Consider the following 72,089-nt stretch of genomic DNA (forward strand, 5'->3'; position numbering starts at 1 on the left):
CGCCAGTAATCCTTTCTTCCTGGAGTTCATATCTTTTGAAATCCTTACTCCTTGACTTTGACTAGACCCTGTGACTTGCTTCTAATCAGTAGAATATGGCAAAAGTTATGAGATGGCCGTCTTCTCTGCATTACACAAGACTCTGCATTACCCTGCATTACACAAGACTCTGTCTTAAAGCAGACTGCCATTAGATATTCTCCTTGCAGGCTTAATGATGTAAGTGGTTAAGTTGGAGGCACCCATGTGGCAAGGGCATATAGGTGGCCTCTAGGGTCTGAGGGTAGCCTCTGGCCAATAGTCAGCAAAAAGCCTCCATTCTCACTTCCACAACTGCAAGGATATGAATTCTGCCAACAACCTGAATGATTTATAAGTGGATTGTTCCCTGTTTTTGCTTCCAGATGAAAACAGTCCATCCAACAGCTTTGTGTGGTCCTGAGCAGAGGACCAGCTAAGCTGTGCCTGGACTCTTCACCCATGAACACTCTGAGATAATAAATGTGTGTTGCTTTAAGCTACTAAATTTGTGGCAATTTTTTACACAGCAATAGAAAACTATATTGATAAAAATAGAATAAATGATTACAATGGAAAACACAGAAATACAAAATGATAACAATGCCTTTCTCTTTTTTATTATTTTATTTTTGCTTTGGGAACATCCTGAAGTGAATGTTTGTGCAATCAACAGGTTAGACAAGCATGACACATGGTATGTGATCAAACATACTTTTATTTTTATTTTTTGTCTTTCATCATACTTATAAAATGTATTCAGTAGAAGGTTTTCCTTTGCATCAGAAATACTCCAGTTATACTCTAACATACCCAGGTAATAGCATCATTTGGGCCTTTTTGATAGTTAAGTAATTAGGATGCTCAGTTAATAATAAGAAACTACATTAAATTTTTCATCACTCCTTCCTCCCCGCCATCTGAGTCCTGCTTTGGGTTGGCTACTTGCACTAGCATATCATTCCTTGCTGGCTGACTTTCTTGCTTAGTTTTTCTTTCTCTCTTTCCACCTCACATTGGGCACTAAGGTTTATGACACCCCCTTCTTCCAGGTCCCAGGAAAGAGAGATCTGTCTTATGAGATATAGTCACCTTCATATGGTGTCAGGGATCTCTGGAAGATAACTGGATATAGTGAGGGAAAGAGAATTTAAGAACTTCCATAGAAACTCCCATAGCCCTGACCTTTCCCTGTGCAGATTCTTCTGTATATCAGGTGGTCACTTGTGAGTACTTCCTAATCCCACAATCTGGCTTCACCTCTCACTTCTTGATGCTGGGATTCCTCTACTTCTTTGAATGGCCTGATCAGGCAAGACCCAAGACAACCCCTTGCTGGCTCTCTCTCTCTTGCATGTCTCACCATGGTCCATGGGAAACACACACATCCTTTGCCCTGACAAGCACTAGGCATGCAGGCTAGTCTCAACATTGAGCCCGTTCAGGACTCTACCACAGGGCATGGTGCCAGGCAAGAATCAGAGCCCGCTCAGTCATGCACCCTAATTGCTGTGGTCCCGTAGAAAACTATCTGAGAAATCTGTCACTAAATTGGAGGTCAGGAGGTGGGCATCCCTCCTTCTCTTCCTTTTGGGGGTAGGTGGAGTGAGAAGGTTCATGGAGTAACTTTCTCTAAGGAAGTCCTTCTCATAAAATTATCTTCTGACTTTTGTATTTCTTTGTAGGGTATAGAAACTTCTAAAGGTCCTCAGTCATTTTCTTTGGATATCTCGCTTTGGTATTTCAAATGTGATGCATCTTGGTGTCTTGTGGAACCTAAACCTTGAATTTTCCCTATGCATGCCAGTTTAGTCCACCACTATTAACTAGAAATTCCCATGCTCTCTTTATTTGCATATCATAAAGACCCTTCATATTGGGAGGTTAGCAGATTCTCTTAATACTCTGCAACTCTCAAAACAGCAAGGATGAAACCAAGGGCTTAGTTCTCCTGGGCACTGTTTCAGGGCTGAAACTCAGGTGAGTGAAAAGTGATGGAAGTATGGAAGGGAAGTGTTTCACATAGTATCCATTCACCTGCTGCTCTATATCCCATTCAAAAGAGGCACTGGCTATACACAAAAATAACTTCCAAAAGGTACCTACAGTATATCGTGAAAGAAAATCAGGATGTTTTGAGGTAACTTCATAGGAAGCTGACAAATTCACCTTCAATTTCTCTCTTACATAGATAAAATTTGGAGAGTAGTGAACCATGTATCTAACCTCATAAAGGATTGTAGGTAATTTTCAAGACTTTTGTGGAGCTGTAGAAATGAAATAGGAGTCAAAAGTCATTTTTTAAAAAAATTCCCAATTCTCCTTTACTGGCTTCACCATCTTTGGCAAGTCGCGTCACTTCTTTGTTCCCCCATGTCCTCATCTCGGCACTAGGTCTGCCTGGACACTTCACCTTGCAGGATTGAGCACCAGGTGAAAGTGCCTTGTAAACTGAAAAATACCACATTATGTATCAGATACTTCCTGGTAGATGGCTGCAAAGATATCTGAAATGGAAGTTCTCATTTTATTTTTGATGAACTTTCAAATTTAAGTGACTAAACCTAAAAAGCAAAAACAAGCATAAAATCCAACTGGAAAATTTGGAAGGGAAATACTTTTTCTCTAGAAAATGTGTACCAATGACCTTTTGGTAAGAAAGTGAACATGGCTCATTAATTTATCTAAAGCTATTTTGTAAAGTATTCTTACTCCAATCCAGATGGTTGAAAATGTCACGTGAATGATATTTTATGAAGAAAGAAATTCTATTTTGCAGTCATGAGAGAAAGGTATGAGTGGCACAATTTCCAATAAAACCTGCTCTTCTGCATTATGGAGCAATCAAACCATGTGGAAATAAATCTTCTTTTTGTTTAATTGAAGATAAAGGATGTAGTGATGAAGCTGCTGAGACCTCCTTGGTGTATTCCCAGACTCCTAAATCAGGAAATTCCATCTAATACTGAGCATAATTTCTTCACTGACATTTAGCTCTAAATGTCAAGTTGTTCCATTTTTTTCCTCGGTTTTATGGTTCCTGGCCTTATTCAGTTGATAAAAAGTGAGTTAGCCTGATGTTGTTAGAGGATTCTCCAGTTTGAGAAAAAGCATAACTGCCTGGGGAGGGGGAGAAGAGGATAAGAATTATTGCTACTATGTTGGAATCAAGCATGATACCAAAATGAAAATAGGCCTGTAGAACTTCTTACAACTGGGATCAGTTTTAGGAAGATGCTAGGAAAAGATTTAAAATGTGGTTGATGAAAAACATTTCTCTGATGTCCTAGAAGTTTTCATTTGTCAGACATCGCTCATTTGAGAGAAGGACCGTGCTTTCTGGATATTGCTGGGAAATAAGATGAAACAGATTTGAGATCACAGCATGTTATTGCTGGGAGGAACCTCAGTGATCTCTTAGGTTTTCATTTTATCGATGCCCAAAAAGGTAAAGAGCCTTGTAAAAAAAACACTCAGGTTGGCAGGTGGCCAAGTGTCCCAAGAAGAGAAGAGCACATTCTCTAGACACTTGAACTTTATCTGGAATTTAAATAATTTTGATGGGACTCTAAAATGTATTGTCCATTTTCCTGCCATAATGATGACATTAACATAATTGTGAACCAGAACTTGAGCTCTTAAGGTTTAATTCCAATTTAACCTGCAAGGAAATGTCTCCTTCTCCGCTCCCAGACTCCATTCTTCTCCAAATATACTGGGACTATTTGCAGTGTTTAAACACTGGTCTTCTAGTCACTGAATATCACAGGCTTTAATAACCACCAATTTATGAACCTAGAGTCAATTCATGCCATAGGTGGAGGTGACAGTGCTCATTCATCCCTAACAGGTGTGATTCCTCCCACCCTTGGAACATTTTAGGGAAGATATGGGCAGAGTTTGAGCACAAGCATCTGGACCCTTCCCCCTGTTCAGCAGCTGGTACAAGAGGGTGATTCTCCAGTAAGGACACAACTGGTATTAGAATAACCACACTCCTCCCTGTGGCCTCAGCGATCAATACCACAGATTTTTATCAAGTCTCAATGGGAAAATAGAGAAAATTTGTGTCATGAAATTGCATGATATTTTCTCGTCACCATGAGCATTAAGTCTCAACAATGTTCTATCATCCCTAAGCACAATCCAGGTGAACTCTGGACACGTAGTAGGATGATACTCCCTCACATTACTCACATAATATTGTTTTTTAAAGTTGCCACTGAATTTTCTTCATATAATGTATTCACAGTCTTCCTCACACATTTTATGACCTTTGGTTTTATTATAACTCACCTTTGTTTTGCAGTGGGTTGCAAGGCTTTGAGAATTTGAGTTTGGCAGATAAATCTGATGAATTTTGCTGCACAAAAGAAAAACAAGTCATTTGGATATCCATGTTACTCTTTCAGTGATAGCCTGTATTTCCTGACTTCTTTTTTGTTTGTTTGTTTGTTTGTTTGTTTTTTGAGTTGGAGTCTCACTCTGTTGCCCAGACTGGAGTGCAGTGGCCGCTCCCGGCCGCCGCAGCCTCGGCTGCTGGGCTCTGGCGATACTTCCGCCTCAGCCTTCCGAGTAGCTGGAATTACAGGCATGCGCCACCACGCCTGGCTGATTTTTTTATTTATTGTAGAGATGAGGTCTCGCTGCCCAGGTGGGTCTCGAACCCGTGGACTCAGGCAATTCACTCACCTCAGCCTCCCAAAGGCGTGGGATTACAGGCTGAGCCACCGAGCCCGGCATTTCCTGACTTCTTGATGTCACTGACAATCCTTTATCTATCTATACAATGTGTCATTCCCGTTTTGAGAATTTAGAGTAGTTACTGCCTCACTTTTTCTTCTGCTTTAATCTATTGAAATGCCTAAGAATTTATTTCTGAGTAAAATTTATGTTCCTATATATTTTTACAACTTCTAACAACAAACAAGAAAATTGTGTTAAAAGAGATATCCCTTTTTGTATCCATGCTTACACTTCTTTGGTTCACACATTTATCACTAGAAGAGAAACCCATGGAAGAAAAATAATACTCCTACTAAAAATGGTCTCCAGTAAAGCTTTGCCCTACTCTCGTTCATGTTAGCATTCAAATCTTTTTCTGAATAATCCTTTGGTCATTGGTGCAGAGATTATATAGAATTCAATAATTTAAAAACTAAACTATCAAACTAAAGTAAAATATTTAAAACAGAGAGCAAGCACTGGATAGTACTGACAGATAAAAGTGTTTAGACTGCTGGGTTTGGTGGCTCATGCTTGTAATCCCAGCACTTTGGGAGGCGGAAGCGAGAGGATTGCCTGAGTCCAGGGGTTCAAGACCAGTCTGAGCAACTTGGCAAGACCTTGTCTCTACAATGAATCAAAAAATTAGCCGGGCATGGTGGCATGTGTCTGTGGTGCCAATTACTTGGAAGGCTGAGGTGGCAGGATCACCTGAGCCCAGCAGGTCAAGGCTGCAGTGGCCGTGAGTATGCCACTGCACTCCAGCCTGGGCAACAGAGTGAGACTTCAACTCAAAAAAAAAAGTTTAGTTAAGTTATATCCTTTTCTATTCATCTATTCTTCACTTTTTCATCATCTCATTTATCATCTCATATTGAGCGCCTTTGTGTTCCAGGTATTGTTTTAGGCACAGGGAATATTGGAAGAAATAAGTTCCATTCCCTGCTACAGTCCATGTCATGAGGAAGCCAAATCAAGGTGAGATACACAGGTTCTTGTTGTATACAACAGGTAGACCTGTGATCGTTTCCCAGTTTTCACCAAGATACATAAGTGGTTACACACATTAGCTCACATTGAATTCCAGAAAAAAAAGTTACAGAGATAGAAATAAAAATATCTGAAAATTTTAAAGCAAAAGAATTGATTTTCTGTAATTCAGGGCTCAACAACCTTACAAGCATATAATGTTATACGTCCAAAAGAAAATCATAAGGCCAAGATCATTTGGAAGGAGGAATCTTAGTTGCAACACACTCAGGAGGCTGATGTAGTCTGAGAAGAAGCAGCCTCTTCAGTCATGTAAATGTTTATGGGTCTAAGCAGTGGGTCAAATAACAAGCTCAGTAGTCATTGGATCTCAGGTGTCACCCTATCTAATCCCTGTGAAGAGGACTCTGTAGAGGCCACCAGAGTCTGTCTCTTGGTGAAGAGTTACACAGAACATGACTAGGGACAATGAAGGGTTAAGAAAGGGGCCCTGAACCCTCAATGTAAAGAAGATGTTGGGTCCACAAGGTGTTTTGGAGGCTTGAGGAGTGGTTCCTGCTGAGATTATTGCTGGCTTCCTCTTTCATCCCCTTTAGCCAACTATCATATTTTCATTGTTCTTTTCTAGATCCCTGCTGCACCATTCCTCTTGCCATCTCTCAGGGGATAACTTTGTCCCCTACTTAAGAAATAAAAAAGCATCAAGGTCTGAACTCCTAACATCATGGCCCCAATCTGTACATGGTGCTCATTCTGCATTAGTCTGGTACTTCCTGTGTCTAGAGAAGGAGTTTATCCCTCCATCTTCAGTCTGGCCACTCACTCTGTCTTCTCAGGGGTCCTCTTCTGTCCATTATCCTCCCTCTCTCCTCTGTTTTCAGACTCTGTCTTTGGTGTCTCATCTCTCCCTACATACGGTCTTGTCACATCTTTGCAACTTCAACTCCAGCCTGTCAGTACCGTCCAGTGTTTGCATCTGGTTACCATCATACTCTCTTTCCACTCACAAGCAAGATTCTTGGCAGGAATATTCACACCAAGTGTTCTCTCTTTCTCACCTTCTCATCATCTGTACTCTGAGTTCCTGCTTTTTTATTCAAATTCTTTCAGGAAGAGGTAAATATGCATCTTTTCTTCTGAAAAATGTATATTTATTTTAAAACAAATAAGCCACCTAATCAGGTAACAAAATCTCATTTGTATCACCCAACCTGGAAACAAAATTGAGGAAAGGTCATAAATCCAGAAGCAGCCCAGCCCTCACTGAATGCTGCTGCCTTCTGAAAAGTGTCCGCCCTTGGCACTGCAAACAGTGAGAAACTGTCAGGCAACTTTTGCTTTTGCTTTTGTTTTTTCTTACTTTTGGGTGTTTTTCTCTCTTTGGTTTTCAAATGAGAAAAATTCTGACTTCCTGCTTTGTAGGGTGGGGAATGTCCTGTCTTGTTATATTCACTAAAGACTTTTCTTTGATGTGGTCACATGTGTTGTAACTTCCTCCTTTTCTTAAGAGTAGATAATGACTCATTCATTTCACATTTTCTGGATCAAGAGATTTTAGTTTTTCAAGACATAAAATCAAAATCACAGAATGTTAGAACTTCTTCTGTGAGTAATCCAACATTTAATTTTTACAGTAGAGAAAACTAAAACTCAGAGACGAAGTGACCTTAGATTACACAGCCAATTGGTTATGGAGTCAGAAATACAGAATAGGTCTGTCAGCCCATGGGCCACTGCTCTCTAATTCACAGCAGTGCCTTCTACCATGATGTGCAGACCAAGAAGATCTTTTAATGCCAGAGAATAATTGTTTCACTGATTTTTATTTCATAAAGTTATATTGTCTTATGAAAATCTCTGAACACCCATACAGATTTGGATACAGTTAAGTCAATCGACTGTCATCAAATACAGAAATCTCTTGTTTTAGAACCTCTTCTGAGAGGCCCTCAGTGCTTTGCTAGAAAACCAAAGTCTAAATGGACATGAAAAATACAAAATATGTATGCAAGTACTTTTGTTTCTAACTATACTATCCTCATATGGGTCAGACTTTTATGGCACAGAATAAAATGGGAATCTTCTATTTCCACAGAAACTTGTCAGTTTGTAGACTTAAGAGCTAAAATTGTAAGGAACAGAGTCAGTGATACAAGCTTAAGAGAGAAAATTTCAAGAGAGCATATTATATTTTAGAAGTTAATCAAATGTATATATGAGAAGTTCGTCAAGCTTTTTAAAGGGAAAATAGTCTACAGACAGTCCAGAAAGTCAGATGGAGGAAAGGGTCTTACTAATTCTAGATATTGGCAGGCAAGTCGGACTAAAACAAATGCTAATTGTCAAAGATATTTACTTACAACAAGCACTCCCAGACCTCCACGCTTGAGCATCCTGATTGGTTTCCATGCCTTCACATCTATTCATTCACTGTCTTACCCTGTCACTCAACAACTTTTTATTGAGTATTGACTATGTGCTAGGCACCATGCCAGATGCCAGGAATACAATGGTGATAGAAATTCAAGGGGTCACACAGAAGTAGACTTGCTGCAAGATTGTATAAAGAGAAACATGTAAAACTGGAACTTCATGCATCAGGTTGATGGCAGTGAGAAACAATTACCTTTGATGTTTGCTTCCAAGAACTCAAGAGAGACAACTTGTTGAACAGAAATTGTCGCAGCTATAAGAGCAACAAAGAAATATTGATGTGATAATACATACACAATCCTATACAGACAAATCAAGAACAAAATGGCAAGTTGAAATTGTTATTTAATAGTATTGTTTCCTAGAAGCACTTGTAGACCACAAATGGATATCTGATAGTAAGATTATTGTCTTTGCCTCTTCACCTACAAACAAAATGAATTAATTGAAGAACAACAACACCAAAAGCCATAATAATCCAGATTCTAGACATTAGTAGTTGGCAATAATTACTAAATTGAAATTTATCTTTGAAGTGAGAGGTTTCCTAACCATGTGAATAGTACAAATAAGGCAGTTATTTAGTACAATTAAGAATACCACATTGCTTCTTAGGAAATAGGGATTTTTTTATTCAGGTGCAAAATTGTTGCTATAATTAGCAACAATTGTACTAATTAAAACAAAGACTACATCTATTAGCTTACTGTCTTCACTTCTCTCAACAGAATCGATCAATGCTTGGGTTTATGAAACAAGTTTACTTAGCATTTTTTTCTATTATCTTTCACTTAAATTTGTTTTTAGGAATTTTATTTACCATATGGGCTATTTAATATTTTTTATGTAAAACCCTGCAAATATAGAAGTAGCTATATCTTTCAGCATATTCTCAGGAAATGAGTAAAATAATTAAAGGAACAAAAGGGAATTCACTCCCTTTGGAAAGTAATTTTGCTGTTGAATTATTGCCATATCAAAATCGAAATCAGAAAAATTAAAAGTAAAAAGAATTTCACTTTTTTCTATAATGCTTATGTTATATGTTTGATTAGTTTTCCATACCTTTTCAACAATGCTTAGTTCTTTTGTCTCCTGACTGAGCCTGCCTTTTGTAAAGTTATAAAATTTTATCGCAAAAATATTCATAGTCTGCCTTCTTACTATTTGAATACAGGCCTTAGCACAAAGGAGAGGTATTTAACGATACCTGAGTTAGGGGATAAAGACAGAAATAAATGCACATACCTTGCTATCCAAGAGTATTCCAAAACATAAGATGAAAAGCCCCTTTAAAAAAGGAATAAATAACATGTATTTTTACTTTCCAGAAAAGAAAGCATCAATATGTAATACTACTGTATCATCCAACATTGAAATTATTTTCTTGTCTGTCTCCCTACTAGACTGTGGGCTTCTTGAAGACAAGAACTCCATGTGACCTCCACTGTGCATGGCATAACACAAAGTACTCCAAAAAGTGTTTCTGAATATATAAATAAATGATTGAGTGAATGAAGTTTTGAATGTGATGCTTCATTCTCCCATATTATACCATCCCAACCCAGAACAAGTAGCTTCCTTTTGCTTCTGTATCTTGGTTTTTCTTTAGACCAGGCATAATGTCTACTAAACATTTAGGATGGCAGCAGGAATTGAAGTACAACCCTACAGCCAAGTGGAGGAGCATGACCCATATCAGCACCCTCTCCTCCAGTGCAGCTCTTGGAGAATCCTTGGTAAATGCTTTCTTGGACCTTGAAAACCTCCTCCCTCCAGCCAGAGCACCTTCAGTTGATACCTGTTCACAATGCATATCACCATGAGCCTATCCTTCCACTTCCTAACAGAAGCATCCTAAACCTGTCACTGTTAGGTTCATGCTCTCCATGACTGCCATCTGTACTGCCACCTGAACATCACCAGATGCTAAGTAGGTAGCAAATCACTGCTTTTAGAAAACATTTATTAAAAACGATTGGCAGTAGTGGGAAACTGCCAGGGTGGATGGGCGAAGTGGGGAAGTGGGATTGGCAGTAGTTGGAATCTGCCAGGCAGGGGGGAGCACGCCTCATCAACAAGGGTACCTGCATAATGAACATTTGCACACCTAATCTTGAATTGTACCCCACATCTTTAAAATAAAAAAGAAGACACTTATTGGGCATTTGCTATGTAATTTAGTAGTAGACCAAGAGCTAAATTATCTCATTTAGTTCTCACATTTATTTTATAAGTATTATTATTATCTCCATGTAAAAGATGAGAGGATTGAGAGGTAGAGAGATTAAGCAATTTGTTAGAGGCCTTGCAGTTGGCAAAGTGACATATTTGAGTCCAGGCCTATTTAACCCCATAGTTCATACATTTAACTACTTCTTCTCTGAGTCATCTGAGATGCAAAACCTCCTACAAAACCTTCATTGACTCAGGATTGAAGGATGTCTTCAAGATTCATCAAAACCTGAAGATTACTTGGTCTACCTACTCTCTGAACACTCTGACTGTGGTATGTAAAACCCATTCTTTTGGCAGGGATCCACAAACTTTTTCTGTAAAGAGCCAGATAGTAAGTATTTTAGGCTCTGCAGACAATACAGTCTCCGTTGCAGCTACTTAACTCACCATTGTTGTGAAAGCAGTCATAGACCATGTGTACATGAATAAGCATGGCTGGATTCCAATAAAGCTTTATTTACAAAAGCAGTCTGCTGGACATAGTTTGCCAGCCTCTGCTCTACTGTATTCTAGAAACTGCCTTTGTACTGTTCAGTCAACAACTATTTATGATTCATTTCATTTTGCTTGTGTGCTTTCTCAGAGGTCTCCATGAGAGAAAGAGGACTGAGTCAGCAGCAAGCGGGATTAACTTTAGCTATGCAAGCTCTAACAGATTTGAAACCCTGAAATGGATTACCCAAGAAGTCCAGTATTCTGCTCTAATATAACAGTAACTGTTGGAAAAAATTGATTTTTTTTTCCTATTTACTGTTTCTGTGCAGTTTTAACTACTGGAAACAGGGAAATGAAATCATCTCCAGAGTGGACTTACCAACCTGAGTTCTCTATATTTATTCCAGTTACCTGATAGCGTGATAGGTTATTCTTATTGCTCTCACCTGGAATGCATTGAGTAGGGCAAAAATAACATGCCACACCAGATTCTGACTGTCCACCATTGTGCCTATACCAAAGCCCCAGGTAAGACCCAGCAGAGGGGTCAGAATGAGGAGGCTCTTTCCCATGCGGACGATAGTGGCCTTGTCATCCCGGGTCAGTGTTTCTCCAACAGCTGGTCGCCAGAGCTTCATGAGAACTAGCAGCACCACGATAAGATTCACAGCCACAATAGTCAGTGCAGGGACAACAAAAGCCAAGAGAGGTTTGCTCCCACTGGACCAGTTAAGCCAACACACACCTTTCCTTTTGTAGCTATTGCTGGGTTGTGTGACTGCAATGGTAATGACAGATATAATGAGAGGGCACCCATAGCCCAGGCAGAACCCGACAGCCATCATCAAAGGCCGGGTCATGTGGTGGAACACTAGAATGATCCGATAGGCCAGCAGGATACCAAGCGTCAACATCCAGAAGAACAAAGAGAGGTAGAATAAGTGTGTAAAGAACACAGCAGCTATGCAGACCCCAGGAGGGTCTACCGTGGTGTCCACAGTGGCACCAACAATAAACCAAACATCAGCAATCAAGAGGGACAGGGCTATGTTCACCATGCAGATATGACGTGTGTGTGAGGTTTGGCTTTTCCTGATCTGCTTCCATAACAGAGCCTCGACGATCAGGCATAAGATGAGACTTCCAGTGGAGATACCCAGTCCTACATAAGTGATCCATTTCACAACTGGGATGATCGGAGGGGGGACAAAGGGTGACATCAGCATGGAAAAGGAGGTCAGGTGAGTGCATCGGCACATCACAGTGTCTGGAGTTTCACTCACTAGGTGACAGCCTGCATTGTTCCACTGCAAATGACTGAAATCCCAAAACACACAACGAGGCTGGCTCAGGTTTGACTCTATCTTGGAAAAATTCAGGAAGATTTCATTTATAGAATAGTTTTGGATAACCGTGGATATCACGGGCCCATTGACCCAAACATTTTCATTTTTGGAAATAGGTAGAATGTTCCCCAGAGTCAAAGAAGCCATGCTGACAATAGTTTCTGGAAGAGAACTCTGGAATTGGTCTGACCCAATTAACACACGGCCTCTGATGGGAATAGAGGTATTTGGGGGGACCATTTCAATCTGATAGTTGTAGCCCTCTTGGGGTTGGCTTTCAGTCATGGGAATCCCTTTCCAGTTAATGAATTTCCGTGAAAAATTCACAGGCAGAGCTGTTGGAGGCACCAGAATGCTGATGTTTTCCAATGACTCCAGCAACCGTGAGCTGGCGTGCTGTTCTTCCTGCAGTAAGACAGTCCAATTGGCTACTGAAGCTGAATCGAGGATATGGTCAGCTATATTGATGACATCCTAAAATATAAGGAAATTCAGTTTATATTTTGAGTAAACAAATAAGAGAACTAGGAGTAGATGATCATTAGTATTAAGTATAGGAAAAATGCTCAGTCACGAACCATATTAAAACTCATCAGTTACATTCAGGTCAGCTGCTCTGCACAGTAGAAGCTTTGGGCAAAAAATGCTTGGGTCAGGAGAATCATGTAAGTTGCAGGGGGATCACCCAAGGCATTGTAAGCACCTGGGGCTTCATCATGGATGAGAGAGCACCCTGCAGTTGGGGCTGCACCAGTGTGCATTTTCTTCTCCCTAAGATGTCAGAAATGATTGCACTGCTTCTTGGGCTGAGGCTCAAAGATGGAGACCTGACTTTGAACTGCTTTCCCATATTATGCTTGTTTTTCTAACACTAGAAGTTCTAAACTCACATCATGGATGTTCAAGTTTTTATGACTTTTGTTTACTACAGGAGAATATAAAGCAAACAAAATTTAAACCTGGACCCAAAGCAACAAAGAATTATTGAACTGTTGAGCATTTTAAGGGTCAGTCTTAGTCTGAAAGAGTCCTTTCCCAAGCAATTCTTTGAAAGTTGCTATTCTTGCCCACTAAACCCACAAAACTTGCTTAGGGGTCTGGTGCCAAGCATCTGTCACTCCATCTGAGTCTTGCCGTAACCCAGCCCTCTGTGGCTTCTAGCCCAGAATCCCATAGTGCTCGGCTTCTGCTGCCCCCAGGAGCCTCTGTTTATTCTGCATTGTGTTTATCTGTTTTGTTTTCACCTTCATTTTATTTTTAGCCTTTTTGTATCATTTTGTTTTAGTTGGTCTCCTGTAAGCAACATGTGGTCAGGTTAAAAAAAAATAATCGGAATATCTTTTCTTTAACTTAGGGAGTTTAACTTATTCATAGTTAGTGTCATTTTTGATATAATGTTCGCCATATATAGTTAAGTATAGCTGTGCAATTATGTAATATGTATGTTAGAAAATCCAATTTTGTAACATATTCTATCCTTTAACATATAAAAATGCAGATCAGGGGCAGTGGCTAAGGCCTGTAATCCCAGCACTTTGGGAGGCCGAGGCAAGAGGATTGCCTGAACTCAGGGGTTCAAGACCAGCCTGGGCAACTTGGCGAGATCTCATCTCTACAATAAATCAAAAAATTAACTGGGCATAGTAGTGTGTGCCTGTAGTTCCAGATACTTAAAAGGCTGAGGCTGAAGGATCGCCTTAGCCCAACAGGTCAAGGCTGAGGTGGCTGTGAGCATGCCACTGCACTTCAGCCTGGGCAACAGAGTGAGACTCCAATGCCACTCCCCCTCCCCCCCAAAAATGCATACGTCCAAAATATTTGGAAGGATATTTATTGAACAAGTATTTACTGAGTAGCTGCTATGTATTGCTTGTCATTGTCTTAGACACTGAGGTGATATCTCATATGGAAACAGTGGCTATTTTAGGGTACCCAGATTACAGATCATTTATTTTTCTTTTTGCTTATTTGCATTTCTTATAGAGATGAAGCATCATTTGTGCAATTTTCAAGTTGACTTTTTAAAATATCCAAACTAAACCAGAAATTTCTCAGTTAGGAGAAGGGAATTCTTAAAATATACACTGCTAAAGTCAGAGTTTATGGCCATAGGAAAGAGCAGTCATAGACAGCACATACATTGAAAAGTTGGTGCCTATGTCATATAATGCAAAGCTCATCCCTTCCTCTAAGCCCGGTACTGCCCAGACAGCCTGCCCAGAGGCAGCTCCCTCTTCCTTTGAACTCACACCTTTGATACCACAAGGTATATACAGAAAAAACAGTAATGCTCACATGAGGACTGTTAAGTGGCTTTTTGGTCTTTTCCAATAATTCCCTACTATTCAGGTTTTTGTCATTCCTACAAGATCGAGCGCTTAACATGAACCCTTCAAGCACAGGCAGACCGTACCTCCATTGTTGAATTGGATACCCTGAGATGGCTTGCCAGTGACAGGGATGAAATATTGCCCAGAATTGACACCACTGAAGCCAGGTTCCCAGCCGTGGTTGATGGGCTTTGCCGAATGATGACTGAGAGATTTCGTACCAAGGATGACACAGCTGCCTCAGTGGCATTGCCTACTATTATACTGAAACTCTAGGGGACAAAATGGTTACATGTATGGATTAGTAAAGTGAAGTCCTGAAAGGGAGAGTTATACATTCCACATTCTCTTAGTGAATATCATTCTGAGGTTTTCTGCTGCAATTGCAGGGTCTCTGGCTGGGACAGAAGTTCTGCTCAATATGGGCATCTATTTACTAAACAGTGTCTGTGACCTGGTCTTGGGGTCCTTCATTTTTGTGACTTGAGTTCTTCTGATTCTTGATTGTTTACTTCCTTCTTTCTGTCTGCCTTGTTGTAATACTTAAACCTTCCTAGGAGAGCATCAAGTGGAGGTGGCAGTACTGGACTGGAACTCAAGTGACCACGCTACACTGTTGTTACCAGAAAAACCACTGGTCCCTTGGTCTTTTGTTTTCTGATCTGTAAAAGGAGGTTGGTAAACCAGATGACCCTTAAGATCCATTGCAGTTCTGTCATTCTATATGGCTCTTACCTCTGCCTGACCCACTCCTGGCCCTGATTTCTGATATATGAACATCCCTACTTCTATTAAGCCCACTGGCTTCTGACTCACATTTGCACTTTGCTCTTTAATTCCCAGGCCTTCTGGATTTCTGAAGCCAACTTAGTTGCTGTTCTACCATCTATCATAGACCTCACTCCTCTGCAGCACCCCTTCCTGACAAAACCATCAACTGACCCTTTGAGCTGCCACCTTGACTCTGCCATCCATGCCTACATTCCCTGCCTTTACCAGTCTCATGTCACCTTTGCCCTCTGTATATTGGCCAATGGTACAAGTAGATATATTTGCCCTCCATCTAGCCATGCTCACGGGAAGATTCCCACTGTGAAACTCAAAACCAGGGCAGGTATACAAAGTGACAATGCCTCACCTTCTTCAGTTCTTCCAGCTGAGGAAGCAGGCAAGTCTCTCTGATGATCTGCCATCCAAAGGACTGGCACCTAGCTGTAATGTTTCCAGTGTAACCACTACTACAGGGCAATGTATATTCATCATTTTTATTTCCAAATCCAAAGAAAAGGCTGTTACATTGGGCTGAACAAGAATGAAAACAGAAAAGAAAAATGACTCTGCAATATCCTGAAATTCTATGTAATCCATATAGTACATTTAAATACTTTTGAAGTCATATTTTTAGAGATGAAACTCAGGTAAAATTCAGAAATAAGAGAGGTTTTTTTTAACTTTTAATTTTTTTATTTTAAAGATGTGGGGTACAATTCAGGGTGAGGTTTGTTTTTGATGCCCAGCTTCAATATCCTTGACTAGTTCCTGATACCACACCCTCCCAGAGGCTGGCTTCTCTCTTCATGTGTCTGATCTGTGCCAAAATACCACTTTTAACAGGCTATCAATTAGAAGTATTAGGTGAAAATAAGGCAGGAGATATTTTCACTCTTTAAAACAACATTAAAAAAAACCCAGAAAGTTTTCAAGATACTATTGTATAAAAGTATGGTAAAGACCCACAAAGGCTATGATTTTTGTTTTCCCTATTGTTGTGTTCTGAGTGTCTACACATTTTGGACACAATAAATATTTGTTGAATAAGTGTTGCTAAAATAAAGTGGCCCAAGTTTTGGTAGAAAATGTTTAAGACTGAATATAAAGAAGTAAAAGAAAAAGAAAAATATCTGAAGAAAAAAAACGGTGTGTGTGTGTGTGTGTGTGTGTGTGTGTGTGTTTCTCTGTTTTAAAAACATTGATAAGCATTCTTTCCTTGATTCTTTGGGCCATGATTTAGGAATACTGTCAGCCCCAGGGCTCTTTCGACATGTATACCAACAAATTATTGCTGAGTCATTTTCATCACAGCCTACAGTGAAATCAGTCTTCCGCGATGTTTACACTAAGAGGTGGAGATCAGATCTTCCATGAGCAAGAATTTGAAACAGTCAGCTAAAGCTGAGTTCATCACGCTGAGGAGAAAACAGTTGCCTGCTTTTACTGAAGGTCAGTTGACAACAATTCTTTATTGAAACATCTCCAGTCTAATTCCTGAAGACACAGATAAACTGCTAATAAAAGAATTCCCTTAGCCTAAACAGAGGATGGGAATCCAGTTTACCTTTTTCAAACACTCTGAAAGAGCTGTCTTCTAGAGGAAACAGCTTGTGAAGGGCCTCCTTGGCCATCTCTGCCACCTGTTCAATGGCTGTCAGCAGTTCAGATGCACTGCTGGAACCAACAACTTCATACCCAGTAATGATGCTTCCTTTCCTGTAATGATTGTGTGAAAAGAAGAATGAGATCCACTAGTCATTCATACAATCACTCAGGGTCCATTCTGTGCATGACATTTGGTTCATAGGAATAAACTAAACAGATCTGGTCTTTGCCTTTACAGAGTTTACATTTTCATGGAGAAGGCACGGTAAATGAGAAACAAGTAACCATTATATATATATATACTGTATATAATTACAGGGCCCTATGATAAATCAGGCTGGTCAGGGAAAGCTTTTCTGTGTGGAGGGTCTTTGAAGCTGAAGCTCAAAGGATGAGAAGAAACAATCAGTGATGCAAAGGGCATTCATTGGTGTCACGTGACAGTACAAGTAAATGTCCTGAGGCAGGAAAATGCCTGTAAGTTTGACAAACTTAAAGACTAGGATGACTAAAATTCAATTTGATTATTAAATTCTTGAACATCTTTTGATTTGGGCACGGGTGACTGAAAGACCAGGTCAGCTCAATTCCATTATAAAAGGTTTAGCTGCATGCCTCATGGGTTGGCTTTATTCTAAACTCTAAACTCTAGGTGATGAGTATTAGAGAAGTAGCCAATGGCCAGACCACATAGGACCTTAGAGCTGAAATGTTATTCTTTATTAAGAAGTTTTTGTTTTAAAAGGTAGTGGCATAATCAGATTTATTTTTAAGATCATCACTCTGGCTGCTATGCAGAAAAGCAGATGGAAGGAAGGCAGTCAGGGAATAGGGAGACTAGTTAGGGAAGAGCAGACTGTGGTTTGAACTAGTTGGGTAGCTGTGCACATAGAGAGATGTCGTCAGGTTCAGTTTGTATTTGAAGATAGAGCCATGGGACTTACTAATGGAGCAGATTTGGATGTAAGAGAAAGAACCCAGTTAACAATGACTCCAAAGAAGGGAAAAGCAAATTGTCATATAGTCATACAATGGAATACTACTGGGCAATTAAAAAGAAGGAACCACTGATACTCGGGAAAATAAGAATGAATCTCAAAGATGTTATGAGTGAAAGAAGCTAGAAACACAAAAAACTACATATTCAATGATTCCATATATATGAAGTTCTAGAACAGGAAAAACTTACCTACCAGGATAGAAATCAGATAAGCGATAGGTGTTTGTGTGTGTTGGTGGGAGGACAGAGAGATTGGCTGGAAAAAAGTAGAAGGGAACTTTGGGAGTGATGGAAATGGTTTGTCTTGATAAGAAAAGTCTTGGACAAGCATTTGTGGAAGCTGATTGAACTGCATGTTTAGGGTCTGAGCACATCCCTGCATGCAAATTATGCCTCAATAAAAGAAATTAAAACATGAGTTGGCTCCAAAGTGTGGGTCTATGCAACTGGAAGAATAGCGTCCCTGTAACTGAGGTAGAGAAGACAATGGGAAAAATAGGGTATAGGTTTGGAGGAGAAGAGTGGGAAAGTCCTCCAATTTGGACATGTGACATTTGGCATGCCTGCTTGAAAATTAAGTGGAGATGTCAAGTTGGTTATTTGTATCTGGAGTAGAGAGAAGAACCCAAGCTCCAGTAAGAAGCCATTAGCATGCAGATGTGTTTGAAACCATGAAAGTGAATGAGATCACATGTATTAATTAAGTTAATACTGCAATATCCAATGAGAAAAAGCATTATGTTAGTCCCATTTTATAGATAAGGGAACTGAGGTCCCAAGAGAAGTTGGATCAGGTGATTATTAATTAATGAATTGGAAACTCTGAAGCTCCAAAGCTCAAATTCTTAATCATTAAATTGAACTTCTATTCACACTATATAAATAAATGCAAATGAGCTTTTGTGTCATGAAGGTCATGATGCCTTTACATTGATGTGGCCCTTTTATTGTTGTCAAAGTATTTTCCTGCCTATCATTTCATGAGTTAATGAAGTCAAATCAGATACCACAGGCGTTAGCTGTCTTGTCTGGCAGATAAGTAAATTAAGACAGTGAGTGGTTGATATTTAAGTGAAATTATATATGTAAAAAGTAAAACTTTAACAGTTGCACATTATAGGTTTATTTTTACTGTGATTTTTGCCTACAAATTGTTGGAGACAGCTTGAAACAGATACATGATGGAATATAAGTTAGAAGTATAAGTAGAAAACCAGAACAAAGGAAAATAAAAATATAAACATAGAATACAAAAGTTGCTGTGATTGAATTTGAATTTTGTCTAAGGCCACTGACAGCAAAGTCAAAAAGGAAAATATAGTTAATTATATAAACTTCAATATAAAGAAGCAGTGTTTTTCCTAGCACTGAATTTTAAAGAAAATTACTCATTTGAGACTTTATAGAAAGACATGAGATGATTTAAAGGACAATGCCCGGGATAATATATTTATAGCAAATGCTGCTGAAAATTTCCTATAGCTGTGAAAATAAATGCAAAATGTCAAGTTCAATGACCTCTAACCAACTTCCTCTATCAGGAGACTATTAATAATTGGTAATTAATGCACACATGGCTAACTAACCAAATGACTTTTGGAATTAAAGCATAAACAAAAGGATAATTTACTAAATATCTCTTTATTTTCTGTAGACAATGGCAGTAGTTTTGAACTATGATAGCTACACAAAAACATAATGTTTTGCCCAAGGCTTCCCTTCTGACTCTGAATTATAAAATATCATGTCCCCTGTGGTTGTAGAAGGAGAAAGTTCACCTTTGTGCAACCCAATCCTTATCCACACTGCTCACCTCTTACCCCTTTTCATACAAATGCACCATAATTTCCATTTCTGCACTGCTACTGTGGTTTTGCAATTCTGCTCTCTGATCCACAGCTTTGAGAGTGTTTTTTAATATTTAAGGTCTAAACCCACTTAAATGAGCATCTCAGCTCTCCTCTTCAGACTTTTTTGGATGGAGGAGGATAGCAGGATTTATTGAGGGGACAGAAAATCTCCCAGAGCAGGAAGAAACGCAAGGGAGTTTCCCTCCTCTCCAGGCTTTTTAAAGCATCACAAACTCTAGTCTGGCTAGTGAGACCCTACTATAAAGAACAGTTCTGCCCTGTTTGCTGTCAAGGTCACCTGAAAACAGCACCCTTCATTCTGCAGGACTGGTGCACAATTCTGGGGAAGGCCTTCTAAGGCCATTGTGTTACTTACCGAAATTGAGTGACCTGAATCGACTCAAAACCTTGAATTCTTTTGTATACTTTTTTAAGCTTAGAAAGAGAACAAAGAGCAATGTGTTAATCTTTATTCCCACACTTCAGAAAGACATTTGAGCAAAAAGTAGATGCAGATAATAAATAAACCAAAAGTGGCAAATGAGCAAAGGAAAGAGACAATTGTAAGAAAGTAATTGCAGGTCATAAAAATACAATTAAAATAACGTTTGAGAATGTATATAACACATGCACAAACAGATGCACACACATATGTAACATTTATTTTTGAAGTTGTTAATGAAGATTGAATAACCAACCGCTTAAATAGGGAAAGAATTTGGTGCCAGATAATATCATAAACTCACCAAAAATCTATTTTTTCTTTATCAAAATGAGTCATTAATTTTCACAGTTACTTAAACTAAACCTGTCCATAAAGTATTTGCTCAGGTCTTCAGTCAGAACCACACCTGAGTCATTACTCTAGGCAGAGGTAAATGGATTTAGTTTTTACATGACTTAATTATAAAGTCCAGAGATTTGCTCAGTAACTCTCTTTATCCTTTTTTATGGAGCAAATCCCAAATGCTGACAATTAACTTTAGGTCATGAAGATTTTTTTTAAATAAATAAATAATAGAAAAGAGTAAAGAAGACAACATAATATTACTCAAATAAGTGAACAAAACTGAACTCAAGAAAAGTGGAAAGAAGTCAACTGCTCAAGTTTTCGAGTATGAAGAAACTCGGGGAATTTCAGTTGTGGGCAGAGCAAATAACTGCTCTGTAATAATAACTCATTGAAAATGATTAATTAATACTATATATTAAATATACATGCTGAGTTGAAGACACCTAGGCTTGAGTTCAGCAAACAATTCCTTATATAATAAGTAGAAAGTGCTTACTTGAATTTCAATTCCAGTTGCATATTTGGCGTATTGAGCAGAAGATGAATTCAAAAGGTCATTTATAAACCCTTCATTAATTTTGAAAGTGCCCCAAACCTCTACAGGAAATAAAAAGAAGTTTATAGATACAATAAATTCCTAACTTAATTTATTCATAGCATAAAATTATAGAAGTTCAATTCAGAGCACATCTATTCAATGGTGGTATTTCCATTTCTTTTCATTAAAAAGTGTTCACTTACAATAATCTGGGACTCATACAAGAAAACCACAACTCTCAGTTGTGGATTTGAAACAGTAACGGGAATGTTCTGGTCATCAAGACAACCTTACTTCTGGTACTCAAGTAGGTGAATGTGTGGCCACTCATGTTTGGCTAAAGAAAACAGCCACTGAACACTGAGATGTGTCCCCATCCAGGCAAGGAGCTTAAGCATTGTCACCATTGAAAATTTAAAACACAACAGAAACAGCAACACTACTTACTAACTCTAATATGTCTTTTGTTTACCCATTGCTGGCGCTTCTCTGCACTGGGACAGATCTCTGTATGAACAAATCCTATTAACCTTTATTCAGGACCCAATCAAATGTCAGCTGTTCTGTAAAGCCTTCCTGATCCCCAGATGCATATTCTGTCCCTCCTTTAAACACCTACAGTATTTTATTCACACCTCCCTCATAGCCTCTCATACCTTAGATATCTATTTGTGTACATGTTTAATCTATGCAAGTCCCACAATACAATAGGAAGCCCCTCATGAGTGTCATCTCTGTCTGATTCATCTTTGTATTTTTCAAAGATCTTTCAAAATACCGGCTTTCACCTTTCAAGAGACAGGCTTTTATCAATATTTGTCAAAGAAATTACATTGTTTTCTTGTACTACAGCCTAGCCTCCCCCACTCGTCTCTTAATCCATAGACAGCAAGAGAAACATCTCTTTGTGTCCTACTGGAATTTGCCCCAGATCTGGAGTAAACATGTTGCTTAATAAGTATGTGTTGCCATCACCTGAGCTGCTGTGGTCCTGGGAAGGGGAGTGAGGATGCCCAGTTCAGCTGGGCTGTTTCAAGTTCCTCTCTCACTCTTTGCTCAGCTCCAGCAAAATCTGGAACTTCAAGATAACTAGATCAGTCTTTGGGGACGCTTCTCCAAACCCTTCGTGTAGTTTTGTGGAGTCCCTGTCACTTGACTCAGTTCATCTCTCATCAAGCATAAATAAATTTAATTCAACAGTAGCTTCCTCAGCTTCCTCTGGTTGACTTTCAGATTTTGTTTTGTTTTAGAAATTCATGCAGCACACATATGTGTTGGCAATATAGAATATTTCTTTCCATATGCCCACTGCATGCTCCTTCCTGTATTCACATCTCTAAATGTCCTTTTTATTGGAATTGATGTTGGCGAAAGAGATGAAAAGAGGGTGGAAAGAAAAATGCTGCTTACTCAAGCAGTGTTGCTACTTGGGATTTGAGTGACTCTCCCTAAATCTCAATAGGAGCACACAATTACAGAGTTGAGCTGAATGAACCTACAGGTTGAAGTGACCTCCACATGTCAACTTGTGTTTCTGGATCTTCTGCACTATGAAGCTTTCACTGTGTCCAACCAGAACTAACAGAGTACATCGTCACTACCCTCCAAACTCCCTGTAAACTTAGCTCTCCTCAGCAAGGCAAAAAGTTAGAGTTTTCTCTCATGTTGCATGCCGGGGAGGGAGGGGCCCCAGCCCAGAGAATTCTTAGGTGCTTACTTGTTCTCTCGCAGAAATTGACACTCTGGTTCAGGTTGTTGAGATGACATTCACAGCTTGGAAGTGAGCCAATTGTGTGAAGGTAGCACTTCTGGGGATGAAGACATGAGGGTGGGAACCAGGTGTAGTCATCTTCACAGGCACACCAAAAGACCCCATTCCGGCTACTGCAGGCTGCACAAAACAAAACAAAACAAAAAAACAAAAACAGAAAAAAAAAACTTGGTCTTATGGAGTCTAGTTTATCAACTAACCACTGCTGAGTTCTGATCCTCAGCTCTGACATGGAATCTTAACCAAGTATTTGTCACCGGAAACCAGAAGAATGAAACCAGGATGGCAATATATTTATACAAAAAAATGTTCAACTCAATGGATTCTGAGGTTAGTGTCAGAAACCTAACATAAAACTGAAATGGCTGGAGTTAGCACCCAAAAGGAGGATGTATGCCCCATAGACATCCACTGCAATGGAAAAAAGAAGCAGAAGAAGAAGTTCATAACATGGAAGTTATTTAAAGAACTCTAGAGTGTAATCAGCCACTATCTTATTGGAGGCTTCCTTTCACCCACTGGCTGTCACTCTCAAATAGGCCCTATAAAAGCAGAGAGATATTTTTGAAAGAGTCATAATGAAAAGTTCCATCAGTCAGCAATCTTGTATGCTCATTCCCTTCTATAGCACCAGAAATTTCTACCAAAGTCATTCCTTTTTAATAAAAAAAAAAATAATGGGGCACAGTCACCACACTTCTTTGTGGAAATAGGTATAGTGGTGTGTAGTGAATGGTTCTCAAATTTACTATGCATCAGAATCACCCTGGAGTCTCTGATTTGGTAAGTCTGAGATAAACCAAAAATTTACATTTCTATTAAGTCCTTGCTGCTGGTGGTGGTGGTGATCTGCACACTGTGTAGTTGGGTATCACTGTTAGTCAAATGATTCAACTTTTCTGAACGCCATCTTTGCCAAATATTTCTTCTTCTCTTCCAGAAAAATAGGATTGCGTATACTATCTCCCTGAAGTTGGATGGGGCTACGGAGTCAGTTCTTGTCAATAAGTTGTGAGCAGAATTAGTGTGTGTCACTTCTGAACTAGAGAATTAAGGCCATGTGAAACTTGCCAGTGTTCCATTTGTTTCAGCTCAGAGTGGGTACATTTAACATAGGATCTTATTCATCAGCCTACTGACAATGACACTGCCAAACTGCAATGGACACGTAGCATGAGGAAGAAAGAAAACCTTTATTTTTTGAAGCCACAGAGATTGTGAGGATGGTTGTTTCCACAGAGTAACCTAACCTACCCTGAATGATACACCCACCTTCCCCATGTACGCTTCCAATCACCAGAAAGCTGACTTACATGTGGTAGCCTTTGCTCTGATAATCTTCATTGGCCCAGGTGACCACAATAATGGAGGCTTCAAGAGCTTCAGAAAACTCTTCAGATCTCTTTTCTCTTTGGGATCTCTATAAGTCACCTGAAGCAGTAGCTCATATTCCTGGACTGGACCTACAGTGAGAAAGAGAGTCAGAAACATCCTGGGAAATATTGAAGAAGTGATTAGGAAGCAATCTTCAAATTCAGTCTGAAGATCATGAACAATGCCATGCTGTTTGGTGCTGAGTTCTGCTCATACAGATATTGACTAATAATGAACATCCGGAGTAAACACAAGTAGATGAGTTCCACAGATCCCAAATATATGTCTTTCCTCACTTCTGCCAGGCCAGCTTCTCCTGTACTCTCTGTCCCACACTACTTCCTCAGACACAGCCAGGGTCAAGCTCCAGATGTGCAGAATGAAGGGAAAAGAGGTGACAAAATACTGGTCACTCTTCCCTTTCCCCCCCCCCCCCCAGTTCTGGTCCTTTCTAATTATCACTAGTGCAAAACTCCCAGTCTCACACTTTCTAAATATCCCTAACTTCTCTTGTAAAAATATTCCATTAGTTAGCTTAGTCTGGGCATTTCTATGAAATACAAAAGCAAAAGAAACCTTCACTTGAGGCTCTGTGCACCCTCCAGCCCATTATCTCTAAGCACTTTTTCTTTCCTCAAGGAGAAGTCATTAATTTGTTCTGACTGGGAGAGAAGATGAATTCTGTGAATCTTCTCTCACACAAAATTCATGTAGGCCCATTCATGTAAAACTTAGTATGAAACTTCCCAGGGGCTTCAAGCTCCTCTAAAGCTTAACCATAGAAGACTTGACATCTCACATTGAGCCCCTCAGTCCCATCTCTCTCTCTTTTCTTTTGAGTTGGAGTCTCACCCTGTCGCCCAGACTGGAGTGCAGTGGCCGCTCCCGACCACCACAGCCTCGACCTGCTGGGCTCCGGTGATCCTTCCGCCTCACCCTTACAAGTAGCTGGAACTACAGGCGCGTTCTACCACGCCTGGCTAATTTTTTGACTTATTGTAGAAATGAGGTCTCGCCAAGTTGCCCAGGCGGGTCTCAAACCCATTGCTCAGGCAATCCACTCACCTCAGCCTCCCAAGGCGCGGGATTACAGGCTGAGCCACCGAGCCCGGCTCAGTCCCATCTCTTATCTCCCCAACTCTTTACAGGCTGAAGCCTCTGCTCCAAGCTGGGGGTGTCCCTCTGAGTGGTAGGAGCTGAGGTGGTTCCCACTCCAACTACTTAAATAGGTGAGAGATGGGAAGAAGGGAAAAGGGTGGCCTTGTTCACACTGAACATTGTCAGGGGTTAATATTACTGGTTCTGGAGCCAGATGAACGGGTTTGAATTCTGGCTTCTGTTCCCAGATCTGTCCCTTAGTTTCACTATCTGTAAAATAAAGATGACCATTGTCCCTAACTCAGAGTCAGTATCAGGAGTAAATTCATCAAATGTACTTAAAATAGTACTTACATATAGTGACAGCACAATAAATATTTGCTGTATTATTATTGTCATTTTTACTGTCAGGGAAAATGTATTTATGATATTTGAAATTTTGATATCATTTTCCCTAAGAATTGTAGCTTTGCATCACGGTAGGTGCTATGGTATCACTAGCACATCATTGAATGGCAGGTTTATTACATGGTGGAAGAGCTTTTGTGAACTGACCCAGGAACCTAACTACCAACCATATGAGGAAATGCATTCCGCACTGGAAACATCAGACCCATGAATTAAATGTCAGAACCCAACTCGTTTCTAGATTGAGGTCTGGGTCCATTAATAACATTGTAAGGATCAAGGTGAAGAATAAAAGGAAGCATATAGTGAGCTACTTGCCAAGTATGGCACAAGACACTGTGCCTTATAGTATACTATTAATCCTCACAAATGTCTTTCTTGAGAATTACCATTGTTCTCATTGTACAGATTTGGGTGTTAAATAATATTCCTAAGACCATACAACCTTTCATAGGCACTGCTAGGATTAGAACCCTGGTCCCCTCACATCAAAGTCCCCTATATCACACCATCTAATGGAGTCTTACCTACATGCTTATTCTTATTCACAATGAGTTCTCTTTTTGTTTTGATGCCATCATTTCTCTGTTAAAAAGAAAAAAAATTAGTCATGGCGAAGCTGTGGAGAACTGTTCATTATAAGGTCTTGTTGGTAGAATTAAAATCACAGATCTAAAATCTAGTCAGGGACAGTGGAAAGATGGCCAAAAAAAGGCCTCACCAAGTCAACATTTGAGCAAACACCTCAAGGAAGTGAGGAAGCGACAATCTGGAGGAAGAGCGTTCCAGATGAGGAAAAGACCCAGGTCAGAAGGTGCCTGGCATGTGGAAGCAGAATGGAAACACCAGAGCAGCTGAGAGGAGTGAGGGAGGGTAGAGTAGAAGGCAGTGAGGACAGAGTGCCTCTGGGGAGGCAAGTTGTGTAGATCTTATAGGCCATGAAAAGGATCGTGACTTTAACATGAGTGAAGTGAGAAACCACTAGGGACTGAGGAAAAACAAGCTCTAACTTACTCTTTAGAAGGCTCAATCCTGAAGCCATGTTGAAACTAGACAAGCACAGAAACAGTGAGAGCATTTCAGGGGTTGATGAAGGGGTGGAGCAAGTAGCAGCTATGGAGGTAGTGAGAAGTTTTCAGATTCTGGATATATTTTAGAGAGAAAGCTAAAAAAATGATACTAATGGTTTAGATATGGAATATGAGAAGAGTAAGCATGATGGTAAGTTTTTTGACTAAGTAGCTGAGGAGACGATGGTAACGCTCACTGAGACAGGAAAGCAAGAGTGGGTTTGGTGAGAAAATATCATGAGTTTGATTTTGGACATAGGAAGTTGAGGGGCCTATTGGATGTCCCACTGGAAATAACAAGTAGGTAGTGGGTATGTGATGTGGCATGCAGGGGAGAGGTCTGAGATGGAGCTATGCATTTGGGAGTCATCAACTTGAAGAGAACATTAAAATGATGTTCCTGAATGAAAGCATCAAGAAAGTGAAGACAGTAAAGAGAAGGTCTGAGGATTGCTTAGACCACATGGAGAAAAGATCTAGGGACTGCTTAGACCAAATCAATCCATATGATTTTTTTTTGCACCCAAGAGGCCATAAGAGAAAGTGATGAACAAGAAAATATACCCAAGGTGGTTTAATCAAAGACCCTCCATTTTTCAGTTTGGACATCTAAGCTCCAAAGAGTCGAAATGACTTGCTTATTTAAAGTCACATAGTGAATGTTGAGAAATTAAATTATGTAGTTGCAATCATCAAGGGAGCAGGGGACTCTAAAAGTGCCAGAAGGAGAGAGGAGAGATGCTTGAGAAGAAAAATGGGACATATGCCACTCACCCCCAGAAGGCTATCATAGCCCTCAATGACAGTGAAGACAGAGATGAGCCACAACACTCCAACTCTCATCTTCTCTGAACTCAACACGAACAGCCAGGTGCAATAGTCTGGGACTAGACAAGCCATGTATCATGTGAGCTTAAGGCACAAAAACAAGTATTTAAAGCCAAAATTTAAAAATGCACACAGTGGAAGGGCCTGACTTAGCTGATCCCTGTTTGGTTATTTTTCCACTTAGCAGAGCCTGTGGCATCATTACTTCTGCTCCCATTGTAAAAGTAGTAAATTTCCATCTTTACCAATTTACTAGAAATTGCTCTAGAGCTTTCTTCCAGGTGATAAAATTGGACTAAACACAGGCTCCTTTGATTTGCAGCCGGGATCGGTGGCTCAGCCTGTAATCCCGCGTCTTGGGAGGCTGAGGTGAGTGGATTGCCTGAGCCCGCGGGTTTGAGACCCGCCTGGGCAACTTGGCGAGACCTCATCTCTACAATAAATCAAAAAACTAGCCGGGTGTGGTAGCGCGCGCCTGTAGTTCCAGCTACTCGGAAGGCTGAGGCGGAAGGATCGCCGGAGCCCAGCAGGTTGAGGCTGCGGTGGCCAGGAGTGGCCAGTGCACTCCAGTCTGGGCGACAGAGTGAGACTCCAACTCAAAATAAAAATAAAAATAAATACATAAAATAAAATAAAATCATGATTTACTTAACATCGCAGCAAGGTATATTTAACATCAGCCTTTTATATTTCACTGCGATTTCCTTTTCATCTCAGGTAAGTCAAGGATTAAAATAACCAGAGACCCTTAGAACCATTTACCAAGACAGACTTTGAGTTGTATTCATAAAAATAAATGAATCAATCCAGCAAATTTTCTTATTTACAGTAGATGTAATTAGCAACACAATATCTTCAAGCTTAGGTTATCTCAAATAATTTGGACAAAACTCAACATATAGACATGGCCACAAGATCAAACATTTATACCCAGGTTATTAGTGTCAAAGAAAAATCACAATAATTTAGAATTGTTCTACATAACACAGGAGGCCCTAACCTTGTGTGGCTATCTAAATTTCAATTAAAATAAAATTAGTGTTAAAATTCAATTCCTAGCCGGGCTCGGTGGCCTGTAATCTCGCGCCTTTGGGAGGCTGAGATGAGTGAATTGTCTGAGCCCGCGGGTTTGAGACCCGCCTGGGCAGTGAGACCTCATCTCTACAATAAATAAAAAAAAATCAGCCGGGCGTGGTAGCGCATGCCTGTAATTCCGGCTACTTGGAAGGCTGAGGCGGAAGGATTGCCGGAGCCTAGCAGGTCGAGGCTGCGGCGGCCAGGAGCGGCCACTGCACTCCAGTCTGGGCGACAGAGTGAGACTCCAACTCAAAAAATAAAAAATAAAAATAAATAAATAATTAAAATTCTATTCCTCAGTCATACTGGTCACATTTCGATCCTCAGTAGTTATTTGAGACTTGTGGCTGCCATGTTGGGAATGTAACACAGTTATGTCATTGCTAAAAGTTTTATTGAACAGTTTCATTAAAAGAACTTAAAGAATACTTCCCATGGCCTCTCAATATTTCTTTTACATCTCAGAAAAGTATGAAAAGTTTTAACTCCCACACTGGCAAGTCCTCCATTGGAATAAGTGTCCTTGGATGGCAGCACAGAGAACAGAGTTGGGTTCTCCGTACAAACCTTACCTTGCTTCCTGGGTATACCGTGAACCCCATACAAGTACTGCCTTTCTGCCAGTACTGCCTCGCACTCTGCTTTCTGATCAGAAGAGAAGAGTAGAGGCATTAAAGACAAGGGAAGAACTACCATAGGCATGGCCTGTGTTTCAGCAGAGACATTTTTTAGGGCTTTCTAAGAAACCATGAAAACTAGGCAAGGTGGCACACACAGCTTTTGAATTTACCTTCTCCTCTTGGATACATGTGTTTCTCATGCTACACCTTCCAATGTGCCAAAGATGACTCCTACATCTATCACTTTAAGCTTCTTTAGTCAGCTGCCTGGGCTCCAGATCATTCCTCAGGGTCTTGCTTCTCAAAGCTTATCTGCTCTGAGTCTTATTACCTTTGAACTGGGCTGTCTGTTTTCCAAAAGTGATGAATATTTGTCTCTAAAGCAGTGTTTTGCAAGCTTTTTGGTGAAGTTCCATGAAAAGAAACGTATGCTATAATATTCATATATATATGTACATATATTTATACACATACACACATTTTGTTATATATGTGTGTGCATATAGACATGTACATATACATAAAATGATTGAATTGTTTCATGAAACAGAATTTAATTCTTTCCTGAGATGTGTCCTTGGATATTTCTACTTGTTTTTATTTATTTTTATCAGTGAATTGCCATGTTCTACTAAAGCGATTTTCCAATATTCTCATGCAGTGCAGTCACACTGCAAAGGGAACTTGTGCCCTTTTCAGCCCCTTCCCATTTGTGTTCCATTTCCCAGGAAGATTTTCTTTTCATTTGAATTCCTGAGTACTGTTTAGACCATGATTTATAATGCTGGAGCTTTCAAATAGGAAAACAGTCTTGGTGCACTTGGGTGTAATCTAGATCTGTTCTCTCTCGTTGTGCCAGGGCCTGGACCCTGGCAGGTTCTCTCATTCTCATTCTCTCTCTCTGTCTCTCTCTCATTCTTTCTTTCCCTCTCTTTCTCTGAAAAATCTTCCCTCTCCCCGTGTAGTCCAGGTCTGAGGCTGCAAAGCCAGCTCAAAAAGGCCTGGCGACAGCTCTGGGCATTTTGGAAAGCCTTCTCTCAGCCTCTTCATTACCTTTTCCTCCCACAGTGGAAGTACATGTTCAGCTACCTCCTCGGACTCGCTAGAAATGGTAAACTCTAACTTACAGTTAGAGTTTCACACCAGTGATCTCTAGTCACTGATTTTTAGCTCAATCATAGATGGACTACAAAAAAAAGAGGAGGGAAGAGAAGGAAGAAAAGGAGAAAGAGGAAGAGGATGAAGGGGAGAATGAGAAGAAAAAGAAACATTTAGGCGCTCAGGTGTCCCCATCCCACCCTAAACCTACTAAATCTTATACAGTTCAGGCCCAGTCATGAGTATTACTAAAGCTATACAAGTAATACTCATATCCAGACTGACTTGAGAGCTAGTATTCTAGACTGTTTCTAGGTTAGGAAAAAGATGTCTGTACCTATCCTTGTCTTGTGATAGGAATTCGACCTTGGGGCTTAAAACCAAAGCTTAAACTAATTAAAATTAGTTTTTTACTTCTTTGGTTCATACAGTTTTTGCTGGGATAGGGTTGAAAGATTTAGCAAATTAAAATACAAGATACGCACAAATTTGAATTTGAAATAAATAATGATTTTTTCATTTTCATTTTCATTTTTTTTTAGTTGGAATCTCACTCTGTCACCCAGGCTGGAGTGCAGTGGCACGCTCACGGCTACCACAGCCTCAACCTGCTGGACTTAGGTGATCCTTCCACCTCAACCTTCCAAGTAGCTGGAACCACAGGCATGTGCCACCATGCTTGAATGATTTTTTAAAATTTATTGTGGAGACGAGATCTCATCTTATTGTTCAGGCTGGTCTTGAACCCCTGAGCTGATTATTAAAAAATTCAGCTCAGCTCTTCTTGCCTCCGCCTCCCAAAGTGCTGAGATTATAGACGTGAACCATCATGCCTGGCTGATTTTTTTAGTATCAGTATACCCATACAATCTTTGGGAGATTATTTGTGGTCTAAAATTATTTGTTTATCTGAAATTCAAATTTAACTGTGCATCTTATACTTAACAAGCAGTCAAAGGTAGGAAAATGTTATCTCAATAAACATGGATCAAAAGAGCCGCTATAGCTAGACTGCCCAGGATTCAGGCTTCAGTTTTGACATTTATAAACAAGGATACCTTGTGGCATTTTCTCGGGCTTTCTATACTTTAGCTTACTCATGTATAAGATGGGGAAATAGTATCTAATTTCTAGGTTCTTAAGTTAAGTACTTTGCAAATAAAGTAACCAGAGTAGCACCTAGTGTTTCGATCTTAACCACCAGTTTTTATAGTTACCTCTTTGATTTCGTGAGAATTGAACTTCAATCCTCAGTCAAGTTAGCATATCAAAGAAAAAGTGCTCCTATGTTGATTGACAGCCACCACTGAAGAAATGGAGGGATCCCAACTTCAAGTCAATAAAAGTACATTTTTACAGTAATTGAATTACTGGATTCCAAGAAGGGTCCTCGCTAGTGTACAGGATAATCATAAACCTCACTGAGCTCTGCCTTAGGAAACATAAAGCCCCTGGTATTCCCTCACTTCACTTCCAAGCCCAAGTGGTCCTGATTATTTAAAAATTCTCAGAATCTTTGTGTCCTTGCCACAGATGAGGAGCTGTTGTTGTCATTAGAGTATGGCATGTTTATATCACACCTTGGAGGCCAGCAATGCCTGACCCACAGTTTGTGTTGGCACTAGCTTCTGTAGGAAGGCTTGGCTGTGCTGGGAACTCCCCCTCCACTTCCTTGAATTCATTCAAGCGAAGTCATTCCTGATAATCTCTGTCCTTCAGTTTACAGGGAACAATCATTAGAACTGGCTGTTATACCTCTGGAGAGGGCTGGCTATCATTTCCCTATTCTTTTGGTTATATATTTATGGACTCCAAATATCATTTATTTATGTCAACAGCTGTCTCCTTATCAACAGTGGTGCTTAGTTGAAACTAATCACAATTACACTTTCCAGCATTCATAGCAAAAGTCTAATCTTAGGCACAGTTGAACTCTGAGCTGCTTTTCTGGCATCAATATTTATGGGATTATGTTTCTTTCTCCATAAATAGAAGAATTCCCAATAGAGTTGTCTCCTTCCTCTTTGACTTAGATTCACATGTGCACGTGTGCACACACACATAATAGAAAGAGCAGGTCTCCACATGGCAGCTAAAAGAGCATCTGACTCAGAATTAGGCAGAAAACCTGTAAAATCTTGGTATTATTTTTGCCTCTCATTTTGTAAGTTTTTGGTAACATTTTTATTGGGATTTGACTTTATGTGAAAATTCTTAATCTGCTTGCCTTTGAGAAGATTTCTGTAAGGAACACAGAAGATGTAATAAAGAAGACAGATGAAAAAATAGGTGAAAAAAACAGAAAAGAAAACCAATTTCATATTTGGAAAAATGCTTGGGCTAGACAAACTTCTTCTGGAAGGACAATAATTTAAAGTCATTTAAAATCTTAGTAAAGTCTGCACATATGTATGCAAATACATGTTTTATACGGCAACCTGTTTTTATGTTTATAAACATTGTAGGAAGAGGCCAGGATGAATTAGATCCTAACCTCAGATTTGTCCTTTATCTGTGACAACTTGTGAAAGTTGAAACTTTCTGGACTCAGTTTCCTCCTCTGCAGAATAAGGAAGAAATATGGTAAGCTCAGATCAGTTCACATTCAGATTTTATTTTATATGCCCATTTCCCACTTTCTATTTATAGTCTTTCATTAATGTCTACCTGTCACCAAATCTAAGCCTGGAAAAATTAAAATTTTTTACTCATCTTTATTCTTGTTTTCTCCTTAAATTGGCTATTAAATTCTTGAATACCTTTTGAGATGGGCTGAAAACGTACTAAGAATTTAAATTTTGGGTTGAGAACAGAGATAAAAATTTTAAGAATTCTAAAATTGTGAAACTGAAAGGAACAAAAAGAATTACTTGGCTGTTCACCCCTCCCAATGTGCCAAGCACTAGTGGTTAATAATATAGTCATGCAGGGCTACCATGCATTGTAGCTCCACACATTAAGAGAAACTACAAAAGTCATGATCCAGACCCACTTTTGCAAACAACTGCTGGGTTATTGAGATTCTCATTGTTCCAGGATCTCTATTTAATCTCGTATGTTTCATTAAATGAATATGCTTTCAGAGTCCAGTCTATCACCCTATTTCCTGGTCTGATCCTTCTCTATCCCAAAATTGGTATATGTTTTTTATAAGTCGGTGTGTCCTGTGCCACGCATGAGAACTTCAGCACAAGACTATTTCTCCTACGGCTAGTGCTTTCAGCCTAGCATAGCTGTCTGCTCCTTTCTGCCAAGCATTTCTGTTTTCCTATTTGGTCTGCATTTTGTGTCTGAGAAGAGCTTCATTCAGGATGATTTGTTGTTCTTACCTCATCGCCCAGTATGTCTTCTGGCATCCTAATAGAGTTCATGTCTCACCGAAGACCAGTTCAGCTTAATTCCGTTGTAAAAGACTTAGCTACAAGTCTCGTGGTTGGCACGATTCCAGCCCCTTGGAGCTGAAGATTTTGTTTCCAGTCACTCATGGTTCAATATAGTGGGAGTGACCACCAAGCCCTTAAAAGATGATTAATAGCATTCCAGAAAAGGTGCCAAGCTCTTTCATACAGCCAAGCCTTCGGCTTAGTAATAGGGACCCAGCCTTCCTGGAATTCCCAGGTCAGGTTTATTTTCATCCCCATTGCTCCTCTTCGCTCAGTTAGAGTAGGTAAAGTTCAGAGAATTTAGGCTTCCTCTTGAATTATTTGCTTTAAGAAAAGTACCTGAACATCACTCCAGAGAGGCGATGGTTACCTCATAAGAATAATTCTTCCTAACCTACAAAATGCTTTTATGTATGTTTATTAGATTATTTGGGCAAGCTTGTAAATTAAGTGAGAATTATTTCCATTTCACACTTGCAGAAAACGAAAAAGGTAGACCTAAAATCTAAATAAAAAGAATACATCAACAATTTTCCTAAATTTCTCCCCCTAAAATAATCTGTTATTTCCCTTGGTCTATGAGCCAGTTAATTTTTGTTGCTTGGGACATGATTCTGATTCTGATGGATAAAGTCATGATTGTTAATTTGGCCTCCCTCTGTGTTCTTTTTTATTTTATTTTGTTTTTATTTTTTATTTTTTTTTGAGTTAGAGTCTCACTCTGTCACCCAGACTGGTGTGCTGCGGCCACTGCAGCCTCAACCCGCTGGGCTCCGGCAATCCTTCTGCCCAGCCTTCCAAATAGCTGGAGCTACAGGCATGTGCTACCAAACCCGGCTAATTTTTTGATGTATTGTAAAGATGAGGTCTCGCCAAGTTGCCTAGGCAGGTCTCAAACCCACGGGCTCAGGCAATTCACACACCTCGGCCTCCCAAAGCACGGGATTACAGGCTGAGCCACCGAGCCCGGCCCATCTGTGTTCTTACAAATAAGCTCTATTTGTTCAGAAAAAGAAAGGATGTATGTTTCTTTTTTTTTATTGATTGATTGATTTCTTTTCTTTTTTTTTCTTTTAAAGATGTGGGGTACAATTCAGGGTTAGGTATACAAATGTTCATTATGTAGGTGCCCTTGTTGATAAAGAAGGATATAGGTTTCAAAGCTATCTTCCTAACAAATGTGAATGTCTTCAGTGTCTAAGGAAACTCAGATGTCTAACGATGAAAACAAAAATTATCAGCCTTGCCAGAGAAATTCTACAAAACAAGTTATGTGAGTGGTCACATTAACAATGTTACAAACCCCACTTCGGTGATCTATTTTTAAATTAGGGTAAAGCAAGTTTATCTAACTTTTCATTCAATGCTTATGCTAATACATCTTCATTGTTTCAAATCTACCAAAAACCACTAACTCTTTACATTTCTGAATATATATGAATGGCATTTTCATCACAATTTTCTAAAGAGTAAAAACAAGTTATTCAATCATATTCACTAAATGATTCTTCTAGAGATAAACCCAGTGGACTGACATTCTACGTATCCTGAAAATAAGTCTATTCATACCCGGAAGCCATCAATGCTCCACACTATGGAGAATGAAGAGCGAACTCATGGTAATGGCATTTTGGATTCTCACAATCTGCTCTCAAACTTCTCTTCTATCAAACGTCCTCTCGTGCATCCTAATTCCAGAGAAAGCAGGGTTTTTCTAGGTTAGAAGGAAAGTGCTGCTTCAAAATGTTTATATATTTTGACTTTTGATAGTCATGGCCAAATTGCCCTCCTAATTTGTATCCACTTATACTCCCTGGCAAGTTGTAGAAATGCCTGTTTGATCACCCTGTCAGCAACATCATCTTTAATGTTGCCTAACTGATAAGCACATTTTTACCTTTTTTAATGTCATGTGTTTAATCATTTGTAAGATTAGGCATTTTTCAGATATTTATTGGCCATTGGTATTTTTCTCTTTGGGGGGGGTGGAGCTTGAGTATATAAGTCATTGTCCTAAGTTTTTTCTACTGAAATGTTCTTTTTTTTTTTTTAACTGCTTTTTTAGGAGCTCTTTACAAAGCATGGATATTAGTTCTTTGTCACTTGTGTTGTAAATATTCATGGTTTGCCTTTAGTCTTTTAGCTCTTTATGTTGTTTTCTTCTTCATAAAAGATTAAAATGTTTATGAAATATGTCAATCTTTTGATCTATCACAAACTTGTAGTTGTGCTAAGAATTATTTTTTTCTATAAAAAGATTATAAAATATTTTTCTATATTTTCTTCTAACACTTCTTTAAGTTCTTTAAATTATTTTTAATGCATTTAAATCTTCAATCCTCTGGAGTTAATTTAGTTTTGGGGATTTACAGTCATTTCCTCGAAATGAATAGCCAACTGTGCCAACTATATTTCTTGACATTCTTTATCAAGACTACCTTGACAATTCTTTATCAATTTTATTTTGTTTTGTTTTGTTTTTTGAGTTGGAGTCTCACTCTGTCGCCCAGACTGGAGTGCAGTGGCCACTCCCGGCCACCGCAGCCTCGACCTGCTGGGCTCCGGCGATCCTTCCACCTCAGCCTTCCAAATAGCCTGAATTACTGGCATGCACTACCACACCCGGCTGATTTTTTGATTTATTGTAGAGATGAGGTCTTGCTGCCCAGGCGGGTCTCAAACCCGCGGGCTCAGACAATCCACTCACCTCAGCCTCCCAAAGGCGCGGGATTACAGGCTGGGCCACTAGACCGGCTATCAATTTTATTTTAAATTTATTTTTTAAATTGACAGGTATTAATTATACATATACAGGGGGTACATAATGATGTTTCAATATCTATAATATATATTGATCAAATCAGGGTATGCATCATCTCAAACATTTATCATTTCTTTGTGTTGGCAAAATTCAACATCCCCCTTCTAGTTATTTGAAACTATATAATAAATTATTATTAACTGTAGTCATCCTACAGTGATATAGAGCACTAGAACTTATTCTTCCTATCTACCTGTAATTTTGTATTTTTTATTGAAGCCCATCTTTTTATATATAAAATTCTGACTTAAATATATGTTTAAAAGTCTACAATTTTCTTTTACTAATCATCTGTTTAATTGAGATCTTGGTCAACAACACAGAAGAGTGTAGATGCCTAAGAAATATATCATTAAATATCTTATCAGAAATAATTAGCCTGATTCTCTTTGAGATTAAGTTTAGGGAAGTCTCCAAGCAGGGTCAGGTTGAAATACAAGCACAAGTGTAAAAAGATTTTCATAGAAAATATAATTTGTGCCGGGCGCAGTGACGCTCAACCTGTAATCCCGCGCCTTGGGAGGCGGGGGTGAGTGAATTGCCTGAACCCGCAGGTTCGAAACCCTCCTGGGCAACTTGGTGAGACCTCATCTTTACAATAAATCAAAAATTAGCTGGGTGTGATAGCGCATGCCTGTAGTTCCAGCTACTTGGAAGGCTGAGGTGGAAAGATCGCCGGAGCCCAGCAGGTCGAGGCTGTGGTGGCTGGGAGCAGCCACTGCACTCCAGTCTGGGCGACAGAGTGAGACTCCAACTCAAAAAATAAAAAAATAAAAACAAAAACAAAAACAAAAACAAAAAGAAAATACCATTTGCTTAACACAAACTCTCTTTACCCAACACTTTGTGGGTGTGAAATTATTCCATTGTGACAAGCTGTCCTGACATCACACATTTATAATAAACATCTGATTATCCCTAAACAATAAAAGAAGTCATATCAGATTTTAAAATGTATCCTATGAGAAAGAAGCAAATGATAAGAAAAAATTCTTAAAGATATAAAGTCATTATTCCAAAAGACTTGATTTAAAACAAAACAAAACACTAGAGTTCTCAAGATTTTGGACCTCAGGAAATTAAAAATTGACATTTGTACTGAGGACCTAGAGACAGCATGAGGACTTACAACCCTCATCAGTAATATTTAACTATATTTTGCAGTTTGAAGACTATATACCTCGCCACTATTCACCTCTTTGCATCTTATTTAGTCAACAGACTACACATGGGAAATTTTTTACACCTATGGCCCAGTAAAATCCTGGGACATTTTCTACTTCTATTATTAATTCCTGTGGATTTTCATTCTCAAAATGCTGTTGAACAGGAACCTCCAAGAAATTGTTGGTTTACTGGAGGAGGAGTGTGATTAGTGGGCTTCCCCTTCCCACTGGTTTTGTGCATTACAGTGTGAATTTAGCAAGGCTACAACCAGTTGTGTATAGAAGAGAGTATGTTTCAGGTCATGATGCTACAGACCTTTAGCACTATCACTCCGGGTTTCTAGATTATTTTCACAGCTATTAATACTGTGTATCTAACCAGTAAAGAACTGGGGCCAGGAGCAGTGGCTCATACCCATAATTCCAGCACTTTGGGAGGCTGAGGCAGGAGGATGGGTTGAGCCCAGGAGTTTGAGACCAGCCTGGGCAACATAGCAAGACCTTGTCTCTACAAAATAAATACTAAAAAAGTTAGCCAGGCCGAGCGCAGTGGCACACGCCTGTAATCCCAGCACTTTGGGAGGCCCAAGTAAGAGGATTGCCTGAGTCCAGGGGTCCAAGACCAGCCTGGACAAATTGGCAAGACCTCATCTCTACAATAAATCGAAAAATTAGCTGGATGTGGTGGCACACTGGGCGTGGCAGCAGTTCCAGCTACTTGGAAGGCTGAGGCGGAAGGATCACCTGAGCCCCAAAGGTCAAGGCTGAGGTAGCTGTGAGCGTGCCACTGCACTCCAGCCTGGGCAGCAGAGTGAGACTCCAACTCAAAAAAAAAAAAAAGTTAGCCAGGCATGGTGGCACGTGCCTGTAGTCCCAGATACACAGGAGGCTGAAGAGGGAGGATTGCTTGAGTTCAGGAGTTCAAGCCTGCAGTGATCATGCCATTGCATTCCAGTCTGGGCAACAGAGTGAGACCACTGACTCAAACAAAACAAAACAAAATAACAACAAAGAACTGCACAAACCTTGACACCACGTGAACACTTTCCTGCTAAGACAAATACAGTCTAAGAGAAATCCCAATACATACATATTTGGGAACAATTTTACCCTTCTCTAAAGAACATTAAAAAGAGAACTAGACAGAATATTTTTGAAAGTTACAAATACATACATTTAGATTGGGTAGGTTACACGGCACATAGTTTCATAAGGTATGACCTTAAGCAAGACTATGAACTCAGTGACACTTGTCCTAGGATGCCACTCCTCCACTTTCTGAGTTGTGTACCCTTGTGACACATACCCCTACACTGTTAGTACCCTCAAATACCCAGTATCCTCTTGCTTCTTCCAGTTTCCATTTACTGACAGCCAAAGTCATTTACTTATAACCTAGTTTGAATGAATGTGCTTGTTTACCTTTTCTAGAAAGACATCTGCATTCCTTAATTGTGGAATGAAAGACATTAGAGGACATGTTAACATGACAGTATGGTGCCCCCTGTGTCCTCAGTCCAACAACAGATAGACCCTGTAATGGGGACATTGTCCCTGTTTTTAAGAAATTGACTGTCTTTTTGGAGAAGCAAGACATAAGAGGCATCCAGCAAAATTTATGTCAGCTTGTGGCTGTGCATGAAATGAAAGTGACTGCAGGTTGACCTTGTAAGACTCAACTTACATACGTTCTAATTGTCAAGCTTTATACTTACTTATTGCCACATTTTACAAATTAAGTAACTTGGACAAGAAACGTTGAAGAATCTGATCAAGTTTATACTACTTGTTAATGATTGAATAAAGGATTATGTGGCCATTATTGCAAAATTGTTTTAAATTTTGTTTTGGTTTGATAATTAGTGGGTCTTTTAATGGAACAGAGAACACAAAAAAAGACTTGTGCAACACTGTAATAAATTGCAAAATGTAATTTTATCTAATTTTGTTACTCTCCCTTCTGCCTGTATTCTGCAGCCCATGTACATTATTTGCAAGTTTAGCTTAATGGATATCACCATAGAAAAGCCAATGTCATCACTTCTCCAGGCTTCTCTCACCGTGGTCTTTTTTCTAGACCTCCTTCAACACCTTTCCATCACTAAGTCTCTGGCATGATGAGTAAATAACATAGGATATGTTATCTAGGCTTACATAAATAATTTTTTCATGAAAAAGAAGAAATTTTTTCAAAGAAAAGAAAAAACACATTCATGACTTTCCAAGGCCTGCCAATCAGAAGATATAATGTGTCACTTTATATTTACTTGGGGAAGCAATAGGATAAATGATTATGAGGGTCAATTTGGGGAATTTTGGAATCCAGAGGTGGCAGTTAAATTGGGAAGTACCTCCTGGATGTATACCAATTTAGGCAAAGCTTAAACAAATTCATCCTGAAGTGAAAATAAACTTAATCCTCTCAAGCATAATAAGAGATTGCTGTGGTTAACATATTACTAATTAGTGAAAGCCATACAAGTATCCTCAGTGAAGTCTTTTTTTAACAAGTATTCTCAGTGAAGTCTTTTTTAAAATTTCAGTCAATCTACCTCCCAGGCACACCAGAAGAATAGGGCGATACCTTGTTATCTGAGAGAGAGGAGTGTGCTTTGAGTCAAAAAATCTGGAGTTTGAGATTCAGCAATCACCTTGTTATATAGTTAGCAAGAACTGAACTCTGTTGTTTCTGCTCATTCCTTTTTCAACTCTGCTCCTTTTGAAACTTCTTCAGGAAATGAAATACTGAAATCAAAATTTCCCCCAGGGAGAGAAAAAAAGATCTCAGATTAACAGGTAGTAGTGGTCATAGTGACACGCTTTCGAATACATCAAACTACAGTTATTGGGCTTACCTGCTGACTACTCTCTTCACATCACGGCTCTTCACACCCTTCTTCATATATACATGTGGCTCAGTCCTTTCTTACACTGTTTGGAAAGACAATGTTAGTATTGGAAAGCAGTTCCAATGTTAGCAGCTTGTTGTCATGAGCACAGGTCCACTGATCCTTCAGCAGCTCCTGGCCACGTTACTGCCTCTGCAAGCAGGTAAGTCCAAGACACACCCCTTCAATAAGGAAAAAAGATACTTTTCTAACTCTCCCTAATATCAAGACTTATAACAGGAGGGAGCCCAGAGCCCGAGACTTAATGATTCTCCCAGCAGACAGAGATGGCTGTCTGAGATCACAGAAGGGAATTGGGAGAAAACACTCTAGTGGGGTGTGGAACACCTCTGCACTAGATCAGTTTACTACAAAATGCTACTCCATTGAGCTCTTCCGTCTGGCCTCTGGACACCCTGGGTCATACCCCATAAAGCTGAAGGAATGCAGCCCTTCCTGCGTAATTTCAGTGAAGGAAGGAGGGCAATTCCAATGGGGGAGGGGGTTAGAGTAGATATTAGTTTTTCTTTTTCCAACTTTCTCACCAAGAATAAATTTGCTACTTTCCCAAGTAAAAGAACCTCAGACCTCTGGGTGGGGTAATATGAAAAGGGTTATGGCAAAAGACGGCAATAAGGTGTGTGCTTGAGGGTGAATATTTTCAGTATGTTCTTTGTCCTTAGAAAACCTAGAGCTAAACCTGATTAACTTCCTTAATAAGATGATTTCCTTTCTAAGGAGTCGTGCAATTTGAAAACTATGAAGGGTCAAGTTTCATCGTGTGTTATATCTTTAGGTTCGCTGGCTCATAAATTACTTTTGGGCAAGGGAACCACAGATGCTAACAACCAGGTCTAAATTAGTCAGATTATCATTCTGTTATGAAATGATGAAGAGAATAATAATATATTAATTCTCAGAAATGCCACCAAAAAGAAAGTAAAGGATATCTCTGAATTCAATTAGTTTATTTTCTTTTGCTTCCTTTAAGCACTCCATTTTCTTTAAATGACTTGAGGTTGCTTAAAATACTAATCATAAGCCGGGTGCAGTGGATCGTGCCTGCAATCCCAGCACTTTGGGAGGCTGAGGTAAGAGGATTGTCTGAGTCCAGGGTTTTGAGACCAGCCTGAGCAACATGATGAGACCTCATCTCTACAATAAATAAAAAAATTAACCAGGCGTGGTGGTGTGTGCTTGCGGTTCCAGCTACTTGGAAGGCTGAGGCAGAAGGATCGCCTGAGCCCAGCAGGTCAAGGCTGCAGTAGCTGTCAGTGTGCCACTGCACTACAGCTTGGGCAACAGAGTGAGACTCTGACTCAAAAGAAAATGCAAATCATAAAATAGTGCTAGAATACAAATAAAAGAACACGAAACATTTATGTCTATATAATTTGTGTGAACTATAAAAAAGGAAAACTATAAAACCAGAGTCAATTAAGAAAAATAATGCAAATAATCTATGAGATTATGTTTTATAAAATTGAAACTTAACTCTAAGTACAGAGCTTCCCAGCAATTATAAAGGGGAAAGTTAGTCAGGTACATCGTTTGCATGATCAGAAAAAAAGGAAGCATCTTTCTTACGAAAAAGTAAGTAAATTTTAATAAAAGTAGAGAGAACAATGTTTCCAATAACATCTGGGCCCATAACTTCATGTTGAAGACCTTTAGTGCCATGCGGGCCTCAACCCAGTATGACCCTCATGCTTCCACACCAGCTGGGCCATCTCGATCCATATCGAATTCATCACAATCAGGTCTGGATCTGGCCCACTGAAAAAGTTCTCAAGAGAATGGAGCCTACTTGACAATTGATTAAGAGTGTCAGCTATTTTTCTTTTATCCCCCACCTTTCCTGGGTAGAATAAAGCTGATCTTATAACTCAGTCAAGTGAATGCCATTCTCCTCAAGTGCTTTTTTTTTTTTTCACCTGGAGACAAAACTTCCATTCAGTACAAAAGGACTTCTAGGAATATATACTCTCGCTCAGCTAATCCAATGACTAAAGTTTTAGGATTACAGATGCCATCTTTTCGGTTCAGTCTGCCCTTTTTCTATTGTCTATATTAAAATGTGTGTGATTGTAATAAGTCACTGACATCTTAGTAGGAATGTGCTTATAGAAAAGGGAGACTAGCTGTGTACCGTGGCTCACACCTATAATCCCAGGGTATTGCCTGCGCTCACAGGTTCGAGACCAGCCCGGGCAACTTGGCGAGATCTCACCTCTACAAAAAATTAGCCAGGCCTGGTGGTTCTTGCCTGTAGTTCCAGCTACTTGGAAGGCTGAGGTGGAAAGATCACCAGAGCCCAGCAGGTCGAGGTTGCAGTGGCCATGAGCATGCCACTTCCCTCTAGTCTAGGCAATAGAGTGAGACTCCAACTCAAAAAAAAAAAAAAAAAGGTGGTGGGGGGACTAATAATCTACTAACTACTTGGGCAGGAAAGTGGCTGTGGAATTGGGTGAGGCTGGGAGAAGGGTGAAGAAGCGGTGGAACGGCAGACAACTTGGCCAATTCGTGTGGAGCTTGAGGTGGTGAAACTGAGATGGAAGCTTTGTTACTCACTTTCAGCTCATTGTATCATTGAGGCCCAGCAATTGCCTAGGGGCCAGTGTATGACCCTCAGATCCGAAGGAAGCCCCCACAGTATCTTATTAGACCGAAAACATTTGAGCAGAAACTAGTAGATCAGGCAACCTGTAGCTATCAAAGATTTCTTAAGTGCGTTGGTTTTGGAGAAAAGCTAAATCCAAACAAACGAATGCGTTTAATATAACAGTCTTTTAATTTCATATTTAATAAAAGGAAGTCACCATATGTTCAATATTTAGGTTGTTTCATAATTAGGGTGTGTTTTTGAAACTGATGACTCACCAAAAAGTCATTTGCTCACACTCTCTAGTTTCCTCTTAAAATTCTTCAGTACTTCCTTGTGAGTTTGCTGGACTCCATGGTCCCTGCAAAGGACTGAGAGCAAAAGGAAGCAGCATGGTTTTAAGCACATTGTTTCATTATGAGCCCAAGACAAAGCTAACTGTTGGGGAGCAGATCCCGGATGCCTTGTTGCCTCTCTGAGTTTGACTGTAATGTTCCAGCTGCTGCAAAATAGTACACGCTAACCTATGAAGCAGGAATAAGACATTGGCTTGAGCAGAGAAAGCCAGCCAAACAAATGGATTTTGGTTCATTTGGTCTACTTTACATTCCACAAACGCTGAAGAAGAAAAGAAGAGAGGCCTGGGGCTGAGGAAGAGCTTCCAGCCTTCTCACTTTACCAGGTTGCTAGTGTTGGTTTTGTGAACAATCTGATGGCTTGGTTTCCCAGCAAAAGAGCAGAGTCACGTGAACACACAGCAACAAACTGGGTCTCCGGAGAAAGGAAATGGAGACCAGAATCATGTTATTGGGATTAATTATCTAAATTCCCATAATGCCAACAAGCTTTCCCTGAGTGACTATTGGGTGTGAGGAAATACCTAAATTACACAGATCAGTGGGTGGACCAGGGAAGGACATGCATCCACGCAGAGGAGAAAGACCCCAGTGGCCATGTCCCTGCATCAGAAGTGCTGGGCATCCTCTAAGCTTGGTCTTAAAATTTATCCCAGGGGCTGCAATCACAAATGGAAGACTTGAATGACACGGTGATCGAAGGATGTAAAAGGCCCTGGACTGTTTCAGGGGGCTTTCTTCCATAATTGCAAAATGCTTGAAAGCAATAAAAAGAATTTCAAGTATATAATTTTTAAAACTGAAAGGAGGAGTAAAAGAGGGAAAGAGGTGAGTATAAAAAGTAAATTACAGTGAGAAAGCTTTCCTGATTGATAAGCTTAAACTTCATCAAAGTTGACGTAGGTCCTTAATACTCAGATCTAGGATTTAAAATAAATTATTCAACTATTTGAGGAACAAGCCTTGGTCAATGTGACTTATGAGAAACTACTTTGAGGTGTGGCACTGCATAATAATTGTATTGCTATTTAGCATTAAAATATATGACATTTAAATAAACAAAGGGAGAGTTCACAGAACTGTGGAAAATCTTTACCATACCCTTATCAAAGACAGGGACAGCAGTCTACACTCACAGGAACTGACCTGGACATCTAATTAGAAGAAGAAATGAACTATCAAGCACCTAGTATCAGTTGACATTTACTGAGCAATTACTATGTGCCAAGTACTATTGTGAGCTATTGTCATATGCTTTTATACTCTCAGCAGCCCTGGGAAGCAGTACCACTGTCATCCCTATTTCACAGATGAGGAAGTCAAGACACAGAGCAGTCAAGTAAATGATGAGCCAGGAAACCAACACAGCCTGACTTCAAAGTCTGTGTTGTCAACCTATGTTCTACTAATTCTTAAAGAAAGATTAAAAATACAAATAGAAGTGTCCAGGCCTCACCAAATAACCAAAGAAAAAGCAAGGGGAAACATAGGTTCTAATGAGCCAGAGTATTTTTGTCATCTGAATGTTCCGTCATAAATTGAAGAACCACCAAAATCCTACAGAATACACACTTCCCTTTCATTCAACAAGTAAGCTTCAAGTATCACTCAATTCAAGGCCCTGAATATATTTGACAGAGCCAGGCATAGTCCCTCTGTGGTCTTTAATCAGCTCAGACTATATAGTATTTGACTGCCAGAGATGACACTGGGAAGAGAAGGCAATAACCAGTAAAATAAATGATGACTTTTTTTTCTCACTCTGCCTGTCTTTCAAATGAGAATTATATAGCACCCAGCAGTCCACCTCTCCAAGCTCAGAAGACCCTCCTGAGGTCACACGAAAGGCACAGCATCAGGCACTGAAACACAGCCCCTGAATTGACACGCAAGAATTCACATGGGGGTCAGGGCAGCCTCAGGAAAAGTCCAGCCTGCTACAGCTTTCAAGAATTCTGCTTCTCACCATGCAAATTCTAGAGTCCCAGATTCTTTACAGCGAGAAGCATTTCTCCACCAGCATAAAGCAGGCAGAGAAAAGTAACACAAACAAGGCTTCTGGAGAGCAGTCATGAGTCTGCTGGTTAGAGACTAAAACCCAACAGACTGTCACTTTAGTGTGCGAAGGGCGCGTTCCTGTGAATGAGAAGCTCTCCTGGAACAAAATAAAGCTGATTCTGTTCCAGGGCACTTTTCGCTGACATTGTGGCTGTGCTCACTTCCTCATGAGGACAAACATCTGAAGAAGATGTGGCCTGAGATTAGGACATTCTTTTTCACTGAAGTATTGTTTCTTTTGAGCAAACCCTAGGTTGACCCCAGTGCTTCCAAATGTCCTTTAGTGAAGGGAGACATCTAGTGGCCAAAATTCACAATGTTGTAAAGGCCACCTGTTTACAAAATCACTGTGGGGTACAGTTGTTTAATTCACGTGAGGGTGCGATGAAGGACTTGACAGGACGATAGAAGTGGTCCAAACGAGGTAACCCCTGTGAACTTGAGCTGTCTTGTCCATTTCTTCAGGGCAGAGATTCACCATGGAGTGGAGTTCATTCATTCTTCTATGCATTCATTCCACAAACATATATATTAAATGTCTATGAGGTGCAAGGCACTGTATTAGGCTCTGGGACCTCAAAAATCTGTAAACACCTCCTTCAAGGATCTCATGGTTTAATGGAAAGACTAGACCCACAAAAATACATTGTGATAAGGGCTGACCACCCTATGCTACGGAAGACTATAGAGAGGCATTTAAATGAATCTTTGTGGGTAAGAGGAAGTAATGTCTAAACCACAGGTCTCAAACTGGTACCCTTCAGGCCCCATATGGCCCACAGATGTGTTTTGTTTGGACTGTACAGTGTTTTTATAACTCTGAATTAGTTGCCAACATTTAAACATCAGGGGATTTCACATGAAAATCCAGATTTCAGCTTCTTTTGGAAAACGAGAAGACCTGACAATACTGGTTTCATATTCCTTCAAGGTCACATTCAGTTGGAACTGAGTAGAAACTGCCTTCCAAATACATTTTTTATAACAGTCAACTATTTACTTGTTTCAATGAAATTTTTGTAGGTTTTACTAGAACAGAGTATAAAATTCAAAATTACAAAGATATACTCAAATATGTCTCCTGCTACCTTTGTCCCATAGTCAACCAGTCCTCATCAAAAAGCTACCAATTTGGGGCAACCCCTTCGGGTCCCCTTCCACTGTGGGAGCTTCTCTGTCCTCTTAATAAATCTTGCTTTCTCAACAACAACAAAAAATACTACCAACTTTACCAGTCAGGAATTGTATAAATACATGTCTCTTCTTTACTGCTTAAGCCAAAGTTCATTTTATCTGGATTAAAAATGTAAACACACCGTGCGCAGTAACTCATGCCTATAATCCCAGCACTTTGGGAGGCTGAGGTGAGAGGATGGCCTGAGCTCATGGGCTCAATACCAGCCTGGACAACTTGGTGAGACCTCATCTCTACAATAAATCAGAAAATTAGCCAGGTGTGGTAGCGCGTGCCTGTAGTTCCAGCTACTTGGAAGGTTGAGGCAGAAGGATCGCCTGAGCCCAGCAGGTCGTGAGCATGCCACTGCACTCCAGCCTGGGTGACGGAGTAAGATCCCGACTCAAAAAAAAAAAAAAAATGTAAACACAAAATAAGAAACTATAAAGAAAACAGAGAGTTGTTGCTGATACATTCTTTAAATAATTTGTTGGCTTAATGACAAAGGCATTTCTAAAGTAAGACCTAAATTCAGACATCACAAATAGAAAGAATTGTTATTTGACTACATTATAAGAGGAAAAAAAATGCATGGCAGAAAATACAATGAATAGCTTCCAAACATACATAATAACTGGAAAAATATATTTTCAGTCAATAAATGACTCTTCAATATGTAAATAGTTATTTCAAGTCAATAAGAGACACAACCAAAAAGACAAATGGACAAAGGAACATGAATAAGAAAAAAGAGAGGATACAAATGTTCTAAAGTATATGAAAAGCAAGAAAACATCTAGTATAACTTGAAAAATAAAGCAATGATGAAATATTTTCACTTCTTGGGGGCAAAGATCAAAAGGATTAATGACAATATTGTTGCAAGTAGGAGGAAATAGGCAGTCTTATATATAGCTAGTGGGAGTATAATTCTGGATCAAATTTTAAAATTTACGTATCCTTTGTCTTAGCAATTATATTTCTAGAAATATAATGTACAGATATATTTACATACATGCAAAGTGATATCTATACAAGTATACACAATGCCAAATTATTTGAAATACGTGAGAATTGGGAGTAACCTAGAAGTCTATCAATAGGTGTGATAAATTGCATTTCTTTAAAATCTGTTACATATGCAAGACATGAATCTTTTTTGTCTTAAGCAATTGAAATGCTGAGATTCCTACTCTCATGTAGCCTAGTTTAAGCAGACTAATATAGAAATTGTTACTAAGAGTGGGCAAAAGCTGCCATAAGAGAAATCTGATGCTGAATGGTGTTTGCTTCTGGTCTGGTCAGTGGGCAGCAAAGAAATTGCTATGGGTGTGATACCCTGGATGGCAGAAAATATGCTGAAGAAGTTTGTGACTTCAAGCAAAGAAGGTGCAATGCCTTTTAGTATAGTTACTAGCTCTCTTGAAAGTACAACTCCCTCAAAACAGTGGATGCTTTATCTGTTTCATTCCAATCAACTCTGTGTGCCAGTAGTGATGCCTCAAATTTCTTTCCATGCAAGTACCTGGAGTGTATCAGGCTTCAGTGGCAGAACCTCACCTTTTGTCTCTTTTCCCTGAGAGATTTTTTTTCCACCTGAAAGGATTTACTTAGAGCCACCTTCATCATTCTCAATGTTTAAGTAAAAATTTTTGATGGCCGTCCCTGTGACTTACTTCTTGTCATGAGGCCTGAATGTCATTGGCCATCTCAACTTTATATTTTATTAGTTATAGATAGAAATTAATTACATCCTTTGTTTGACAGGTTCCAGAATTTCTGTGACTTACTTCTTGTCATGAGGCCTGAATGTCATTGGCCATCTCAACTTTATATTTTATTAGTTATAGATAGAAATTAATTACATCCTTTGTTTGACAGGTTCCAGAATTTCTGTACTTACTATGATTTTTTTTTTTTTTTACTCTTCAAACCAACTGCCTTTTTCTTGTAATACACAGTCTAAACTAGGCAATGGCAACTAAAGCATACTAGTACTTTGTTTTTCATTTATCTATTGTTTTAACATCATTGGTTGAATGATCCAGTTTTTCCTCACTGATATATGATGCTACTTTTATTAAATACAAATTCCCACATGGCTTTGGGTCTAATTACAAACTTCATATTCATTTCATTCATCTGTTTCTACTCAGGAACAGCCCTCCATTCTTTGTTGACTGTGATTTCATCACACATTTTCATATCCAATATTATAATTGTTTCTCATCACCCTTCCTTTTCAGAATTTTTCTTCCTATTGCTGCCTGTTAGTTTTTCCATATAAATTTTAGAATCATTTTGTCTTGTCCTTCCAAACCCCCCAAAATCTATTATTATTTGTTGAGATTGTGTTAAATGTATCAATAAACTTGGGATAATTAAATTCTGTTGAATTCCCCTAAGAATATGACTTGATTTTCTACTTGCTTAAATAAAATAAAATCATTAAACAGTGCTGATCATAATCTGGAAAGACATAATCTTGATTCCCATAATCTCAGATGTTGAGATACCGGAAGATCAAAATCCCCAAAGTCGAAAATTCCAAAAAATACAATTCTGCAAGATTAAAATCCCACATGTTGAAATCCTGAAAGTTGAATTCTGGGGATGGAATTAGTATGGTTTCTGTTTACGCAGAATAGTTGCATCATGTTAGGTGGAACTATTGCCATGTTATTGTCTTTAATCGCATTTGGTGGAAAGTTCAGATGAGTGGATTGACCACATGATATGACAATGATGACAACTTCAGTTTAAAAATGCATTATTTGTCTGCATTGGCATTTCTTCCAGCTGATGAAATTCCAGGAGCTTCTAATAACTTAAAGCCACATTTGCCTGAAGAAGCCAGCGAAATTACTGACTGGTTCAAAAACAATTATGTGCATGGTAGCCTAAGAAGACACTTAGGCAATGGTGTTGCTATTCGATCACAAGTGTTGTTTCCACAAAATTTGTGATCTGTGTATGAGTGAGTGTGTGTAAAATGGATTTTCTCATACTCAAAACAACATAAAAGTATAGCACAGAAGAAGGGAAAACTTAACAGAGAATGCTCATGTTGGTGCATCATAGGAGGATTACAAAAGTAGTGGTACCGTGTAGAAAATTAAAGTGAATGTATCCCCTGAGGAGAGGCATGCCCTAAAAGAAAACTGTGTATCTGACAAAAGCCTAACATCCAGTATCTGCAAGAAACTCAAACAACCTGAAAGGAAAAAAAAAAACAAAAAAACCAAATTAAAAAGTGGGCAAAAGACGTGAATAGGCATTTCTCAAAAGAAGACATATGAACAGACAACAGACACATGAAAAAATATTCAACCTCACTAATCATGAAAGAAATGCAAATCAAAACCACATTGAGATATCACCTAACTCCAGTAAGAATGGTCATCATTAATAAAACAAAAAACAACAGATGTGGGCGAGGATGCAGAGAAAAGGGAATGCTTCTACACTGTTGGTGGGAGTGCAAACTAGTTCAAACTTTATGGAAAACAGCGTGGTACTTTTTAAAGAACTGGAAATTTTAATTAAAAGAACTGGAAATTGACTTCCATATGCTCCTGCAATCCTCCTTCTAGGAATATACCTGGAGGAACTCAAATCATTCTACAAAAAAGATATTTGCACATGTATGTTTATGACAGCACTATTCACAATAACAAAAACATGGAACCAACCCTGCTGCCCATCGAAAGTGGACTGGATAGAGAAACTGTGGTACATATACACAATGGAGTACTATGTAGCCATAAAGAATGACAAAATTTTGGACTTCACAACAACTTGGATGATTTTAAAATCCATCATACTCAATGATCTATCACAGAAACAAAGAACTGGATACCACGTGTTCTCATCTATAAATAGGTCCTGAACATTTATCACAATATTAAAAAAGAGGGATCAACAGTAGCAGGATCAGGGGAAGGGAGGTGGGCACATAACATAACTAAGGGTACCTGACACTAAACCAGGGGAAGTGAGGACCAGTTGGGGGCCCAAACTTCACCTGCACATAAACTACTTATGTACCTGACCTGTACCCCACATCTTTACAATTAAAAAAAAGAAAAGAGTAGCTGTTCACTGTGATGCAAGATGTCAAAATATAGTTAATAATAGTGAAAGCCAGCCAGGTCTTATGGACTTCCTCCATGCAATTTTCCAGAATCTATCCTTGCATTACACTTTTTTATAGGGCAATTTTTTTCTTTTAGTTTTTTGGAGTTTTTTCTTTTTTAGTTTTTTTCCCCACCTATTTTAAATTTTCAGCATTATTTTTCATCATTTGTTATGCCGTGTATTTCATCTTTGCATCTTTTCTAACACTGGGGTATACATTATGTAAGGACTTTTAGAAAGGCCGGGCTTGGTGGCTCAGCCTATAATCCCAGCACTTTGGGAGGCTGAGGCGAGTGGATTGCCTGAGCCCGCGGGTTCAAGACCAGCCTGGGTAGTTTGGTGAGACCTCATCTCTACAATAAATTTAAAAAATTAAAAATTAAAAAAAAAGTTTTTAAAAAGACTTTTAGAGAGAGTTCTAGTTCTACTTCATTTTATGCATTTTTTTACAAACTTGAGTATATGAAAGTGCATTATCACAACGTTGACTTTGTGTGTAAACATTGTGTAGAAATGTAAAAATTTTGATATTTTCTCAATAAATGAAGAGATTCCCATTTTGTACATCTTGACTCTGACCGACTGCATATGTGGTGATTGACCCATCATGAACTTTCATCAATCTGATAAAAAATTTAAGTTGTCCGTCACGGTATTTCAGATGACCACAGGTATAAACCTGAGTGCACACAATTATCAACCACAGTGATATGCATTTATACATTTTGCTTTTTGACCTACTTCTTTAAGAATACGGTTGTCTGCTCATAACATGCCTGTGCAACTGTCATTAGTGTAACTGAATGTTTATGCTTACAGAATTATGTATGTTATTATTGCTTATTTTGTTACGTAAAGTGGCCTAGGAGGTGTTCTGTCAAGTTTTTATGTTTCTCAAACAATTTCTCTCTCTCTTTTTTTTTTTTTTTTTGAGTTGGAATCTCACTCTGTCACCCAGATTGGAGTGCAGTGGCCGCTCCCGGCCACCGCAGCCTCGACCTGCTGGGCTCCGGTGATCCTTCCGCCTCAGCCTTCCAAGTAGCCAGAATTACAGGCCTGCACTACCACGCCCGGCTGATTTTTTGATTTACTGTAGAGATGAGGTCTCGCTGCCCAGGCAGGTCTCGAACCCGCGGGCTCAGGCAATCCACTCACCTCAGCCTCCCAAAGGCGCAGGATTACAGGCTGAGCCACCGAGCCCGGCTCAAATTCTCTTTTAAAATTATTTTTTCCAGAATTATATTTTCAGGATTTTGATCTTTCAGGATTTCAACATTCAAAATTATGGTATTCAGAATTGTATCTTAAATCCATTATTAAGAAATATATCTAACAAATATGTAATATAAAAGAATCTTTTAAATCTATGAAAAAACACAAAAGAAGATTTCGTAGACAAGCCTCAAACTTGAGGCATGTTTGCCCACATGTATCATTAAAATATAAAATAAAACTGAACCTGATGTTGGGAAAGATTTTCACTCAGGATGATGTTCATCACAAGTTCACCATGAAAGGGCAAAGAGGCAAGTGGTGCAAAAGATACATCTAAAGGGAAATTCGTTTCTTTTCTAGAGAAAAGGGGAAATAACAGAAAGTAAGACAAAGAGACAAATAAAATACACTCATTCTTGCAATTATTTTTCTTAGTTACTTATTATTGTTTCTGCTGCTTCTTCATGATGTTGGGGTATAACGTATATTTGCCAGCAGTTTCTCCCTGCACGTAGACAAAATGTGAACTGAGTCAGGCCACGCACAATTGTCCATCAATCTCCACTAGCCCCTTTCTTTTTCTCTCCTTTCTACCCCTCCTTCACCTTGGCAGTACCTCTGCCTGCAAAGGCATTATATGGGGGCAGGGCTTGTGAATGATGAGGAATAAGCTCCAAAGATTTCCTGTAAAGTATGTGTCCAGTGCCCAAGTAAGCATTGATGCTGATTATTTATAAGGGAGAACAAACAAGGAGATGAACAAAATTAGAAAATATTTGTCTCAGAAGCAATACCCATTGGTGATGAACAAACTTGGAGTTTAACTTCTCTAAGGTATAATATTAATAAATAAAATGTTTTGCAAATGAAACTTTGGCACAAGTCTCCCTAGTTGTCACCTTCCAACTATTAGGTTGGCACAAACATAATTGAGGTTTTTGCAAGTTGAAATTTGCCTTTTGATTGGAATACATTCTTTAATAAAACGTGGTTATGTTATACATCATTTTAATGCACATCTCTCATTTTATGTGGTTTTGCTAGTGACTTATTACTTGCTGTCTTTTTTATCTTTATTTTAGACTAGGGAAATGATGTTAGACAAAAAGTAAATTTGAGCAATTTTCCTATTCGAGTTCAAAATAGTCGTAAAGCTGCAGAGACAACTTGCAACATCAATCAAGCATTTGACCCAGGAACTGCTAACAAACGTAGAGTGTAGTGGTGGTTCAGGAAGTTTTGCAAAGGAGACTGAGAGCCTTGAAGATGAGGAGTGTAGTGGCTGACCATCAGAAGTTGACTGACCAATTGAGAGCAATCATCGAAGCTGATCCTCTTACAACTACACGAGAAGTCGCCGAAGAACTCAGCATCAACCGTTCTACGGCCCCTCAACATTTGAAGCAAATTGGAAAGGTGAAAAAGTTCAATAAGTGGGTGCCTCATGAGCAGACCAAAAAGTCTAAAAATTTCATTTTGAAATGTTGTCTTCTCTTATCCTACGCAACAACAATGAAACATTTTTCAATCAGATTGTGATATGCGATGAAACGTGGATTTTATCACTCATAAGTGGACCCAGAACATTTACCATAATACCATAAAAAAGGGATTGGCAGTAGCAGGTTACTGCCTGGGTGGGGGCGGGGACACAACATCAATAAGGGTACCTGATCTCAAACCAGGCAAAGTGAGGACCAAAGGGAGACCCAAACCTTGCCTGTACGATGACCACTTGTATACCTAATCCTGAATTGTACCCCACCACATCTTTAAAATTTTTTTAAAAGTGGATTTTATATGACAAACAGCAATGACCAACTCAGTGATTGGACCAAGAAGAAGCTCCAAAGCACTTCCCAAAACCAAACATGCACCAAAAAAAGGGTCATGATTACTGTTTGGTGGTCTGCTGCTGGTCTGATCCACTGTAGCTTTCTGAATCCCTGAAAACCCATTACATCTGAGAAGTATGCTCAGCAAATCAATAAGATACACGAAAACTGCAACACCTGCAGCTGGCATTGATCAACAGAAAGGGCCGAATTCTCCACGACAACACCCAAGGGCATGTCACACAACCAATGCTTCAAAAGTTGAACGAACTGGGCTACAAAGTTTTGCCTTATCTGCCATATTCACCTGTCCCCAAGTGACTACAACTTCTTCAGGCATCTCGACATCTTTTTGCAGGGAAAACGCTTCCACAACCAGCAGGATGCAGAAAATGCTTTCCAAGAGTTTGTCAAATCCCGAAGCACAGATTTTTATGCTGCAAGAATAAACAAACTTACGTCTCATTGGCAAAAATGTGTTGATTGTAAAGGTTCCTATTTTGATTAATACAGATGTATTTGAGGCTAATTATAATGATTTAAAATTCACAGTCTGAAACCTCAATTACTTTTGTACTAGCCTATCCATGTGTTATCAGCTGTTGAAAATTTTTCTTAATCAGTATTGTGTGTATCTAAATATATACATAATACGTGTGTATATATACTTAATTTAGTAGATGACGAATGCTTGAGCATGTGGCATAGTCTCCTACTTATGTAGTCCAGAACTTCCAAACTAATGATATAAAGTATCGACAAGGATGCTGAACAACTCACTAGTACATTATTGGTAGAGATGTAAAACTGTACAACCACTTTAGAAAACAATTTGGCACTTGTTAATTTAACAAGTGTCCATTTTAATTCTAAAATTAAATATACACTTATCGTGTGATCCAGAAATTTCACTTGTGGATATTTACCCAAGGGAAATGAAAGTAATGCTAACATAAAGTTATATGCAATATTTATAGCTTTATTTATAGCAATCATAATCTAAAAAGAAATCCAAATGTTCATCAACAAGTGAAGGAACAGACAAATTTAGATATTACTATATAATTAATACTACCCAGTAAGCTACATAATATTTTTTGCAAGATACCTAGGCCTGTAAGAGATAACAAGAACTGTGCATGCTGTAAAAAAAATGATGCTGTACAAATGCAAGATATGGCTCTCCTTGGTTTTAATCTGTACTCTTCCTACAGGTGCTCTGTCACTCATTGCCTACCTTGGGTTATACTTAAGAAGCAAGCCACTGCTTACAGTGCCTCAGTGCCTGTTTCAGCAGAGGATAACCTCAATCAATTTTATTTAACAAATATATACCGAGAACCTCCATACATGGAGCCCAGAACTGTGGCAAATACTACGAGAGACAATACAATAAGAAATATACCAGGTCCTGGGATACAGGGAGCTGACTATTTTGTATAGCAAACAATAGAAATGCATTAAAAATTTGAAACTAGTATTAGACATTACAATAAAATTTTTGATGCCCATTGCCTGCCTACGTTCAATAAAAACAACAAGGAGAATAACCGTAATAACTTAAGAATGTAATTAAAATCTTAAGCTATGTCGCATTCACTGGTCTTCTCTTGTTCTCATAACTGGAACAGAACGATAGGTATTGGGACAGCCCATGTGCCCTATTATGTCACTATTCAAAGATTGAGATTCTACTTTTGATTTTCCTGTTTCTCTTCATAAATGATTATGGTGCTATCATATATTAAAATTTTAACCCTTTGCTAATCATATTTTGTCTCCAGCATATAGCAGCATCATGTGTAAGTTATTCTACTCTTAAAAGATTTCCTTTAATTTGACTTAACTTTAATTTTTGGACTTTAAGACAGACTCTTACATAGATTATTCTCAATCTTAGTGCTTCTTTTACATACTCTGTAAACCCTTATTCATAGTATATAATCAAATCTATTCTCACATTTACACTTTATTTATAAGCTGGAGACCTAATTTTTAATTTTTCATATTTGAAACTTTATATCAAAGACTTTTAAACAAAAATACAATAAATCTAAAGAATTTTGGAGAAGTTGTAAATTTATCATTATAAATCCCCATTTTCATTCACTATCATTATAGATCTCCTGTTTCCTGGATTCCTTATACAAAATCTTTTCACAGTTAGGCTACAGGCCAAGGATAGGGGAACAGATACTTAATTGTGGGAAAACAAAGTTAAATGGCCCATCAAATGCCTAAGCATGCTAACATGGCCAGATGAAAACATGTCTAATTTGCCAAGAGTATTAGTCAGGGTTCTCTAGAGAAAGAGAACTAATAAGAGACAGAGAGAGAGAGAGAGAGAGAGAGCAGGGGTGAGGGGCAAGAGATGTGGGTAGATGAATGGATAGATAGATAATAGACCAACAGACCAATAGACAGATAGATATAGATAAAGATATCTATTATTTTTTTAAAATGGCTCATGTAGCCAGGCTCGGTGGCTCAGCCTGTAATCCCAGCACTTTGGGAGGCTGAGGTGAATGGATTGCCTGAGCCCGCGGGTTCGAGACCCGCCTGGGCAGCGACACCTCATCTCTACAATAAATCAAAAAATCAGCTGGGCGTGGTAGCACATGCCTGTAGTTCCAGCTACCTGGAAGGCTGAGGCGGAAGGATCGCCGGAGCCCAGCAGGTTGAGGCTGGGGTGGCCGGGAGCGGCCACTGCACTCCGGTCTGGGTGACAGAGTGAGACTCCAACTCAAAAAACAAACAAACAAACAAACAAACAAAAAAAAATGGCTCATGTGGTCAGGCGTGGTGGCTCAAGCCTCTAATCCCAGCACTTGGGGGATTGAGGCAAGAGGATTGCCTTAGACCAGGGGTTCGAGACCAGCCTGAGCAACATGATGAGATCTCGTCTCTACAATCAAAATCAAAAATTAGCCAGGCATGGTGGCTCGCGCCTGTAGTTCCAGCTACTTGGAACGTTGTGGTGGAAAGATTGCCTGAGTTCAGCAGGTCGAGGCTGCGGTGGCCGTGATCTTGCCACTGCACTCCAGCCTGCATGACAGGGTGAGACTCCAATTAAAAAAAAATAGCCGGGCTCGGTGGCTCAGCCTGTAATTCCGCACCTTTGGGAGGCTGAGGTGAGTGGATTGCCTGAGCCTGCAGGTTCGAGACCCGCCTGGGCAGCAAGACCTCATCTCTACAATAAATCAAAAAATTAGATGGGCGTGGTAGTTCCAGCTACTTGGAAGGCTGAGGCGGAAGGATCACTGGAGCCCAGCACGTCGAGGCTGCGGTGGCCAGGAGCGGCCACTGCACTCCAGTCTGGGTGACAGAGTGAGACTCCAACTCAAAAAAAAAAAAAAACATAGCTCATGTGATTATGGAGGTTGAAAAGTCCCAAGATCTGTACTCAGTAAATTGGAAATGCAAGAGAACTGATGTATATTTTCCGATCTGAATCCAAAGACCTGAAAACCAGGGGAACCAAGGATGTTAGTTCCAGGTTAAAAGTTGGGAGGCTCAAGACCCCAAAAGAGCCAGCTTTTCAGACTGTAAAAGACTAATGTTTGAATCAAGCAGTCAGGCAGGCAATGTTCACTCTTATTTGAGAGAGGGTCAGACTTTTTGTTAACATGCAGACCTTCAACAGATTAGATAAGGACTACTCATATGGGGGAATAATCTGCTTTACTCAGTCTACCAATTCAAATGTTAATCTCATCCAAAGACACTCTCACAGAAGAATACTTGACCGACTATCTGGGCTTCCCTGGGCCCGGTCAAGTTAACACATAAAATGAACCATTGTCACACCAAGTTAACTAGTTACAAACTGTCTAGCCTAGACCTTTCCAGTATATGGTTTCTGATTTTTTATGCTGCTCATACAAGGCTCCACATGATTGAATTTTACCATATTCTTTGAAGATTGTAATATTTTGTTGAGACTCAACTATTTAAACAACTAGAAATAGGAAAAAAAAATGAGGTATTAGGCATTATACAGAAGCTGCCAGTTGGCCAAGATCCTGCCATCTTCTGTCAGTGATATGAAAATTTCTGGTGTTTCACCTGGATCACCACCACTAACATGGCCACCTGGACCCCACAGATGTCTCCCACAATCTTGGTGGATGACAGGTGAATTGATATATAACATATAAGACCCAATGCTAAGTTCAACTGTCCTCAGCAATCCTGACTAGCTAAAGCAATCACTGGGCTCTCCAGACTCAGTCAACATGCATCATTACTGTGTTTTCATGACCCAAGAATACCAAGAGGTCTCCAAGGGCAATGTCTTCTCAGCGCAACCACTTCAGAATAGGGAATTTGCTGAGCATTACTAATATCAGCTTTTCAAGTCCTCAGGACACTTTAAGGATTTGGCTTGCATAGGAAGTGTGAAAACAAAATTCAAGGGAAAGAAAAACTTTTTGCTGGCTGCTATCTTGGGTAGTTTTGGGGAAAAAACTGTAATGTTTCACAGAATAGATGTCTATACTAAGAAACAAGGAGAACTGCCTTTCAGAGAAAATGGGGGAATCGACTTTATTATTGGGACTGAAAGGAGAGTGAATTTCCTCCAGGCATAACAATATCTAGACAATTCCTCCACTGACTCATGGAACCTGTTGAAGCAGCTTTTCCATGCTGTTGTCCCATAACAAACACTATAATACTTCCTGAACCCATACCCTTTTGCCACCTACACCTTCCTTGGAGTCAAAAATAAACTCTGGATGAAAATAACTGCTGCAGTTCCACTAATTTATTTCACCTCCTCACTAAACATTTATGGAACACTTACTAATGCCAGGAACTTTACTGCATATTCTTAATTAAATTTCACAACCACCTGTGGTGAGTTCTATTTTTTCTTCCATTTTACAGATGATGAAACCAAGGCTTTGAAGGGTTGGACAGCTCACCCAAAGTCACACAATTAGTGGAAAAGTTAACTCTGAAAATCAGGTCTGTCCATGTTAGGTTCCTGAAATTTTTATCGTTTATCTTTAAATCATGACTTAGCATCTCTCTGTTCAAATTTACAAATCACAAGATCTTAAGCAAATTAAATAAATCTTAAGTAAATTCATCTTAAGTAAAACAAAGTAAATTTTACAAGTCTTAGGGCATTTCAAAGAGTAAAGGTCCCTTAATGAGCAATGCATTAAAATAGTGTTTCTGGACCTAAGGGATAAAAGAAAGTTCCCTTTGAAGTTTTTATTTGGGTCTCAGAATATAAATTTAAATTATTGCTTTAGATTCTTTTTAAAAGTTCAACTATTTGAGAAGGAGGCAGTGAAGGCCTTGAGTCTGACTTCCTTATAACTCTATCCAAAATTGTATTATAAATATCAAATTTATTAAATCAAAGTATTTGTTTAAATCAACTCCTCTTAAGAGCCAGTAGAAAGGGCTGATGGAATTAGAGTTCAGCTCACCTGAGTTAAACACTAGAGATTCCTACCCTTGGTACACATAGGAATTAATAACAGACATGGACACGTAAACAGTAATAGTGAAACCATCTCACCTATAACAACAAGAATTGGATTGTAATAGGGCTGGAGATGAGCAAGCTCGCCCACGTCATCTCATAAACTTAACAACAATCTGTCCCACATCCTATAAAATTGAATTCTGGTGATCCCATTTATAATGTTATAGCAGGGTTTTCTATAACATCAGTATAACAGCTTGGTGTTGGAGCAACAGATGTCCAAGGGAATACTGAGCACCTAAGCCACATCTGACCACAGAAAACATATGTGAATTGCTTCCACTCTGCCAGTCCAACAACATCTCCCATTTCTTTTCAGAACACCCTCTCATCTATCCTGTTGCACCATGAGAAGCAATATAGGAGTTAAAAACAGGGGACAAATGCTGGCTTTGAATTAAATTCTACCTGGTCAGCTGGGATGCTGAACAAGGTGTTTACCTCCCAAGCCTCATCGTAAGCATACAATAATTAATGCCTACCCCATAGGTCTGTTGTAAAGATTAAATGATATAATGTATGTAGAATGGTTTGCCAATGACTATCATATAATAAATGCTTTTTTAAAAGTAGCTTCCAGCCAGGCATGGTGGCTCACGCCTGTAATCCCAGTACTTTGGGAGGCCAAGGTGAGAGTACTGCCTGAGCCCTCGGGTTCGAGACCAGCCCGAGCAACTTGGTGAGACCCCATTTCTACAATAAATCCAAAAATAAATTAGCCAGGCATGGTGGCATGTGCTTGTAGTTCCAGCTATCGGAAGGCTAAGACAGAAGGATCACCTGAGCCCAGCAGGTCAGGGCTGCGGTGGCCAGGAGCATGCCGCTGCCCTCCAGCCTGGGTGAGAGTGAGACTTCTACCCAACAAACAAACAAAAAGTAGCCTCCTGGAATGTCCAATTCCCTCCTCTCCATCTCTTCAAATCCTGACATTTTAAATTACTGAGACTGAAAACCTCAATCAAATTCTCCTTCTCCATGTTGTCTCCCTGAATGCTCCAGTTCTTACGCGAATGTCATTCCTTAAACTTGAGCCTTGGATAATAGGCTTATTAGACTAACAGTACCTGAAAAAAAAAGGTATATGTGTGGTATATGAGAGAGGTATATGTGTGGGTTGCAGGGGTAGGGAGAGGGCAAACAGGCAAATACTAATTCTACTGTGTTACTCATGGTGGAATGGATTGGTCAGCTTGCCAGAGTGTTCCAAGAGGTGACCATAAACTGTTTCTCCCTTTTCCACTTTCCTTCCCTAGTCTCCTACTTTCTAGCACTTAAGGTAAGGCCAAGCCTCTGTTGCTTTATCTGTAAAATGAGCTGATCCCATTTTCCCCAACTGAAGTCAGAGAGATGAACCAGATGCTAATGTGAAACCTCTTCTAGTTCCAGATCTGGGATCCTCCTGGCACATGTGGTCCTAGGAATGGGAAGGTGCATCACCCTGAAGCCAGGTGAGGTACACTCTGGCCACCCCTCTAGGATGCCTTTATACACTCTGAGTGAACAGGACATGTTGTTCTTGTTTCCCTTCACCCTCTCTGAAATCTGGAATCTCTCTCCAATCAGGCCAGATGCCAAAAGCTAGTAGCACCCAGGTTGCCAGCGGGGTAGTGCCCAGGGCCCTCTGATGTAAACACTGATGAGGAATGATTGAAGTTTGGCTCTGTCTGTCCCTTTCTGTGCTATCTTCAGCCAAAGGCCTGGAGGCTTTCATCTGCTGAGCCAAGCTGTATTAAACAACATCATTCCTCCCTCCTGTCTCGACTCCCACCCCTCCCTCTGACCACTGTCTCAGAGGAAATAACCAGTAAGAACTGGACAGCCCCTGCCATTTACATTTCCTGTAAATGGTGAGGATGCTGGGAGAGACAGCCAGATTCTCTGCTTCCTTTAACACTGACTGGGTGTCTAATTTCAGGGAGGATTAAGAAACAGGAAAAAGAGGGGACTGGAGACTTCTTTTAACCAGAGAAGAAGAGGAGATTTCTGATCAAAGATCCCTAATCCAGTTTGTAACCTAGAAAACCTGTCTACCTCCAGGTTCTTCCTGGACACTATAGAGACGACTTGGGTAAGAGTGACCAGAAGTCCAAGGCCAACTGTACCCAACACACAGTGAGAAAGCAGCTGTCTGTGAAGGCATTATGAAGGCCATGGCAATCAGCCATGCAGGTTGTGCTTCCCCAAGGGCACTGGCCCAGCCAAGGCTGAGCAGCCAAACCTGGTCTCTGAGATTTTCCAAGCCATGTGCCACATCTGCCCACAGAGGATGCCTTTTCTGAATCCCACAGAAGCTTCATAAAGGATAGCATGAGCCCTAAGTGCACTCATGTGTCTGTGCCTCCTGATGGCTGTGCCAGGTAGTTTTGCAGATAGAAGAGGAGAAGCATCCTTACAGTCCGCTGTCTCCCACACCCTTACCTCCCAACACCGTTGACTCACTTCTTCTTTCTTTCTTCCTCTTTTTCTTCCCCCTTCCCCCATACGTTCTCCTTTACCTCTCCCTCTTTTCCTTTTACTCTCTTCATTTTTCTTCTTTCTTGCTCCCAATCTGTTGTCACATGCTATATGGCCAGCTTATCCCCAAAGACTCAGAAACACTCTGGAAGGAGGAAGGCAGGCAAGAGTGAAAGGAAGTCACAAAGAAGAAATTTTTTTAATTTTCAGAATACAACTATTTCTCCTTCTGTCTAAGGTGTGGCCTTTGAGTTAATGGCAAGTCATTCTGGGAGATGGCAGGAGACATTAAGAGTAAGAGCATGGTTTTTAAAAACCTCAACCAAAAAGAACTTTGACAATGTTATTGAGCTCTTCCCTATAGACATTTGTACACACAAATGCTGACAGCTAATAGGGCCTAAGTTCTACTTTTGTTTCTGGTTGACTGCTATGGTAGGCAAAATAATGTTCCTTCCATCCCCAGATTTGTCCGTATTCTAGTCCCCAGAACCTGTGAATATATCACCTTACATAGCCAAAGAAACTTGCAGATGTAATTAAAGTTTCTGGATAGTTGACCTCAGAAGAGGGAGATTATCCTGAATTATCTGAGTATGTTCATTCTAACCACATAAACTCTTAGAAACTCTTAGATCTTTCTCCAGGTAGAAGCAGAAGAGATATGTGGCAGAAAAGGAAGCAAGAGAGATGCAGCAGAAGGAGAACTGAGAGAGATTTGAAGGGTGGAGATACTGACACACCATTACTGGCTCTAAAATACAGGGCCACATGTACAAGGATCATAGTGAGGCTTTTAGGGTATCATGGAAAGCATGAGAATGAACTTGGTCAGCCACTGAGACCAAAGACTAAACCCTGCTGAGTCCTACAGCCACAAGGAATTGAGTTCAGCCATCAACATAAATAAGCACAGAAGAAGATTCTTCTCCAGAGCCTCCATTAAGAAATGCAGTCCTGCTGACACCTTGAATTTAGCCTTGTGAGACCTGTGTCAGACTTCTAACCTACAGAGCCATGGTATAACAAATGGGAGGAGAAAAAGGCAAGGTCTGAAAAAATATGGTAGTCTCTCCTTACCTGTGGAAAATATATTCCAAGATCAGTGGATGCCTGCAGCTGAAGATAGTACTGAACCCAATCACTGTCATTTGGAAAACATTTCTGTTCATGACGTTCACCTACAAATTGAATACTTTTCTATCTTAACTAAGTACTTAGCATGCACTCTGGCCTTAAATTTTGCAGTTTGAGGTGTGACAGCAAAACCAGCATGAATTTATTTTTCCTTCTTCACAATTTCACAGATAAAAGAGTTGCTCTTACCATAGATCTTAGCGATCTCAACACAATTTTTTTTCTTTCCTTATTAAACTGGAAACTTTCATCGGGCACAGGGCTCACGCCTGTAATCTCAGCACTTTGGGAGGCCAAGGCGAGAGAATTGCCTGATCTCTACAATAAATAAAAAAAATTAGCCCGGGCATGTGGGTGCATTGCCTGTAGTTCCAGCTACTTGGCAGACTGAGGCAGAAGGATCACCTGAGCCCAGCAGGTCAAGGCTGTGGTGTCTGTGAGTATGCTGCTGCACTCTAGCTTGGGTGACAAAGTAAGACTCCGACTCAAAAAAAAAAAAAAAAGGAAACTTTTACCTTTTTGCTTAAAGGAAGCACTTTACAGCTTCTCTTTGACATATCCAAATTGCCATGATTAAGTCAATATTAAGTGACACAAGGATTACCTGAACCCAACCACTGCAACACCATGAGAGTCGATCTGATACCTGAGTCAGCTACTAACTAACAGGTGAGTAGCATATACAGCATGGACATGTAGGACAAAAAATGATTCCTGTCCATGGAGCAGGACGGAGCGGGATGCTGTGAGATTTCCTCATGCTACTCAAAATGGCACACAATTTCAAACATAAACTGTTTATTTCTGAAATTTTTCATTTAATATTGTTGGATCACAATTGACTGCAGATAACTGAAATTGCAGAAAGCAAAATCATGAATAAGGGGAGACTACTGTACTTAAAAAAATAATGACTGAAAACTTCCTAAATATTGTTAAAGACATAAATTAACAGATTCAAGAAGCTGAGCAAACCTCAAACAGGATAAATCCAAAGAAATTCATACCAAGACTCATCATAGTCAAATTTCTGCAAACTAAAGAAAAACAAAAAAACCTTGAAAACAGCCAGAGAAAAATGATCTTTTGCCTATAGGGAAACTCAACTAAATGACAGTAGATTTCTCATCAGAAACCACAGAGAAAGAAGGAGATATTTTTCAAGTGTTGAAAGAAAAAGATCTTAAGTCCAGTAAAAATATTCCTCAAGAATAAAGAGAAAATCGAGACATTCTTAGATTTAAAAAGAGAGAGAGAGAGAATTTGTTACTAGCAGACCTGTCCTAAAAGAATGGCTAAATGAAATTCTCTAAATAGAAAGAAGACAATAAAAGAAGGAAATTTGGATCATATTAAAGGAAAAGGAACACAATAACAAAACTGGGAGTAAATACAATAGGCTTTTTTTTGAGTTTTCTAACTCATATTTAAAGAATGAAGCACAATTTATACAACTCTCTGATAGGATTCTAAATGTATCTAGAGAATATACTTAAGATAATCATATTATAAATGGCAAAAGGTTAAGAGACATAAAAGGAGGAAAGTTTTTTTTGTTTTGTTTTTTCAGGCTTCAACTTTTTAATTAGCTCTGTGAAGGACATTCTAAATGTTATATGAGATACAACAGAATATTTTTTCCAGTGTTTTAAAAAAAATGACATTCACATACATTTTTAAGAAGCTCTTCTATATAACCAGGTTGGTGATCTTGAGTTTTAAAAAAAAAATGACCATAGGTTATCATGTTCTTGAAGCAGATTTCTTAATAGGTACATTTTGAAATTGCTTCCTAACCATAATAAACATTGTGTGTAGGCTTTTTTAATGTCCCTTGATACACATTAAATTTTATCAGTCTGACCAAACTTGCCAGAACCAATTATAGCTAGAATTAATAATCCTGAGATCCTAAACTAAAAAACTCACCAAAGGAAAAATATCCAGACTCTACAAACATCCTAGAATTGGTCTTTAAAACAGGAGAGAAAATTTTTTAAAACACATGGAGCTTTCTAAAAGGTCTTTAATAAGTTACCTTGGGAGCACAATTCAAAAATAGAAGTTGGTATAATATAAACAGATGTTTCAGTGCAGCTCCAAAAATCTTTTATAAATACAGACATTTTGAAAGGATGATTCTGGATCAGAAGTGTTATTCCTTGTGTATCTACATTATGTGTACATGTCTCATCTTAGTCTTGATAATTGCTTCTGTAATTTCTTCTTGAGTAGCAGTCATAACCTACCTGGTTTCTGCCATCATAGTCTCTGGACTGTCTGCATCCATATCCATATCTCCAGATCGACTGTCGTGTCTGCCACTCCCACAGCCCTGGTCCCCAGCACCTCTAGAGTAGCCACAACCACAGGCCCAAAATCACTCCCTCTGGTTCCCTGGGTAGGTTTACCTGTATGGTCCACATGGATCTGGCGACCAACCAGGAACTCTCCATTCATAACTGTCATAGTATCTGAGGCATGCTCCAGTTGGTGAAAGTGATCAAGTCAAAATACTGAAATCACAGAGTCTCCTGATCCTTGACAGCAACCACCTCAGAAATACAATCGAAGCTGCTGAAGTGGTCTTCCAGTGCCTGCTCATCAGTGTGAAAGTTGAGCCCTCCCACAAAGAACTTTCTTTCTTCAGAGGACATGGCTGTAAGTTTGAGTCCCAGAAGTTAAAAAGTAAAAGAGCTGGATAGACAGTGAGCTTTAAGGACCAGAGAGAACAGGGCAAGAGGTAAGTTTTTACACTTCATTCCAAGTGATGAAATGACACCAGTAGACTATGATGAATTACGTATACATAAGATAATACCTAACTGAACCACTAAAAATGCTAAAACACTGTAGTTAACTCAAAATAGAATTCTAAAAAAAATTCAAATAGCCCACAGGAAGACGGGAAAAAGAAAACAGAGCGATAGAAAAATCAGAAAGGTACCCCCTGAATCTAAAAATTTAAAAATAATTACATACATACATACATACATACATACATACATACATACATACATAAAAAGTCAGAAAGGATAAGTAGAAAAATAAAACTCAAATGTCCGGCTTAAGCCCTAACATATCAGTAATTGTGTTAAATGTAAGTGGTCTAAATAAAAGACAGATTGGAAGAACATATTAAAACACATAACTCAACTGTATGTTATCTATAAGAAATTTACTTCAAATATATTAATATGGGCATATTCAACGTTAGAGAATGGATAAAGATATATCATAGAAACATTAAGCAAAAAAAAAAAAAACAGGATTAGCTCTATTAATAGCAGATTAAGTTGACTTCAGAACAAAGAAAATTATCAGAGACAGAGAGGGACATCACATGATGATAAAAGGGTCAAACCACCAAGAAAACATAGCAATCTGAAACATGCATGAGCCAAAGAACAGAGCTGAAACTATGTGAACCCAAAACAGATAAAACAGAAAGGGGAAGCTAAAAAATTTACATTATATTTGGAAATTTTAACACACTTTCACTCAACAGCCAGTAGAACAACTGAACAGAAAATCAACAAGGATACAGAAAAATTCAACAGCACTATCAGTCAATAGGATTTAATCAACATTTATAAAGTACTCTATGCCACAACAATAGAACATACATGTTTTCAAATATCCACAAAATACACACCAAGATAATCCATATTTTGGACAATAAAGCAAACCCCCCCAAATTTAAAAGCATTAAAAATGTTATTCAACCACGATGTAATCAAAATGGAAATCAATAACATAAAAATAAAAAGAAAATTTCTAGACAAACACACCTTGGAATAATCCCTGCTTTGAAGAAGAAGTATCAAGAAAAGTAAAAATACATTAAACAGAATGAAAATTTAAAAACAACATATTTACAGTACTATGGGCATACATTAGTGAAGTGGAAATGTATCAAATCAATATTCTAAACTCAAAAATTCTCAAGAGCTCTAAAATTTGCAAGAGTTCAGAAAATAAGAACAAAATAAACCAAAGCAATTAGAAGGAAGGAAATACTGAAGAGCAGAGATTAATGAAACAAATAACAGAAAAGTTATAGAGAAAACCAGTAAAACAAAAAGCTGGTTCTTCAAGATCAATAAAATTAACAAAGCTCTAGAGAGACACTTAAAAAAGAGAGAGAAGATGCAAATTACCAATATCAGAAATGAAACAGAAGCTATTACTACAGATCCTGAAGACATCAAAAAATAAAGTAATACTACAAACAACATTGCACACATAATTTTGATACCATAGATGCAATGAGCCAATTCTTCAAAAATCACAAACTACTGCAACTCACCAAATAGGACAGTTATGTACCACATAACAACATTTCAGTCAACCACAGACCACATACGCAAGATTAGTAGTCTCATAAGATTATAATGGAGCTGAAAATTTTCTGTTACCTAGTGACATCATAGCCATGTTAATGTTGTAGCGCAATCCATTCATTACTCACATGTTTGTGGTGATGCTAATGTAAACAAGCATACTGTGCTGCCAGTTGTATAAAAGTACAGCATATAGTTATATACAGTACACAATACTTGATGATAGTAAATTACTATGTTACTGGTTTATGTACTTACTATACTATACCTTTTTTGTTATTTTAGAGTGTATTCCTTCTACTTATTTTTTTTAACTTGAACGTAAAACAGCCTCAGACAGTTTCTTCAGGAGGATTCCAGAAGTCGTTTTTAACATAGGCAATAATAACACACAATGCATGTTACTGCCGCTGACTCTTCTAGGGAGCATGATGTGGAGGTTGCAAACAGTAATACTGATGATCCTGACCCTGTGTAGTCCTAGGCTCTGTGTGTGTTGGTGCCTTTGTTTTTAACAAAAACGTTCACAAAGTTAGAAAAATTTTAAATATTAAAAATAGAAAAAAAAGCTGGGCTCAGTGGCTCAGCCTGTAATCTCACACTTTGGGAGGCTGAGGTGAGTGGATTGCCTGAACCTGTGGGTTTGAGACCTGCCTGGGCAACTTGGCAAGACCTCATCTCTACAATAAATAAAAAAAAAAAAAAAAAATTAACCGGGCGTGGTAGCGCGCGCCTGTAGTTCCGGCTACTTGGAAGGCCGAGGTGGAAGGATCACTGGAGCCCAGCCGGTCGAGGCCGCGGTGGCTGGGAGTGGCCACTGCAACTCCAGTCTGGGTGACAGAGTGAGACTCCAACTCAAAATAAATAAATAAAAATAAATAAAGATAAAAATAGAAAAAAAGTTTATAGAATGAGAAATACAGAAAAAATATTTTTATAGCTATATACAATGTGTGTTTTAAGTTGTCTGTGTCTTAAGCTATTTGAAAGAGTCAAGAAGTTTTAAAAAATTAAAAGGCTTACAAAGTTAAAAAAAAGTATAGTAGCTAAGGTTAATATATTACTAAAGAAAGAAAAGTATCGCCGGGTTCGGTGGCTCAGCCTGTAATCCCGCTCCTTTGGGAGGCTGAGGAGAGTGGATTGCCTGAGCCCGAGGGTTCGAGACCCGCCTGGGCAGGTGAGAACTCATCTCTACAATAAATCAAAAAATTAACTGGGCGTGGTAGTGCGCGCCTGTAATTCTGGCTACTCGGAAGGCTGAGGCGGAAGAATCACCGGAGCCCAGCAGGTCGAGGCTGCGGTGGCCGGGAGCGGCCACTGCACTCCTGTGTTTTGATACAATACTGTACCTATGGTGTTTGGTACAGTAACATGCTGTACAGGTCTGTACCCTTAGGATCAATAAGCTATACTATCTAGCCTAGGTGTGTAATAGGTATACTATCTAGGTTTGTGTAAGTATACTCTATGATGTTCGTACAAGGTTGAAATTGCCTAAGAATTCATTTCTCAGAAGTTATCCCCATTGTTAAGCAATGCAGGGCTATAGATAATTTGAAAAGCTCTATAACTATTAAGGAAATAGAATTTGTAATTTAAAAAAACCTAAATAAGAAATCTCTAGGGCCAGATGATTTTGCTGGAGAATTCTGCCGAACATTTAAAGAACAATTAACATAAATTCTACACAATTACTTGCAATAAATAGAACAGGAGTGAACACTTCCTAATTCATCTTGTAAAGCTAGTATTACACTGATACCCAAACCAGACAAACAATATAAAAAAGAAAAAAATCCAGACCAATATCTCTCATGAATATAAACACAAAAATTCTTAATCAAATACTAGTAAATAAAATTCTGCAATATATAAAAAGACTTATGCACCATGACCAAGTGGCATTTATTCCAGGAATACAAGGCTAGTTCAATATTCAAAAACCAATCCATGTGATTCTCCATTTTAACAAGCTAAAGGGAAAAAAATCACATAATCATATCAATTGATGCAAAAAAAAAGGGCAAGTCAAAATTCAACACCATCTTATTATTTAAAAAAAAAAAAACTTTTAGAACACTAGGAATAAAGAAAAATTTCTTGGCCAGATTCGGTGACTCAGGCCTATAATCCCAGCACTTTGGGAGGCAAAGGTGGGAGGATTGCCTGAGCCTGCGGGTTTGAGACCAGCCTGGGCAACTTGGTGAGACCTCGTGTCTACAATAAGTCAAAAATTAGCCAGGCGTGGTGGTGGGTTCCTGTAGTTCCAGCTACTTAGAAGGCTGAGATGGAAGGATTGCCAGAGCCCAGCAGGTTGATGCTGGGGTAGCCGTGAGCAGCATGCCACTGCACTCCAGCCTGGGCGACAGAATGAGACTCCAACTCAAAAAAAAAAAGTCACTTCTACTTCCTTCCCATCCACATCCTCTTAGTCTCTGAAAATCACTAATCTGTTCTTCAGTCTATAATAATAATTTTGTCATTTTAACAATCTTATATACATGAAACTATAGAGTACATAACCTTTTAGAATTTTTTTTTCACCCTGCATAATTCTCTGGAGATTCATTCAAGGGGTTATGGGTATATCAATAGTGTGTTCCTTTTCATTGCTGAGAATTGCTCCATGGTATGAATGTAACAGTTTGCTTAACCATTCACCCTCTGAAGGACATCTGGGTTGTTTCCAGTTTCTGGCTATTATGAATAAAACTGGTATGAACACTTATGTACAGCTTTTTTGTGAACTTAAATTTACAAAAATGCCACTGAGCTCAGCCAGAAGTGACTTTTAAAGGGCAGCATAAGAGATTCTTGCAGTGATGGAAGTGTTTCGTATTTTAGTATAAATATCAATACTCTAGTTATAACAGTGAATCATATGTAGTTTTGTAAGATATTAAAGATATTACCAGGCTGGACGCTGTGGCTCAAGCCTGTAATCCCAGCACTTTGGGAGGCTGAGGCGAGAGGATTGCCTGAGCTCAGGGGTTCGAGACAAGCCTGGGCAACCTGGTGAGACTTCATCTCTACAATAAATCAAAAAATAAGCCGGGCATGGTAGTGTGCACCTGTAGTTTGAGCTACTTGAAAGACTGAGGCGAAAGGATTGCTTGAGGCCAGCAGGTTGAGGCTGCGGAGGCTGTGAGCGTGCCACTGCACTCCAGCCTGGGAAACAGAGTAAGACTCCACCTCAAAAAAATAAAGTTATTACCATTGGAGGTAACAGTACTTTGGATTTCTCTGTATTATTTCTTACAAATGTTTGTGATTACATAATTATCTCAAGATTAAAATTTTAATTAAAAAATTAAATGTAGGCTAGGCATAGTGGCTTACACCTGTAATCCCAAAACTTTGGGAGGCAGAGGCGAGAGCACTGCCTGAGCCCAGGGGTTCGAGACTAGCCTAGGAAACTTGGCAAGACCTCGTCTCTACAATAAACCAAAAAACTTAGCCGAACGTGGTGACACACACCTGTAGTACCAGCTACTTGGAAGACTGAAGCGGAAGGATCACCTGAAGCCAGCAGGTCGAGGCTGTGGTGGCCGTGAGTATGCCACTGCATTCCAGCCTGGGCGACAGAGTGAGTTTCCGACTGAAAAAGAAAAAAAAATTAAACTAAATGTATATATCATGCAGCAATGCAACATAAATATAATACCCACTGAGTTTTTAAGAAAACAAACTATGAATAAATGTCATCCAAACTTACTGCCATGCCCATTCTATGGATTTCACGCAAGTCGTAGCACCATTCTACAGTCAAGAAGAGAGGAAATTAGACTCTACCTATCGATAAGTATATGACAAGGTCACATTATAGAAAAGTATGTGGCATGGAAGAAATAGTTGTGGCCGTCTTTGGAAAATACAGTCTACCACAACAAGTAATTATATTCATCATCATATCTTTTTTTTTCCTGAAAAAGAACCTGAAGATGAATGGATGAATCATTTCTCTCATTTCCTACTTATTTTTATCATATGTTTCTTTTCAAAACAATTCCATGTCTTTTTTATTTGAGATTCTGCCTGTCTATACTGCTTTTTAAAGACTTACTGATGTTGAAATGGTTGTTGGGTCTTAATGTTAACTCTGGGATGTAAAAACAGATACAAATAAGTACTGATAGTATGTCTAAGTTTGCCTAGGGTGTGTTGCTGAAAAAATTAATTGTGTTTTGAAAATCAAATTACAACCGGGCTTGGTGGCTCAGTCTGCAATCCCGCACCTTGGGAGGTTGAGGTGAGTGGATTGCCTGAGCCCGCGGGTTCGAGACCCGCCCAGGCAACTTGGCGAGACTTCATCTCTACAATAAATCAAAAAATTAGCCGGGCGTGGTTGCATGCCCCTGTAGTTCCAGCTACTTGGAAGACTGAGGCGGAAGGATCGCCGGAGCCCAGCAGGTCGAGGCTGCGGTGGCCAGGAGCAGCCACTGCACTCCAGTCTGGGCGACAGAGTGAGACTCCAACTCAAAAAAAAAAAAAAAAATGAAAATCAAATTACCTCTTAAAGTCCTTTAGGAGACTTTCCTATTGTAAAAAATTGTACTATTGATCTTAATAAATACTTTCACAAATCTCCTAATTTATATATTAAA

The 72,089-nt window shown here is 39.2% G+C and overlaps 1 protein-coding gene and 1 pseudogene across 2 annotated transcripts; both read right to left on the reverse strand.

Moving 5' to 3' along the window:
* Positions 1-2,920: 2,920 nt before the first annotated feature.
* Positions 2,921-40,671, reverse strand: ADGRF1 (adhesion G protein-coupled receptor F1). Of its 2 annotated transcripts, XM_008058462.1 has the most exons (15): positions 40,642-40,671; positions 27,568-27,680; positions 26,251-26,308; positions 24,157-24,306; positions 22,790-22,963; positions 21,031-21,131; positions 20,118-20,176; positions 16,851-17,002; positions 15,654-15,817; positions 14,599-14,787; positions 11,286-12,659; positions 9,415-9,456; positions 8,360-8,419; positions 4,315-4,381; positions 2,921-3,138 (listed from the first exon to the last, which is right to left on the reverse strand). In XM_008058462.1, exons 2-15 carry the CDS (start codon positions 27,634-27,636, stop codon positions 3,065-3,067), a joined length of 2,733 nt encoding a protein of 910 aa, XP_008056653.1. In that variant the 5' UTR covers positions 27,637-27,680; positions 40,642-40,671; the 3' UTR covers positions 2,921-3,064. The 2 variants fall into 2 exon arrangements, with proteins under 2 accessions (XP_008056653.1, XP_021568228.1); XM_021712553.1 differs by lacking the exons at positions 26,251-26,308; positions 40,642-40,671 and having other exon boundaries at positions 27,568-27,665.
* Positions 40,672-65,337: 24,666 nt separating this feature from the next.
* On the reverse strand, positions 65,338-65,799 carry LOC110595675 (annotated as a pseudogene).
* Positions 65,800-72,089: the final 6,290 nt, after the last annotated feature.

Source organism: Carlito syrichta, unplaced genomic scaffold, assembly GCF_000164805.1.
Source record: "Carlito syrichta isolate Samal-C Ts95f unplaced genomic scaffold, Tarsius_syrichta-2.0.1 Scaffold303353, whole genome shotgun sequence".
Lineage (NCBI taxonomy): Eukaryota > Metazoa > Chordata > Mammalia > Primates > Tarsiidae > Carlito > Carlito syrichta.

Coding starts and splice junctions, on each gene's coding strand:
- ADGRF1 (XM_008058462.1), bottom strand. CDS start 27,636: ATGAGAGTTGGAGTGTTGTGGCTCATCTCTGTCTTCACTGTCATTGAG. Junction 9,457..11,285: donor CCCTACTCAATGCATTCCAG/GTGAGAGCAATA, acceptor CCTTTTTTAAAG/GGGCTTTTCATCTTATGTTT. Junction 4,382..8,359: donor CTTGGAAGCAAACATCAAAG/GTAATTGTTTCT, acceptor TCTTTTGTGCAG/CAAAATTCATCAGATTTATC.